Source organism: Marmota monax, unplaced genomic scaffold, assembly GCF_021218885.2.
Source record: "Marmota monax isolate L192 unplaced genomic scaffold, Marmota_monax_Labrador192_F-V1.1 WCK01_AAM20220418_F8-fsc00014, whole genome shotgun sequence".
Classification (NCBI taxonomy): Eukaryota; Metazoa; Chordata; class Mammalia; order Rodentia; family Sciuridae; genus Marmota; species Marmota monax.
Window position 1 is genome coordinate 24,202,157 of NW_026695222.1, and position 70,982 is coordinate 24,273,138.

The 70,982-nt window shown below is 46.4% G+C and overlaps 1 protein-coding gene and 1 long non-coding RNA gene across 4 annotated transcripts; one reads left to right on the forward strand and one right to left on the reverse strand.

The window, feature by feature from the left end:
- Positions 1–294: 294 nt before the first annotated feature.
- Positions 295–7,714, reverse strand: LOC124085915 (uncharacterized). Its single transcript, XR_006849631.1, has 3 exons — positions 7,278–7,714; positions 4,986–5,130; positions 295–3,754 (listed from the first exon to the last, which is right to left on the reverse strand). It is a non-coding gene; the product is annotated as an uncharacterized LOC124085915 (long non-coding RNA).
- A 67-nt stretch (positions 7,715–7,781) lies between these two features.
- LOC124085670 (adenosine deaminase) lies at positions 7,782–37,333 on the forward strand. Of its 3 annotated transcripts, none has more exons than XR_009225796.1 (13): positions 7,782–7,941; positions 17,997–18,058; positions 21,035–21,157; positions 24,694–24,837; positions 25,525–25,640; positions 26,839–26,966; positions 27,525–27,596; positions 27,683–27,784; positions 28,215–28,279; positions 29,590–29,719; positions 30,275–30,374; positions 35,113–35,308; positions 37,078–37,260. XR_009225796.1 is itself a non-coding variant. In XM_058575464.1 (13 exons), exons 1-13 carry the CDS (start codon positions 7,909–7,911, stop codon positions 37,241–37,243), a joined length of 1,308 nt encoding a protein of 435 aa, XP_058431447.1. In that variant the 5' UTR covers positions 7,782–7,908; the 3' UTR covers positions 37,244–37,333. The 3 variants fall into 3 exon arrangements, 2 of the variants coding, with proteins under 2 accessions (XP_058431447.1, XP_046289514.1); XM_058575464.1 differs by having other exon boundaries at positions 35,113–35,179; positions 37,078–37,333; XM_046433558.2 differs by lacking the exons at positions 35,113–35,308; positions 37,078–37,260 and adding an exon at positions 30,815–31,461.
- The last annotated feature ends 33,649 nt before the right edge of the window (positions 37,334–70,982 follow it).

Below are 70,982 nucleotides of genomic sequence, written 5' to 3' on the forward strand. Positions count from 1 at the left end.
TGGCTGTGAGGAGAACCACTGGGACCCAAGACAGCTTGAAGAACCTCAGAGAGGTTCAGAGGTTGGAGGGACCAGGACCTTGAGGTGCGGGCAGGACTGCAAACTGCTGGTTGGTTATCACTCCAGGAGCAATTGGGCATCTAGGTCCCCTACCCCAGTTGGCACAGACAAGATGAAACCCCTCCCCACCATGGCAGGGACTCCCTGGCTGGAGAGTCTGGAAGGGTAATCTGAGGTGATGTTCACATAGGGCTCAGGACTGGCTGGCACATTCAGCTCCTTAGCACTCAGATGGCCTTTTCTGTTTTGCTCTCTTACTCTTCTCTGGGTCACAAGGAGGCTCAAAGACTTAAGCATGAACAGGTAACATGGAGAGTAGCACCTGGTTTCCTATTAACCAGCCTTCCACTTATCCACACATCCCTCCTCACCCTCTGGGTTACTTAATGTGGCAGAAATGGCTGGTGGCCTTCCAGTATCTATCTACTATTCTCTTCTTTAGTAACAGAGCCTCCCTTTTTATCTGGGTACCTTGCTTTCCGGTCGAAAGACATTTCCCAGTCTCTTTGCAATTATTTGGGCCATGTGATTTCACAAGTAGAAGTTGTAAAGAAATCTAGGGACCTGGAGCTTTCAAAGAGGCATAGCGGCTTCTCTTCTTCTTCCACTCTGCTCTCTGAACAGCAAATGAGATGGCCACTGCTCGGGCAGCCATCTAGACAATGAGGAGAGTGGCTGCACACAGGGATGACAGCAGAGAGATGGAAGGTGCCATCTTCATGGGGTTGCCCTACCAGCCCTGTGTTGCTGTCTCTGGGCTTCTTTAATATGTCAGAGAAATACACTTCTATCTTATTTTTACTACTATCCTTTGGAGGGTTTCTCTTGTGTGCCAGTGATGCTAATCCTATCTGTTATGAGTTGAAATGTGAGTTGAAGGACAATCTCTCTGTTGTTCTCTTTTCATTGAGACATCCTATGAGAATCAGCAGGGACCTTAAGTGTATGGAGTCTACATGTCCAAGGACTATCTGGTGTACAGTTTTTTTTGTTTTGTTTTGGAATTGAACCCAGGGGCACTTAACCACTGAGCCACATCCCCTAGCACTTTTTTTTTTTTTTAATTTGGAGCTAGGGTCTTGCTAGAGAGTTTTCTATGTGTTATCTTATGAACCAGGGATGTCCACAGGTTATTCATGAATTGAGGACATCCATGGCTTACTTATCCCATGAGCTAGCATGAGTATGTGCTATCCCCACTCCCCAGATGAGTAAACCAAGATTTAGAAGGATTTGCTGAAAGCCACAGAGCTGTGAGTGGGGGAGCTGAGGTTCCCGATCATCTGCATTTCATGCCTGTCTGTCAACATTTGAGTTTGCAACCTCTGACCTCCTAACCCTGCTCAGTTTCATAGAGAAAAAACACTAGAGACAAGGAGGAGGAAATATTTACAACCATTGTCTCCTAACAGTGATCCTTTCACTTTCTGAATGTACCCCTCATTGCTCTGAGGCTTATTTTTTAAAAAAAATACTTTTTTCTCTTTTCTCCCCTCTCCCCTAACAAGATTAGGGAGACAAGGTTACCTTTTCCTCCCCTAGTTAACTGCCCTCCCACACACCCACTACAGGAAGCAGATGCCTGCTGGAGATCTGGGAAGTGACTATCTCCCAAATTCACAAATGAATCCAGGGCCAGGGATGTGGCTCAAGTGGTAGCATGCTCGCCTGGCATGCGTGTGGCCTGGGTTTGATCCTCAGCACCACATACAAAGATGTTGTGTCTGCTGAAAACTAAAATATAAATATTAAAAAAATTCTCTCTCTTTCTCACTCTCTAACAAATGAATCCTATCATGCCATTAGGGAGACCTGGGACCCCCTACCACAGCATACCTGGAATGTAACCCTTAAGGTTCCTTTAAAACTCCTCTGTCCCCCCTGATTTGGGACAGGAGTCCCTTATGTTTTTCCTTTGCTAGCAAAGCCATAAACCTTTTTTTCCTTTTTCTCAAAACTGTGTAGTCATTATTAAATCGGCATTGATTGGCATTGGGGACAGGGACAGAGCTTTCAGCTACAGTCATACTGTGTCAAATTGGGGAGCTGGTTCCCTGCTGCACCATGAGCAACTAGAGTGGGTTTCCCCTCTATTGTCAGTGTCTGGAACAGAGCCAGTCTAGGAGACTGTGAGCTGAACAAACAGGGGACCCACCCTCAGCCACATGGAGCCAGAGCAGAGCCACGATGCAAACCCAGGACTCCTGCCTGCCCACGCCTCTTCCTGCCACCAGGCTCCTGTCCAACCTAACCTGCTTTCTTCTGATGCTGACAGAAAACAAGAACACTGGCTGTGACATCTAGCACATTCACACCCAACCCCAGTTGCACTTCTCATCAGCTTTGCCCACTTTGAGCCTTGGTTTTCCCCCAGTGATGGGGCTAATCATGGTGTCCACCTCACAGGGAAGACAAGGTGAAATAATACATGTGATCCCCTCTCAGGGTGACCAGCACATAATAGGTGCTCAATAAATAAAGCTATTGTGATCTTTTGTATGGATGTGTGTGGTAGGCAGGCATGACTGCAGACACCTGGAAATCCTCACCCTTAGGCATCAAATGCCCTCCCTTAACCCAGGCATCAGGAGTCCTGCTGCCCATGAGGGCTTCTGCTGCACCCCAGGACAATGGTCTGAACTACCCACTTACATTCTGCTATTTCTCCAACACACAAATACTCTTCTCTCCACCAGGCCCCAGACTAGGGCAGCAGATCTGGAGAGAAAATTGGCATTGGGGATAGGAACAGATTAGCTATCTTGATTAGACTATCAAGATTAGCCAAGGCCACCTGACTTTTTGATGCAAGGAATGTGATGCCAAGTCTCTTGGGAAGGGAACAAGAGTCTTCCTCAGGAAAGGTGCCTCCACTCCCAGGGATTGCTGGGAGTGCTGAACTACATTTCCCAGGCTCCCTTGCAACTCTGCATGACCAGGTGCCCAAGCTGTGGTGGGCTGGAGTGAAACCTAATGCTTCCAAGTCTGGGTCTCCCCAAGCCCTCATACTCTCTCCCCCTTGACTGCATGGAATAAAGATCACAGGCAAGGTGACCTTGAGCAATAGGCTGCAGGCTCAGCCTGAGGTCCCAGAAGGTAGAGAGGACACGGCCTCCCACCCAGAATTGTTACTGGAGCAAGAACTCTATGTGCATCATGTGGGGGTTATTTGTAATATTCTCTGTGCTACAGGAGCTAGGGTTACCCTCACTAATGTATCTTCCTTGAAAGTAAAAAAAAAATATTTTCATGTAGCTTTTCCCCTTGACACCTTTAACAGTTACATTTGCTGTCTTGGTACTGTGTTACCAAAGCTATCCTTGCAACTGAGTTCTTGGTTTCTCTAGAGAGAACTCCTGACTAGTTTTCTGGTGTTCTTGTATTCTTTCACACTGGGATTCATTATTTCTGTTTTGTTTTTGTTTTGCTTTGTTTTGTTCTGTCAAAGTGAGCCAGATCTCAGACTAGATTTTTCAGGAAGGCTATGTGAGTTAGAATTCCTTCATGTATGAGAACATAGCTCTGATGCCTTCTTAGATCAACTCATGCCGTGTGCATAACATATCTGGGGAAGGTGCCTGTCTCCATCTCTCCTCCAGCTGTCTGTGGACATGTGCCCTCTGTGGGTGACGTAACTCAGTAACTCAGGGTCAGCTTGTCTCACCCAGGGTCCTGGTAGGAGCCAGGTGATGCACTACAACAGAAAAAAAAAAAAAAAAGGTCAGTGTCCTACCCAGAGGCTCTTGTGCCCTTGGCATCACTGCTACATGGCAATGGCTACTTACTGCTAATGTCTCAGCCTCAATATCTATCTATCTATCTATCTATCTATCTATCTATCTATCTATCTATCATCTATCTCTCCCCTCAGGTGTTAACCAGCTGTGGGAGTGAGCTTAGCTGGTTATGCTGATCTCACTGAAAGTGCCAGGATGTTAGTGTCCTGGAAGCAGTCCTGGAAATACAGAACAGGCCTGGGGGTGGAGCTCAAGGGTGGAGCCCTTGCCCAATATGTGGAGGTCCTGGGTTCAATCCCCAGCACTACACACAGCAAATACCAGAGTGGGTGGATAAGCCCGCAGCTTCCGGGCCCCTCAGTTGGGGTAACTCAGACACATTGTCCATCATCTCCCAGACTGACTGGGGCCTTGAGCTCCAGAGCAGAGGTAGTAACCTGCCCACACTGGCTTCCTCCACTCCCTGTCTTATTCCTGCTCTATCCCTCCTGTTTGTCCTGGGATTTCTTCCCAGGAAAACCATTTGCACTCCAAACTATTTCAGTCTCTGCTTCTGGGGAAATCCTACTCCAGAGAACTGAGTTTAGGGAAAGAACAGGTCATAGAGTAACTGGGGGCTGGTAAAGAAAGGAAGAAAGAAAGAAACAAACTTTACCCTTGGAGAAAGGACAGGAGGGGACCTGGAGAGGGAGGGGACTGTATGGAGAGGAAGGCCTGCCATCAGCCAGAGCCATGACCACCCCCATGACTGCAGGGAGGGAGAGAGAATAAACACCTGGCTTCTGCCTCCCTCTCGCCCAATCTGCCTGTGCCCATCATTGACCAAATAAAACCAGAAGCCAGAGGCAAGGGGGCCTGTGGTGTTACCCACAGTGCAAGGCTGGGGGCACAGAGCTGCGGCAAAAGGTAGAGTGCGCCTGGAGGACACCCAGGGGGACCTCAGCACACAGACTCTGCTTTCCTGGGTATCTAGTCTGCCCAGAAAGCAGAATTCCAGTAGCCTAGGATCTGGGAAAAGGGTTTTTCCAGGTTTTAGGATGAAATTGCCCCCCTCACCCCCAACATTCTAGTTCAAAAGAACAACCCTCTCACTAGCTATCACAATTGTGTAGGCCAGGAGTTGGGGCTGGGCTCGGCTGGGTACTTCTATTCTTCATGGTATTGACTAAAGTCAGGCTTCCAGCTGACCTGGAGGGTCCAGCATGGCATCAGGAACATATCCAACTTCCGGGTGGGCTTGACTTAAGGGCAGGGCTCAGCAGGTCTGTGAACTGGAGTGGCTGAATGTGGGCTCTCTAGCAAGATGACGGTCCCTTCTAGTAGCTCAGGACTCCTAGAAAGAATGTAAAATGGAATTAATAATCCCAGTGGAATTAAAGACTTCTTATGACCTAGACTCCATGTTCAGGGATATTGCTTCTGCCATGTTGTATCAGACGGTGAGTCACTCGAGCCAGCCAAGGTGCCAGAGGAAGGAAATTAGACTCAACCTCGCACTGAGGGGAACAGCAAAGAACTCCCTTTAACTAACTGCAAGTCATCCAGGTTGACCAGGGTTTTAGGAACATGCCAGGAAGCTGTGGGACTGATTTTGGAGAGATACTTGAATGTCACGACAGGATGAGGAGATGATGATTAGGTGGAGATTCTAGAGTTAAATTCAAATTCAAATCCCAGTTCTGCATTCTACTTACAATGTATGAGCTAGGCATGTTGTTCCATCTGACTCAGTGTCCTTACCTGTATAATGAAAACAGTTCCTGCTTTGAAGGGCATCTGGACAGATTAAATGGGATGGTTTGGATAAAGGACTTCCTAGGGTAGCTGGGGCCAAGGGCATTATCAGCATGGCAGCATAAATATTTATCCTGAATTATACCGAGAGATCTTCACAAAGTGACTCTGGAGCTTTGATAATATATAGAAAGGATTACTTTAGACCCTCTCTGTCATTCCCATATACAATCCAGCCCCAGGTCCAGCTAATTTTCTTTCTTCTTCTTCTTTTTTTATACAGAAGATTGAACTCAGGGGCACTGGACCACTGAGCCACACCCCCAGCCCTATTTTGTATTTTATTTAAAGGCAGGGTCTCACTGAGTTGCTTAGCACCTCACTTTTGCCGAGGCTGGCTTTGAACTCCCTATATTCCTGCCTCAGCCTCCCCAGGTGCTGAAATTATAGGCCTGCGCCACCAAGTTTGGCCCAGGCCCAGCTAATTTTGCTTGAATATATGTAGCTTGAAGTCTCCCGTCTTCCCTACTGTTACCACCATCTTCCACCCAGACCACAGCTGTTGCTCCTTTCTGGTCTTGGACTCTTAACTCCAACAATGAATTCTTCCCTTCATGTGCTGTGGACTCAGAATGCCTGGGGGACCTTGTTAAAATACACATTTTGATAGTGGCTCCATAGATTTAGAATGGGGTCTGAGAATGTCCATTTCTTTTTCTTTTTTTCCCCAGTACTGGGGATTGAACCCAGGAGCACTCTACCACTGAGTTGTATCCAACCCCTTTTTATTTGTTTATTTTGAGACAGGATCTAAGTTGCTGAAGCTGGCCTTCACCTTGCAATCCTCCTGCATCAGCCTTCCCATGCATTAACTATGCCTGACTCTGAGAGTGTCCCTATCTACCCAGCTCCCCTGGGATGGTGGTGCTGATGGTTCCCAGGCCACACTTTGAGCAGCTGGAGAATCCCCCCCCCCCCAAATAAAAGCTTGATCCTGGCTTGCAAACACTTAAAACCCTTCATGGATTCCCTAGCACTCTCGAGGGAAAGACGAAACCTCACTGTTTCCCACAGGCCCCACATGATCTATTTTGCACCTGACTCTGTAGTCCTTACCCTCCCACACTCTTTCCCCCTTATTTATGAATTCGTTAATTTATTTATCTATCATTTTGAAGCAAAACCAGCATCCCACCCCAGACTGGAACACTACCAATAACTTGAGCAGCCCTTTGTGCTCCACTCCTGAGATAGTGTTCTTCTAATATTTATCTTTCCTTTGCTTTATATTTTTCCTTACTGATGGGTGTATCTAAATATGCATATTTTGGGTTTTGCTCTTAAATTGCACCATAGTGTGTGTAGTTTTCGGGATTTTTTTTTTTTAAACTCACATTATCTATCAGTAGATGTCTGTTTTTCCTCTTGCTTTTGTTTTGTTTTTTAAACAGGGATTTGCCTAGACTAGCCTCCAACTTGCAATCCTCCTGCCTCAGACTCCAGACTCACTGGAGTCATAGGTGAGCTCAACCACACCCAGCTACCAGATGCCCCTGGTGGGGTCTGTGGCTGAAATACATTCAGTTTCACTGCTGTAAAGGAGGCCACGGTGTGGATATTTCAGTTGATTTGCTCATCCTCCTGTGAATGGGCCTTAGGGTGCCTCCATTACAGCCAGTGAGGGTGTGAACGTTTGGTACAGGTCTCTGTCTGGGCAGGTTTCTCCGGGTAATTGCTCAGACTTACTGTGTCCTGGTCCCCTGGGGTCTCCAGCCACCCTGGGTTTTCTTTCATCCCCGACGCCCTGGAGGCTTCTCCACCGTGACCCCTCCATTGGAGCTCTCTAATCACACAGTTCTGTCCAGAGATTCTGCAGCGAGCTTGGATCTAGCACGTAGACCCAAGCCTCCAAGGCTTCCGAAGCTCACCGGTCCCCTCACCCCACCGACCCCCCCAACCTGGCCGCCTCTAGCTGTGGCCTGCACACAGTAGGCGCCCAGGCAGCAGCGGAAGTGTGGATTATTGTTGGAGGCGCCGGGAAGGAGGCAGAGCCCGGCTAGGCGGCTGCCACCGAGCCCACAGGTGGCTCTGCAGGAGTTTTCGGGTCGGTGACAGCCCACCAGAACGCGGGGTCCGGAATACCAGGAAATGCGCGGGCGCGGCGGCGGTGAGGCAGGGGCTCCGGGGAGGAGCGGGGCAGGGTGGGGCGGGGCCTGGGAGCGGGCGGGGCCTGGGAGCGGGCGGGGCCTGGCCCGGTAAAGAGCAGCGTGGCGGGCAGCGGCTGTGAGGGCCACGGGGAAGGGGACCTGCCACTGAGCCAGAGGAAACCCACCGGCCTTCGGCGGAAGGAGCAGCACCGGGACTCACGCTTGGCACCATGACCCAGAGGCCCACCTTCGACAAGCCCAAAGTGAGCGCGGGCCGGGGCTCCGGGTTCGGGTCTGGCTCCCGATCTGTCCCGGGGTTTAGGGGGCCCAGCCGCAGGCGTGCTCACCCCACAAGCACCCCGGAGCTCTTGCGGGAGCTTTCTTTCCTAGGATCAAGTCTCGGCTCGCCTCCGGGTGTTCAATGGGCGGCAATGAGGCAGGGAGCGTCCAGGACCCGCGGGCGTCCCTGGCCCGCCTGCGGTTCTGCTTCTGCCCCTGACCTGTTCTCAGCCTCCCCGTCTGCCAAATGCGCGTCTCGCGTCTCAGCACTGAGCAGCAGTGTGAACGTAGGCAGGGGCTTGGCGTCTCTGAATCTCAGCGTTATCGAAGTCCTGAGGTCTATGTCTATAGGCATCTAGCTTTGAGCCAGGGCGCACTGAGGATCAAAGCAGCAGTGAACTTTATAATGGCTTTCCCCGCGCCAAGGAGCCCAGGTTTGTGGATGCCCCCCATGGGATGAACCCTGAGCCAAGCCAGGAAGGGGAGGGAAGCGATCACGGCACGCCCCTTCCTAAGCTGGGGCCAAGGGACTGAGGAACCTGGGCTTCCAGCCACAGTAGGATTCACTGGGGCCAGGACAGGGCCCCTGGCCCCAAGGGAGAGCCCCTGGTCTCTCCGCCCACCAGCTGTGGAGTCTTTGTGGAGTCTTGGGAACAGCGGGGAGTCAGGGTGGGTCCAAGTCCACTTGGCTTGCTTTGCAGCCCTACAGATTCTGTATGGGGAGGGGCGGGTCCCAGGAGTCCACCAAGTCCTGCGAATCAGCCAATAGGGTGTTGAGACTGAGAGGCCTGGGGACCTAGTCAACTGCAGCTGGTCTCAACTTATCCAAGAGAGGACAGCGGATGTCACAAAAATTTTAGTGAGAATCATGGGGGACAGGGGGAGGAGATAGGAGCAGGCAGGCCTGGACCCCATTATTGATGCCCCCACCACAGAGAAAATGCTCCACTACACCCTGTCAGAAGTAAGGAGTGTCGGGACAGCCCTACTGCCCCAACCCAGGCCTCCATAGCGTCTTTTTTAGAAGCCCCTGCCCATCATTGCTGCTCATCAGTGCATTTTGCCTTTGAAGGCATTTATTTTTAATTTTTAAAATGTTTATGCTTTAGATTCCTTCTACTCTTGGGCTGCAAACCCCCTACCCTGATGTGAATCTAAGGGAATAATGGTGAAGCACCTCCATTGGGTGTGAGGTGGAAATTATGGAGCCAATAACAAGTGACACTTCTATAGTGTTTGGTATGTGCACCAATTTTGTATCAGTCCTATAGGGAGGCCTCATACTGTGGTTCAAGTTCTGGGTCTCATCCAGTCTCCTCATCTGATTCCTACTGACAGGTCATTTCTTCCCTCTGAGCCTCAGTTTCCACATCTGGGGAATAGGGCACCATTTCCTTGCATGGGTGTCTGGATGCTTGAGAGTAAAGATGGCATGTCACCTGCCATGTTTGATATATGACAGATCTTGTGTCATTGAGCTGGCAAGAGGGCAGGGAAGGAGCTGCTGTGACTGGGCCTTCGGGTGATCAGATAATAAGTATGACCACTCGTTATCACAGGAGACACTTACCGAGGGCTGGTTTTTCTGTGCCAAGCACCAGCCTAAACACAGTAACTACAAGAATTTATTGGATACTGGCAATGACCCTGTGAAGCAGCCAGACTCATCCCCATTTAGAGATGAAGAACAGGCACAGAGAACTTAACTAGGCCCGAGTTCAAAGCAGCTGAGTTGAGATTTGAGACCAGGGAAGGTGGCTTTGAAATTCTGTGTGCCTAACCACCTCTCCTGAGCTCTGTTTGTGGGAGCCTTGGGGATGGGGATGATGGTATCTAGGTGCAGACATCTGGGAGAGGGGCATTTGCTGGGTTCTTTAGCTTCTCAAACCTGTCACTCTCTGGGGCCCAGGACCTGGCCAGCTTTAGGAGAGCAGCATGGGTGATACTTTTCAAACTTCATGTGCACCCAAATCAACTGGCTTTGAGTGTTTGCATATTTGGACTCTTGTTGGGACGTCTGCCTCTGGTCTACAGACACCTGTAAGAAGCAAGGCCCTCGGATGTGGCTATCCCATTTGATAATCATTCCAACAAATGCTTCCCAAGAACTTTCTGGGCACTGGAGAAGGAGGCGAGGGTGTAGATGTATGTCCCTTATCACTCTTTGTTCCCAGGAAGCAGGGCTAGAAAATCCTGTGGTCCTCAGGTGTTATTTGTCCTGGAGGGCAGGCCTGACCACACACCATTTCTGTAATTATAACAATGGCTGTCCTGTGAGTGGCCTTGGGTACCCTCTGGCAATTTTTCCTCAGAATTCTGGATGACCAACAAGGCAGATGTCTTCATCCCCATTTATAGATGAAGAAACTGAGACCTATAGAGGTGAGGGAACTTGCCAAGGCTACACAAAATCTGAGCACCTTGAAGCTATAGACTGGCATGAAGCGCCCAGGCTGCGGAGGGGCTATGCTATCTCTTCCCCATGCAGAGGGATTGGGACTACCTGAAGCACCAGTGTGCTTTTTCTTTCACACACTTAAGTATCTACTCAGTATCAGGCACAGTTCTAACTGCTTTGCATATGTTAACTCATTACATGCTCACATAGCCTTACATATGAGGAAACTGACTCAGAGAGGGGAGGAACTTGCCAAAGTCACACAGCCAGAAAGCAGCAAAGCTAGATTTGAACCCAGATGGACCTAAAACTCAAGTGAATGCTATTAACTGTTTTCTGTTTTGCTACATTGTCATCCCCACTTTGTAGGTGGGGGGGGAGGGGGGGTGGAAGGAGGAAGGAGGGTGTGGGCAGAGAAATTAGAACCAGGGTGGCAACTTGGCCTTGCACTTGAGATACACCAGGGTTGAATACCTGCCTCACCATTACATCCTCAGATAGGCAAGTCCTGAATCTCAGCTACTTCTTCCATAAAGTGGATTGAAAAACACCAATGTCTTTCTGGGCTTGGGAGCACATACCTGTAATCTAGGTTTAGGAGGCTGAGGCAGGAGGAACATAAGTTTGAGGCCAGCCTGGGCAAATTAGTTGATCCCCAGTACCAAAAACCAAAACCAAAACAACAACAACAACAAAAGCAAACAAACAAAAAATCCAAAACACAATGTCCTGGGGTTCTTGGGGAAAACTGACGTGCCGGTGTGTCTTCTACAGTGATTGGCAGGCCCTCGGGTGTGTGTGTCCTAGCTGTAGGGTCTTTGGAAAGCCTCCTCACCCACAGAATGGCACTCCTTTGTGTCCCTGTGACAAAGCCTCTGATTGCTCTTGTCTTGGTTCTCAGTGCCTTTCAGTAACCAGAGCCACCTGTCAGAACAAAAAGGCCACCAGGACAGCCTGCCTACTTTGGGGATGGTTGCTGGGAGGAGAATGAAGGAGACTGGGTTTCATTAAAGCCTTTTGTTTGACAGAAAAGGACAAGGACTGGAGAGGGGAATTGACCCGTGGGTACATAGGGAGACAAGGAGGCCAGCCAGCCTCATGATTCCACCTCCAACCTCAGCATGGTGTGGTGGGGGAAGCTGGGAGGACTTGTCCTCCCGCCCAGGCATTCTGAGATGATTTCTATCTTGCCCCTCTCAGGATGCTTGGGTGGGAGGACAAGTCGGGGAAGGTGACAGTATGGTCTGACCTTGGACTATAGTGGTATGGGGGAGCCTAAGGTGAAGTTTGATGGTCCTGAGAGAGGTTCTCCCTTACCCCTAAGTGCACCAAGGTCCCAGAGCAGCTGTGGGGGCAGATAGCCACTGTGGTTTTGGTGCCTATAATCTGGCTTTAGGAGCTGAGGGAGGTAGAAGAGCTGAGGATTTGATCTTGAGCCCTAGACAGGGCCTGGGTTGCCCAGGTCTGAGTCCTGATCTCCCATTTATTAGCGAGGGAATTTGAATAAGCTACTTCACCGTGCCTCCGTTTTCCCCGTAAGATGGGAATTTTACCCACATGCATCTCACAAACCTCAAGCCTGGGCTCAGCATGGACGCCAGGGCTAGCTGCTGTTGATTAGTGAGCAGCAGCAGCAGCTGCAGCCTAGTTGTGAGTCGTGCTGCTTGACTTTCCCATGGTATACCCAGCCCTGGCCTCGCAGGGTGCGGGGGGCTTGTTGCAGCAGTGAAAACTTTTGGATTTAGGTTCAAAACAATTTCTGGCCGTGGTATCCATTAGTCTCTGACACTCATCAGTCTTATGTTGATCTCTCTGAGGCTCAGTCTGGTCACCGAAAAAGTGGGAGTAACTGGGTCATTTCTAGGCTGTGGCCCCACATAGTTTCCCTTAAGCAGAAAGCACATCTTGCCATCTGGGAAACCTCTGGGGAGGCTCACGGCAGCAACAGAGAGCTCAGCCAGGCTGCAAGGGACTGCTCGGCCAGCACCTTCTACTCTGTATCTAGCAGCTGCAGAAGCCCAAAGTGGGCTGAGCATGAAGGGCTTCCTGGAGGAGGCAGGGCTGAAACTGTGTGTGGACCCAGGGCTGCTGTCTCCTGAACTGCCCTCCCCCCAAAAAAAAAAATTCAGTTGAGAGACCATGGGGGCATGAGGCACTGACCCCTGGCACCACCCAGCTTGTTGTCAAGAGCAGAGTTGGGAAGGAAGGGCTCATAGCTGGCAGTTGGCACCTGGGGCTCATCTGTGTTCTGGCTGCAGTGCTGAGGCCCCCAGGGCTGGTCAGGCCCTGACTGGATTCTTTACCAGGCCCAAGGTGGGAAGTCAGTCCCTTTCTTACAGCAGAGAGAGGACCCAGCATTGCAGACGTGGCGCAGGGGAGGAGATGGCAATCACTGGGTCATTTGAGCATGTTTTGCAGTGCCAGGTGCTATGCCAGCACTGAGGGTACAGCAAGACGACACAGACAAGGTCCCTGCCACGGAGGGGGTGGGAAGACAGATGTGTTATATATATGAGCCAAAGGTCAGCGGATGAAAACAAGACAGAGTTGTTTTGGGATGGGGGAGGGCTCAGAGCCAAGGATAAAACATCTGATTGGTTTGCAGCCCATCCTGCTGACCCTATGGTTGTCAGGAGCCTGAGTCAGACCTGGGAGTATCTGGGCAAGGGGTCCAAGACCTGGGTCCTCACTCTGGCTCTGCCATTGACAACTGGTGGCCTAGGGTGATGCAGGGTGGGAATGCTCCTCCCTGGGCCTCACCTGGCTGGCTCGCATGTCTTGAGACAGACATAGTAAGCATCTGCTGCTAACTGAGGCTGCTTCTCTCTGAGCTGAGGCTGCACCTCAGCCCAGGGAAGGTTTCCTGGGCCAGCTGTGGTGAGTGCAGAGGAAGGAGACAGATGTGTTATATAAATAAGCCAAAGGACAGCAGATGAGAACAAGAAAGGAGGGTGAGATAGCTCCCCAGAGAGGTCAGGAGGCCAGGCACAGGCTTGGCAGGAGGGCCAGGGAGGGGCTGAGGCCTGTGGGTGGGACTCCAGCTCAGAGGCAGGAGGAGTTGGGTTCCAACCTTGCTCTACCATCATCAATCAATGTGACCCTGGGAAGGCCACTGTGGTCTCCAAGCTGAGCTTGGCCATCACCACGCTGAACATTGTCAGTTGCTGTACCCGTGTGAAGAGAGCCCTGGCTCTCTCTTGCATTGACATTTAAACACTTTTCCCAGAAGTCATCTCACAGATCCTTCGTGCCACCCACAAGGGGGCAAACGGTGTCCCCTTTCCTGTTCACTGCCTGAGTTCCCTGCTCTCAGAGGCTCTGAGGAAGTAGCCCAACTCCCTGTGGTGGCAGGAGCCCCATCTGGATGGTCCTGCCTGGCAACATCCCCTGTCCCATGACCCCCTTCTCTGAAGCTGAGCTTCAGTTCCTCCACCCGCCCCATTTTCTCTTGCTGTGTGGAGTTTGCAGTGCTGTTCCCTGTGCCTGGAATGTTCTTCCTGCCCCTCCCTCTCCTGCTCTGCCTCACTGGCTCCTCTGCATCCTTCAGCATACTGCAGCTCGAGGCCTGCTTTCCTGGGAGGCCACCACTGGCCTCCAGCTGGGCTCAGTTCTTTGGCCTGTTGCTCTCCATTTAGGGCTATGTTTGTATTTCCTGAGGGCCATCTTGGTTTGACCTGTACATTTATCCATGTGACATTTGCCTGACCCCTGTCCCCTGTACTAGAAGGCATGTGCCATGGGATCCCCTCCCCCAGCCTCATTTCTCAGCAGCCTCTTACAGCTCTCATTTCTCAGCCTCCATCATCCCCACCAACGTTTAGGGCCAAGTTCAAAGAAAACAAACTTCTCTTGAACCCACATCCACCTCCTGCCCTCTCGCAGGCCATTTGTTTCCCATTCAGGGATAAAATTTATGAAATAGTCAAAAATGTCTCCATTTTCTCACTCCCCCCTCCCTGTTCAGTATGGATTTGGCCCCTGCTTAGGCCTCTCTAGGGCACTTATTCTCAACTTGACTGCATGTTCAAAAAAAAAAAAAAGGAGTAGATCTTTAAAGAAAGTAGGGCTGGGGTGTAGCTCAAAGGCTCAGCACTTAACCTAGCAGGTGGAGGAGACCTGGGTTCAGTCTGCAGCTGAGCCTTTTGTTCACTCACACAAACACACACACACACACACACACACACACACACACAAGCTAGGCCTGAGTCCACCCCTAGGATCGTGATATGAGTGATCTGGGGCCTGAGTATTTGTGAGTTTCTAAAGGTCCCCTGGTGCTCTAATGGGTTGAGAACTACTCCAGGGTCCCTAGTGCCTATATTCTTAAACCAAGGGATGTTTTTGTGCCCGCATATCCTTGACTTCTGGGAAGGCCTGGCTGTATGTGTTTCCTGTAACAAATTACCACATACCAGGAAGCCTAAAACCACAGAAATTTTTTCCCTTATAGTTCTGGAGGCCAAAAGTCCAAAATCAGGGTAGCAGCAGGACTATTCACCCTCTGAGGACTCGGGGAAGGGGTCCCATTCTGTCTTTTCCAGCCTCAGGGAGCACTGGTCTCTGGCTTGGTGATCACAGTGCTACTTCCTGTGGGGTGCATATCTCTGCCTCTGTGATAAGGACACAAGGTTGTATCAAGGCCCACCAGGTTATCCTGAGAAAGTACTTTCTCTCAAGATTTTTGATAGTCCCATATTCTGCCATATAAGGTCCTATTTTACAGGTTCTGGGGATTGGGCTATAGACAGCTTTAGGGGAGTCAGCATCGAGAGCCCACTATGCTGACCTGGTGGGGCACTGCTCCCCTTGACGTCCGATGGCCAGGCCCTGCTGCTCATCAGGCAACTCTGTCCCTCCCACTTCTGCCTCCCTGGCTCAGCCCTGGAGTGCTGGCCTGTCAAGGCCTGGGCCTAGGCCCAAGCCTCTCCTTCCTTAATGTGCTGTCTCTGACTGCAGCTGCAGGTGCCATCTCCCGCCTGGGTCTCAGAGCGCCTCCTGACCCTGGTATCACTCTGATTGTGAGACAGTTGACAGAGCAGGTGACCTCCCTTCTCTGAGCCTCTGCTTTCTCAAATGTCTCAAAGGTGACTCCAGCTGAACCAAGCCAGCCCTGCCACTCTCCCCACATCCCTGTCCCCATCCTTAGGATCTGGCTGTCTTCCAGGGCTCTCTGCCTTAGGCTGTGGGAATCACCACCCACCCAGGCCTACTCTGAAGTGTTTGTTTCCTTTGACAGCTTTCTGTCCCCATTTTTCCCTGTCTACCTTGTGACAGGGGGTACAAGCCTCTCTGTCACCCTCTCCCTCTGGCCAGCTTTGAGCCCTGCATGGCTTCTCCATGGCCTCAGGAGAAAGCCCAGCTCCCTGTGGCTGCAGAGCCTGCCTGGCTGGTCCTGCCCTGCAGTACCCCTCTCCCAGGACCTCCTTCTCTGAACCTGACCTTCAGTTCCTCCATACATCCCATTTTCTCTTGTTCTGTCTGCCCAGAATGTTCTTCCTGCCTTCCTCCCCACTCTTGCCTAGTTAGCTCCTCCGGGTGGAGCTTAGGGCCTGTTTCCCTGGGAGGCCATCACTGCTGGCCTCCAGCTGGGCTCAGTTCAGAATATGGAACTATCTTGCAGGATTTATGCTTGTGTTTCCTGAGGGGCCATCTTGGTTTGAGACTGCACATGTATCCACGTGACATTGGTTTGATATCTGTCCCTTGCTGGACCGCATGTGACACAGGAACAAGACTTCATCCCTTTTGCTTTGGTCTGCACCCCTAGCACCCAGCAATGCTACATAATTTTTATTAATTGATTGATTTTTCTGTTCTGGGGTGCTCTACAACCCAGCTGCATCCCCAGCCCTTTTTAATGTTTTTTTTTTATTTTGAGACAGGGTCTTTCTCCGTTGCCCAGGCTGGCCTGGGACTGTGATCCTCTTGCCTCAGCCTCCTGAGTTGTTGGGACTCCAGGTGTGGGCCATCTAACCTGGCACTGTTTTTTAGTGAAAGGTGGCGGTGGACTCGTGTTTACCTTTTGCTGTGTGTCGCTGTGTGTCAGGTGCTCCAGGTGCATTAATGTGGTTGACCTCATGAAGCCTTAGGAGGAAGGTATAATGTTCTTCCCATTTGAAAGATGAGGTTATGGAGATGCAGAGAGTGGTGACTTTCTTCAGTTCACACGGGAAGTGAATGGAGAAGCCAGGATGCCAGCTGTCACTGCGTGATGCTCTCAGAATAGTATAACTGCCTCTGTTATATCTTCCCCATAGCCTTACGAGGGTTAAGGATAAGAAAGTAGAGATTCAGAGAGGGGAGGATACTTGCTCTAGGTCACAGAGCTGCTTGGCAGATCTCTGGGCCACAGGGTCCTAATGCTGAGTGTGCTTTAGCCAGGGGTGGGAATTAAATTATTTGGTCAGGGACCCAACAGCTAACTTGACCCCAAGTCTGGGTGTGAGGACTGCTGTTCCTCACCAGGTGGAAGACCTCAGGAGAGATCTGAGCACGCTGAGGTCCTGCCTTAGGAGGCTTGGCATCTCTGGTCCTTGCCAGTCCTGTGGGCCCCAGCCAAGTCTCCTCTGTAAGGGCCAGCTCCCTAGTTGCTGCTCTTCCTCACCAAGGCACCTCACTTTCTTATCTGGGCCTCCAAGTTCCAGAGGTGATCCTTTTCTGGTGGAGATGTCAATGGGGATTTTTTTTTCTTCTTCTCTGGCCTGGGAAGTTTCCTCTGTGACCTGGAATATGCGAAGTCCCTTAGCCCACAGTCTCCCAGCACCTTCCATGCCTCTTACCAGCTGACAGTGAATGCCCTGGTTGAAAGGCAGGGGCTGTTCCCCTGGGGCCATACCTGAGTGCCACAATGTCGTTTATAAGTCCTTACAATTTTTCTTAGACAAGGCGGTGTCAAGTCCCATTGTTTTTGAATTGAGGAAACTGAAGCTTAGGAGATATCAAGCACCTTGTCCGAGGTCCCACAGCCAGAGATGGAGCAGCACTAGGTGTAAAGCCAGATGGGTGGTCTCCAAGCCCCTGCTGGCTTGTGTCTTGGCTTTGTGTACAAGATGTGAGATGAGACTGAGTCCATGGGGAGAGATCGCCAAGACCACCAAGTATCCAGTACCCTACCTAGAGTACTAGAAAGACCTCGTGCTGCTGAATATCAATCCCCCAACTTGGAGCCTGAACTTTTAAATGTGTTACAGGTTCTCACTGTGGTATCTGTAGTCCTTAGCCCTCTCTGCTGAACTTGGATTTGGTTTAGTGAGGTGGCTGAGAGTAGGAGCTATCTGAGAGGTGGCTGGGGCTCAAGGGTTCCCACTGGCTGGCCTTGTGGTTAAGAGCACAATCTTGGGAACTGGCTCTGCCATTGCCTGGCTGGGGTTAGGAGTAGGGCCCTGGGTCAGATGCCTGTTGACATTGCTTGCTCCATGGCCTCAGACAAGAAATTTAACCTCTCTGAACCTCAGTGTCCTCAATTGTGAAAGAGAGATAGCAACTGAGCCCACCCCATGGTGAGGGTTAATTCAAAGCATGTGGTCAGTCAGTGTCCAGGCAGTGGTGGCCAGTGGTCCTCATGGTTGATGTTAACAACCCCTGAAAGTTTCTTCAGGCACCCATGGGTGTTTCCCTCTCTCTTCCCTCTGCCCCTTGCAGGTAGAACTGCATGTCCACCTGGATGGAGCCATCAAGCCTGAAACCATCTTATACTACGGCAGGTAAGTCCATAGCCAGGAGCTGCCTCCCCAGAGGTTGAGGGAGTCCACGGCTCCTCAAAATTTCCTAGAAAAGTCCAGGGTCACTGCTTTTTATGGATCCTTGTGGTAATCAAGCCAGCCCATGGGCAGAAGAAGGTGGTCTGTGGAGACATTTTCTCTCTGTGCACTTGGCCTCTATGGGTTAAGGTCAGGTAGGGCCTCCTTCTGGAGCTGTCTGGGAGATGCCCCCATCCCGCCACTCCTCTCTGCATCCTTCACCTGTTTGCTGCCCACTCACTGTTTGGAGCTGGAAGGACTCAATTCTCCCCCATGATCTTCAAAAGTTCAGCTCTGGATCTAAACTTGCACGTTCTATCCTGTAAACTAGAATCCTCTCAGGTGTCCAGTCACCTGCCCCTCAGGAGAGAACTAGTGGCCCTTGAGAGTTTGTCCCTGACTCGGGAGCACCTCTTCCACCTCCCCAAGATTGTTCTGGTGAGCCGCTCCCTCCACCTTGGTGTTCTTCCAGTGACCCTTTGCCTGGGAGGCTGCTGGTGTGATTTCCTCAGCTGTGTAACACGGGCACACTGGCCTTGCTGGTGCTCCACCCACTCCTCAGCGCTCTGCCTCATCCTCTCGTGAGGTGGGTACTCTGGTGCCCCACTTCATAGGTGAGGACACAGAGCCATGGCAAGTGCAATAGCTTGCCTGGTAAACTCAGGGCAGAGGTTTGAGCAAGAGGTGGACCCCAATCAATGTCCCCCACCATAACACATGCAGCTGGAGGTTTTGGAGAGGTAGCACAGGAAAACCCACTTAGCTCAGGGCCTCCTGCCCATAAACAGCTCAGGACGATTGTGTTATCAATCAGCACCTCATGGCTGCAGCGAATGGAGTGAATCTTGGGCTTATTTCTGCCTGCCCTTTGCCAACTTGGTGCTGCCAACTATTGCCACAGAGCCCCAGAGGGGTCCTCGGTGAGACAATGAGGTTGAATCTAATCACCACTGCGAATGGGTCAGAGAGCGCTCATTAGCGAAAGCATGAAGGCCAGAGCGCAGGGGCAGGGTGGTGGGGAAACGGAGGGAGGAGTCAGTATGGTGGCTGGTCTGATGTCCCTTGTCTCCTGCCACCTCTGTGGACCCTGGAGAGAGGGTGAGCAGTACCAACTGGAGTTTGGCCTGGAGTCAGCAGACAGGGGCCTTGATGTGGGTGTGGAGTTGGCAGGGCTGGAAGGGGGAGCCACTGGCCTGTGGCCTGCAGATCCAACCCATGGTGTCTCCTGTCTCGGTGACTCTCTTCTCACCCTTTCTTCTTCCTTCAGCTCTGGCCTCCTTCCGTCTTCACCAGGGGCCTCTTTCACGTCTTCTCAGTCTCCTTCACGACCTGTCAGCTTTCTCCAAAGCACCACTCCGAACCTGGCCACTCTCTCTTCCTGTTGCTGTCTCTCTCTGTCTCTCTCTTGTCCCTTTTATCTTAAAAGTGGGGAAACTGAAGCTTAGGTTATTCCCTTGGCCCTGGGAATAACCTCCCAACTGTGAACAGATGCCTCCAGTGTCCACTCTGGCCTCCCCATCTCCTGGTCAAGGCCACCATCAAAGTCATTGTCTTCACACAGTCTGACGGCTTGTTCGCCCACAGGCTCTGCAGGGTCTAGTGACTGGACATGGACTTATGGAGGTGACCTTGGGGCAAGCTGGCCCGCAGTGGGAGACTGGACTCTGGGAGTTATCATAGGGTGCCAGGCATCTGTCCTCTATATACCAGGACCACACAGAGTCACCTTGTCCCCTACAGTAAACAGCCAGACGGCTGACTGGCAGGCTGGTGGGCACCCACCTGACCTGGACAGTGCCTACTGGGTCCCCATAGGGAACTAAGGCTACCAGATAGGAAGGGGCATATTCACAGGGGCTTGGAGAATAGGCAGTTGTAAGAATAGGCATCTTCAGTGCTAGTGACGCAAATGTGATAGGAAAGCACTCTACCACCGAGCCACCTCCCCAGTCCCTTGAGGTCCCTTGAAAAAAAAAAAATCTTATTTCAAGGATGCAGCATCTTCTCAACTCCCTAAGGACATTCCCTCTAGATTTTTTTTGTATGTCCTCTTCTCTGCTTTGTTCCCTGAGTGACTTTTATCTGCTCTAGTTTTCTCTCTCCTGTTGGAAGCATTTCCTTGGTTGTCACTTTTCTCTCTCTCTCTCTCTCTCCCTCTCCCCTTTTTTCTTAAAAGTGGGGAAACTGAAGCCTAGGATGAGCCCTGTGCCAGGGTCTGGGTGGGACAGGAGGAGGCAGGAGCACGTGCAGAAGGAGGTGCCCCTGAGCTGGCACCACCTTCCCATAGTCACAGGGGGGCAGGGACACCATTGGGTAAAGGGGGCTCTGAGCAACAGGGGTATTCTCAGCAGGTTGCCAAGATCCAGCCTGTGCCAGGAGCTGGGGGAAGGAGGGGACAGAGCTCTACACTGGATGGCCAGCTCATTGAGACCTTCCACCTCAGGAGCTGCCACACACCCCCTCCTAGTGTGCTAGACCAGGCAGGCCACTCTGATGTGCCATCCAGGAGGAGGGTGGAAGGGGAAGTCCTGCCCCAATTTCTGCCTCAGGCATTGTGAGGCTGCAGTTATTGCCCCTGATAACCCCTGCCTGGGCACAGGACCAGCTGGCTCTAGTCACTCCTGGGGCTTGGGAAGTCCTGGGCTGGTCCTGGCACTTGCAGATGCTGGCCCAGCAGGGACGAGGAAGGTATGTGACATGGAGACTTCAACCCCTGCTTGTCACTCTTGAGATCTGCTGACTTCCCCTGGCTTAGGGCCAGAAGCTCTGGGAAGAATTCCAGTCCTGATTCTCTAGGGGCTGGACCTCAGTTTTCCCATCTGTCTGAGGGAAGGAGTTGGATGGAGAGTCCCTGGGTTTCCTGCTAGGCTCCGAGTGGAGTCTTCCATCCCACCCCGTCAGGCCTGGCTGGATCCTCCACCCTCACTGTCTTCTTCTCAGGAAGCGAGGGATCGCCCTCCCAGCTAACACGGCAGAGGAGCTGCAGAACATCATTGGCATGGACAAGCCCCTGTCTCTGCCAGAGTTCTTGAGCAAGTTTGACTACTACATGCCTGCTATCGCGTGAGTCAGCCCAACCCACGGGACCCAGGGCAGTGTGCATCTCTGTGCCTAGCACCAGGTCTAGCCCTCAGCCTCTGGGAACCACAGAGGGGCCTTTTGGACACATCTCTCCAATGTCTTTGGGCCTTGGTTGTCCCTTCTGAAAAGTGGATGTGATGAATGGAAATGCCTGCAATGTCTACAAAAAAGTGGCAGAATATGGGAGTTAAGAACGCTGATACTAATCTCAGACTCTGGGGTGGAGTAACAGCAATATTGGGCAGTTACCTTCTTTGGGCCTCAGTTTTCCCATGTGTATAATAGGGCTGGCATTTGGAAGGGACCCAGCACTGTCCTCAGCAAATCCTTCTCACTTGGAAGACTGGAAGATAATTACTCCCTCTGTAGACACCAGGCACTGGGGCCTGTGTAGTGTAGCTCTCATTGCTTCCTTTTTTTCTTTTTTTTTTTGCAGAACTAGTGGTAGAATCCAGAGGCACTCTATCACTCAGCTACATTCCCAACCTTTTTTAAATTTTGAGTCAGGATGTCACTGAATTGCCCAGGCTGATCTTGAACTTGTGATTTTCCTGCCTCAGTCTCCTGCGTAGCTGGGACCACAGGCGTGTGCCACTGTGCCTGACTTGCTTCCATTCTTAACAGCAGAAATGTCTTAGGCAAAGAAGAGTATAATACATGTACAGCTTACAGAATTGGGTTTCACTTTGTAAGTTGTCAGTAGTCCTGCAAGGTAAACATGGCCCTCATTTGCAGAGGCTCTGGGTGGTGAAAGAGCTTGTCAGGACCACAGAACTGGCCAGGGAGAAGCTCCAATTCTCACCCTGGTCATGCCTCAATCCTCATTCTGGTCATGCCTCAGACCTCCTGGCCCAAGGAGAGGGCCCCACAGCAGGCAAGGATCTGCCTTAGCACTCAGTCCTGTAGACTCAGGAGACAAGAGACAGGGTGGGGTGGTCTGGGGAAGCTTCCTAAAGGTGGAAGGGTGGCCATCTGTGAGGGACACAGGTGTGGGACATCATGCTAGATTTGAGGAAAGTATTGCAAGATGGGCCAGAGGGGAAGGTTGTGAGGTGGCCCAGACGGGCTGCTGAGAGACAAGACGGAGCGCAGAATCCAGGGAAGGCCGAGGTGGGCCCAGGCTGCTGACTCCTTGCTGGAAGCCTCTGGGCTCAGTGTTGAAGGTACCTCTGCCCTCGCCCATGGCCTGGTGAGCAGACATGCAGGGACATGTGTCTCTTCTCCCCACAATACCCCTATGCCGACCACACAGGTGCACAAGCAGAGCTCCGGCCCACACTGTGGTGCCTCATGAGGCCACCATCTCCCATGCCACTGGGCAGCTCCCATCTCACTAGACAGAAGAGGCCCAAGTACCTGGAGGCCTGAGTTGGGCAGACCGTTAGATACCATCTGTCCAGAGCTGCATGGTCCCTGAAAGTCTGTCCTCCCTGACCCCATGCCACCACCACAGATGACAGACAGAGAGCCCCATCTGGACCCTATCTAGACCCAGGGAAACAGGTCCAGAGAAGACATGGGGTCAAAGGCCAGCATGCCATGAATCCAGGGCTTCTCTCCTCAGTTCATGGCCTTGTGTTGTGAGGCGGAGGCTGGCTTCCGGGGCCTGGGTTCAGGGAGGGGTTTGAGGCTCCTTTTTGCCTGTCTTGAATCAATGAGTCTGTGGGGACATTATTAAGCCATGAAAAGGGTCCAGAGGTGGGCATGGGACAGTGCCAGAGAAGTCTCATTGACCCTTTCACATCTAAGCCCCTTCCCTGCCCCAGTTCCCTGTCTTCTGTGTCCTTTGGAGTAAAAGCCAAGGGCCCCCTGTCAAGGGCACAGCCTGTGTGCTCTGGGTCCTTACCTCCTGACCCTCACCCCACCACGTCCCCTGCTTAGTCCTCCCCTGTCCTTGGACACCAGGCACACTGTGACCTGGGACTTCTGCCCTTGCTGATCCCTCTGCCTAGAACTCAACCTTCTTCACATCTCAGCTCTGATGTCCCTTTCTCAGTGAGGCCTTCCCTGACTACAGTCTTGAGAGTCACAGTGGCCTTTTCTGCTTTCTTGGTGTCTGTAGAACTGGCAGCCGTGGGGCCTACTGTGCATCACACACTCGCTGGCCGGCCTCTTGCTGGATAGCAGCCTCTACGGGACAGGGACCTCCCCTCCTGCCCACAGCACACCCAGTGCCTAGGACCATGTGGCCACAGTGCTGGGACTCAACACCCTCTTGGGGAACGAATGAGTGACAGCTGTGGGGAGGGGCAGTGGCCAGGTGTGTGGGGGCGAGTGAGCAGCCTCCTCCCTAGGGCAGGTCTGAGGCCCAGGGCCCTGGCCTGTCCCCGGAGGAGCCAGCTTCCTGCCTCCTCTGCCTTCAGGACCCCTCCTCCCAGGCAGGGCACACCTTCCCATCTGGGCTCTCAGGCCCTGACCTTCCCTTAGTAACCCTTATGTTCCACTCTTCTTGGTGAAAACTTCCAGGTAGGCACAGTTCTCTGGCGTTTGGTCAATGCTCACGAAGGCCCTTGCAGGTGGGTTTATGCCTCACTTCTGGAGCCAATACTCGGCAGCAGCCACCAAAATACTTTTAGCACTTGTGGGCTCTGCTCCAAGCACTGGCCTAGGTGAGGTTTATGATATTGAGCTCATCTGTCTTCATGATAACTTTTGATGTGTCAGAGAGGGTGACTAACCCAGAGTCACACAGCAGATAAGCCCATGACCGATTCTCAGGCTCCTGTAGCTTATGGAGACTAGATTCTAGTAGGGGAGACAGGAGTGGCTTCTAAAAGCCGTGAGATAAATAATCTCAAGTGTTATAAGGCCTGTGGAGGAAAATGAAGGCCAGGGGAGGGGTGAAGATTGACAGAGGACCCTCCTATAAGCAGGTGGTCAAGGAAGGCCACTGAGGCCAGGAGGCTATAAAAGGAGGGAAGAATTACAGGATGGGCCAGGGCAGGGGATTTGCCCTCTGGTGGAGGGGGCTGCTACCCAAAGGCCTGAAGTGGAAATGACCAAGTTTGACTGACCTTGGCCAGAAAGAAGATCTGGTGGCCTCAGAGAGTGGGTGAGAAGCAATGCGCTGTGAAGCCTGGCGAGAGCCAATCATGCCTGTGGGCTGGGCGTGAATTTGGAGTTCACTCCTCCCGGCTGGAGGAGAGGAGCAATATGCTTTGGTTCCCTTTTTGTCTTTGTGGTGCTGGGAATGGACCTAGGGCCTGGGGGAAGGTAGGCAGGTGTTCCACCCCTGAGCTGCACCCAAGCCCCGGCTCCATTTTCAAAAGCTTGCTCCAGAGGCTGTGTGGAGAGTGGGGTGCAGGGTAAGCATGGAGACAGGCCAGCCAGCAGCCACGGGTGAAACCAGGGTAGGCGTGGCTTGGAAGTAGAGCTGCAGGTCTGGGATCCTACCCAGCAGACGCCCAGAGCTTGGGGCTGGGGAATGAAGGATTGGGGGCCAGAAAAGGTTGGGGTCAGCCTCATTTGTTCCTGGAGCTCCCAAGGGGCTGGTCCCAACCCTGTTCTTCCCTTCCCAGAGGCTCCAGAGAAGCCATCAAAAGAATTGCCTATGAGTTTGTGGAGATGAAGGCCAAAGAGGGCGTGGTGTATGTGGAGGTGCGCTACAGCCCACACCTGCTGGCCAACTCCAAAGTGGAACCAATTCCCTGGAACCAGGCTGAGTGAGTGACAGCCTGGAGAGGAGCTGGGCTGAGGGGGTCTGTGTTCCACTCTTCTTGGTGAAAACTTCCAGGTTTTTCAGAGGGCAGGACCACTGGGAGCTCCTAACCTTGATCTTGGTCTTGATCCATGGCCTCATGAAGATGGGCTTAACGTGGCCATAGAGATATGGTCCCCCTCCCTCACCTGGAGGTTCATGATTTACTCTGGACAAAAGTGTTGGCTGTGTCTCACGCCCATGGCTCTGGATGCAGGCCTGCTGTCAGGGCAGGCTAACCCACTTAGCCAGCAGCTCTAAGGGTCCTGCTCAATCCCCTAGTAGGAATGAGTCTGGCCTGTTCTTCCCCCACACTGGGCCCCCGGGGATTTAGAGTGACATCATGAAGCCCGCTTGCCCCACCTTCAGAGCCTCGATTCTGATCCCTGTGGAAGGCAGTAATCCCCAGGCTGAGCTTCGTCATGCTCTATTTCCATCCAGAGGTGGAGAGGGGTGGCCCGCACCCCCACACCGGGATCTAGAAGTGCCCAGACTGCTCTAAGAAAGCTGGCAGGGGGTGCTGGGGCTCAGGGTCGTCTCTGTGAGTCTTTCCTCAGAGGAAGTGGGCAGTGGGGGAGACTCCCCACCCCTCGGTAGGGACTATCCCAGGCCTTCCCTCTGCCTCAGGCTATCACTACTCCTTTCCACACAGAGGGGACCTCACCCCAGATGAAGTGGTGGACATAGTGGGCCAGGGCCTGAAGGAGGGGGAGCAAGACTTTGGGGTCAAGGTGCGATCCATCCTGTGCTGCATGCGCCACCAGCCCAGTGAGTACCATCAGTGCCTGCCCAGCTGCCCACCTGACCCTGGCCCCAACCTTCTGCTTGGCCATGGGGCCGTACATGGCCTCCTCTGTGCCCCTACCCCATGGTATCCCATGAGCACATCAGCAGGGTCCTGGAGCTCCCAAAGGCACCAGAGGCCTCCTAGGCTGGCTACGAACTTCCTGGTGATACCATCCTCCCTGGGAAAACCAGGCCTTGACAACTAACTACATGACCTGCAGAAAGCTCAAAACCAGAGGAGCCTGAACAATTGTTCTCCCATGAGACCCTGTGGGCCCAGCCTCATCCTGTCCAGGCCACAGAACCCTTGCATGGGCCTGATTTCTGGGATTGCTGAGAGGACACCCTTGTCCCTGAACCTGATCAAATCTTTAGGGCTTTAGCTTCTTGGAGCAGAGCCCCATCATGTGCCCTTAGGCAGGCAGGTCACGTCACCTCCCTGGGCCTCAGTGACATGTTATCACAAGAGGATCATGCTCGTCTCATCCCTCCACCCTTAGAATCTGTGGGAACAAAGCCAAGGGTCAGTGCCAACCTGCGGGCCCACCCTGGGCAGCGATTCACATGCCTTGTCTCTAGCCCTTGCAGCAGCTCTGTAGTGGGACTACCGTGATTTATTCCCATCTGACAGATGGGAAACCGAGGCAGAGAAAGGCAAAGCCTCTTGGCCCCTCAGGAAGGCACAAAGCCCCGAGTTAAATCCAGAACTGTGTGGTTCTGAAGCTTGTGTTCATTTATTCTTTGTCAACATAACAAAATGACGACAGGCTGAGGGTAACTCATGCATTCGTGGTATGGCTGGCAATACCAGTGTGAGTTGCATTGGAGATACAATGTTAAGCTCTGTGTCATCCCCTTTAATTGGGGGGACTGATTGGCATTGAGTGGGGGAACAGCTCAGACTCTGTCCTTGGTACTTTATACATGGCCTTGGCAAAGCCTCAGCAGGTCCCTGTGTAGAGGTGGTGGGTTCTCTCTGGGAAGAGAGGATTCCGAGGCGCGGAGCAGTGCAATTTGACAAAGGCCATGTGGTTGACTCAGCAGCCAGGATTTGAGACAAGACACTGGGATCTTTGTCCTGTGCTAGCCTCTGATGGGTGCATAGGACAGCAGGTAGGAGGGCTGAGGGATCCCGCTCCACCATGCTGCTGATGGAGCCCTGGTGGGCGTCTCGCCACAGACTGGTCCCTGGAAGTGGTGGAGCTGTGTAAGAAGTACCAGCATCATACTGTGGTGGCCATCGACCTGGCTGGTGATGAGACCATCAAAGGAAGCAGCTACTTCCCGGGGCATGTGGAGGCCTACGAGGTGGGCCCGTGGAAGGGGAGGCTGGCCCTGGGTGAGCTTGTAGGAAGAACTCACACGGATGGGGAGTGTGGGGCCTGCTGCATCCCTAAATGTGTCTTGGCTGGGCTGGGGGCTTGGGATTGGGTATAAAGCAAAGTCCTATGTAGCACTGAAATCTTGTGTTTAAACCTGCATCTGCCTATGATTTGCTGTGTGACTTTGGGGCAAGACTGTCTCTTCTCTGAGTCACTGTTTCCTTGGTTCACACTTGCTGGTTGGCCTTTGTCCTGCTACTTAGCTCTTCTGAGCTTGTTTCCCCTTGGTAAGTTGGGTGTTATAATACTATGACTCTCAGATGGTTTATACAAACCATTTCAAACAGTTCCCGACACATGGTAACTGTGGAAGAACTGAGAGCCACAAGCACTTAGATGGTGATTGGGGGAATCAAGACCAGGCTGCCCAGTGCTGTAGAAGCAGCTCAGCCTGGTGGTGGGGACAGTTCAACCTGCCCATACTCAAACCCAAAGTGCAGGAAAGGCTGGGCCTGTGGGTCCTGACTGGCTCTTCCCCTTCCAGGAGGCGGTAAGGAGCGGCATCCACCGCACCGTCCATGCCGGAGAGGTGGGCTCTGCAGAGGTGGTCCGAGAGGTGAGAGCCACTGGCCCTGGAGTGGCCCTTGTTCCCTGCCTCCCTCCACCCTCTCTCCCTACTCAGCTCCATCTGCTGCTCCACAGGCTGTGGACACACTCAAAACAGAGAGGGTGGGACATGGCTACCACACCCTGGATGACCAGGCCCTCTACAACAGGCTGCGGCAGGAAAACATGCACTTTGAGGTGAGGGGGCCATCAGGTAGGGGGAGCCGGTCTTGGCTGTCCCACCCCCTCCTGGACAGAGCAATAGAAAGCCAGGAGAGTGGGTCTGGGGTTGTGGCTCAGTGGTGGAATGCTTGCCTAGCATGTGTGGGGCACTGGGTTTGATCCTCAGCACCATATTAAAAAATTTTTAAATAAAGTTCTTAAAAAAAATGCAAAACAGTGGTTTAAAAAGAAAGAAAGAAAGAAAGAAAGCCAGGAGGGTCTCAAGAGCTGAGGAGCAGACTAGCCGGCAGGAGCGGCCAGTGGGTGTTCCAGTGCTAGGCATGGAGGGTTTATAGGGCTCAGCCACACGGAGGCCAGCAAGAATGGTGACCCTGGCCACCCCAGGATGCAGGAACAGGGTGGTGCAGCCTGGAGCTGCCTGCCAGCCACGTATCTGCTCTTGCAGGTCTGCCCCTGGTCTAGCTACATCACAGGCGCCTGGAAGCCAGACACGGAGCACGCAGTCATTCGGTGAGGTCTAGTCCTGGGATCCATTTGATTTTGTTCCTGGGAAGCCAAGGATGGGAAGGCAGTGCAGGGCTGGGGACCGGCCCACGCTGTGGGATTCCTTTAGGAAGCAGCTTAGCTGTCCTTACCTTCCACACGGGGAACCTGGAACTCAGATGTGCTAGAACTTGGCTGAGGTCACCCACCTACCCTCTGGCAGAGCTCTTCTTCTTGGGCCTCCAAGGTCAGTCTTGCCTGTGTACGCTGCTCCTGGGGCCTCGGGGTGCTCTTGGTTCCACTTTCCCGGCTCTCAGGCCAAAGCCCTTCTGTCCTGTGACTGAGTGCTGGCAAGTGGTGTCAGAGAGCCAAGCTGCCTTCCCCTGAGGAGGATGAGGACAGCCATAACTCAGAGTGACTATGGCGGCCAGTGCTGGCCTGCCTGCCACGCTTAGTGAAGGGAAGGAGTGTGTGATGGCGAGGGTCCCCAGCAGGCCTTGGGAATCTGGAGTCGAGGTGCCCCAGTGGGGGCTTTCCAGTGCATGTGGGCAGATAGCCTGCGGGCTATGAAGGCTCAGGAGCCATCTGCACAGTCATGGTGCCTAAAGGGGAAGCAAAGACACCAGGAGATGGTGGAGCCAGAGGCTAGGAGAGAACCCAGGAGGATTCAAGGGGCAGGAAGAAGACACAGGTAGATGGAAAACCAAAAGTGTCAATAAAAATCTAGGGAAAGCACTTTAAGTAGTGTCAAATTCTGCTACAAAAGTCAAAGTAAAGGGGTCTGGGTTGTGGCTCAGTGGTATGGCACTCGCCTGGCACGTCGAGGCCCTGGTTCGATCCTCAGCACCACATAAAAAAATAAATAAAATAAAGGTATTAAAAAACTAATAATTAAAAAAGAAGTCAAATAAGGGAACAGCTAGGAAAACTCCATTACATTTAATAAGACAGGGGTCAGGTCAGGGATGCTGCCAACAGGGGAGTGGAGGGAGGGGACTGAGGACTGGTTGGGGAAGGGTGTGGAGCACCGTCCCTGAGCATGGGCAGGAGGATGGTGGCTGGAGGGCCACTGCTTTCTCAGCGCCCCAGCCCCCACTCTCCCTGCTCTCCCATCAGGCCCTTCCTCTGCCTGGCTGGACTGATGGGATACATTAGGGTCTTAAGTTGCTAGTTAGGTGGCTTTGGACAAAGTCCCCTGAGCTCTGTGATGTGTTTCCTACTCTACCAGAATATGCTCCTTCAGGTCTAAGGCTGTGATGATCAGTGGGGGCTGGGAACCAATATGCAGGGACCATTCACAGGAGAGTGAGGAGGCTCTTCTCCCTCCCTCACCCCAGGTTCAAGAACGACCAGGCCAACTACTCACTCAACTCAGATGACCCGCTCATCTTCAAGTCCACCCTGGACACTGACTACCACATGACCAAACAGGACATGGGCTTCACCGAGGAGGATTTTAAGCGACTGGTGAGTGGTTGTGAGCTGTCACTCTTGCCCTGGGCCTCAGGGCTTTGTAAGGCCTGCAGGTCATGTCCAGGGCTTGGGACCCCCCAGGGGGTGGGAGTGGGTTTGTTGATGGGAGTCCACCATAAGCCAAGCCTACTGCCAGCTGCCTTCTGCAGAGGGACACCTTGGTGGTGGAGTCTTGGGTTTAGCCTCTGCTTGGGCCGAGCATCTTCAAAGACTCCCTTCCCCAGAATGGTGTGCCTAGCTGTAGAAATGTGTTCTTAGATCCCAGGCTGAGCCCGGGATCTGGGGACACGATGCCATTACTCCCTGCAAGGGTCTCTGGCCCCACACTTCCAAGGATCTCCCAGTCTCCAACCTTCTCCTCACATCCTGTATCATGTAGTGCCACTTTAAGAACACTCTGCTCTGCCACTTGCTGCCATGTGACCGGGACAAGTCCTTCCCTTGAGCTTCCCTGCCCATGCTCTAAGGAGGATGGATTACCAGTAGGTTGCCAAGGGCTCTCTTCCTTGCTGTCTGGTTCTATATGGTCTGTCACCCTGGCCCTTCTAGAACATCAATGCAGCGAAGTCCAGTTTCCTCCCAGAGGATGAGAAGAAGGAGCTCCTTGACCAGCTCTACAGAGCCTACAAGATGCTGCCAGCTGCCTCTGGTATGCTCCTATCTGGGCAACTGCCTTACCCTGGCTCTACAACTTTCTGTGACTTCTACTAAGAACCCTTCTTCTCTCAGGCAATACCAAGAATGGACAATGAGTGCCTGGCTCCTGGGTCAGGGTTGGTGACAGCTTCAACCGATGGGTTTATTTCTGTAGAGCTGCTGTCTGTAGAGCCAGCCCAAGGGCAGACTTGTGAAGGCCAGTCCCAAACTCCAGGCATCTCTAAGGCTGTCTAAAGCCAAAGCCCAGGAGTTGGACCAGATCCTGGCTCATTCTGCTCCCTCCTTCCTGTGGCCTTGGAAAGGCATCTACTTATTCTCCTTGCCATCTAAAGAAGTGAGCTCCTTCCTGGTTTTGGAGTTCTCTGAGTTTTACAGTATCCAGGGACTGTGAGTGTTGGCCTGATCTTTCTGCTTCTCTGACCTGACCCGCAGGGCAGAACCCCTGAAGACAGCATGGCCCCCCTCTCCAAGCCCTCACCCTGTGGATGGAATCTTCACAACTCTGGGATCAAGCAACATTCTTACCTGTATTCCTTCTAGGAAGACTGATTTTAAGAGCTACTGATGCTCTCAAGCCTGTATAAACACAGAACTCGGCATGGCTGCATCTCTCCTCTGATTATGTGCCTTGGCCAGGGACCAGGGCCCTTGCCAATGGCATGGATGATTCTGAAACCCTCCCCCTAAGGCAATACTTGCTGAAAATCTTGTGGGAGACCAACCTTATACGTGACTGGGTTACACTCCTCAGCTGGTGCTGAGGCGCTCAGTCGCAGAGCTTTCCCCACCCTTCTTGGGTGCGAGGGTCACTGTCTCCTGCATGGGTGTGTCTTGCTACATCCCCATGTGTGAAGCTACGCTCACCTGTTCCTTTGTAATATAACCTCTTGCCCTGTTTAGGATAGAATCTTCCATGGAAGTGCCTTGTGTTGTCCCCTTTTCTTACTGTGCCCTTGGGTATGGCCTACCCAGGTGTCAGTCAACCTGCTGACAGTGGACATCATGAAGATACTAAGTCCCCCAAAACCTGACCCCTTGCCTCATTTGAATAGCTTCCCTCAATAAAAGGGGTCATCACATGCTCTCGGCTCTCTCTTTCTTCCTGCAGACCCTTAAGGTCAGAGGAGCCGTCACAGCAACCCCAAAGAAAAAAGTATTTGTGTCTCTTGTGTGGTTATTTCATGTAGCCCAGTTAACCCAGTTTAACTGGAGTGACCCCTGAGCCTTTTAGTCGTGAGAACAGAAACCTGGCAATTGGCATCCAATGTGGGCCGAAAGGTCAGTGTCTTTAAGCTGCAGGGACAAAAGCGACAAATGCTTGCTCTTAAGGGGACTCCAATTTAAATATTAAAAGTTTAGTGAAGTTGAAAGTTCTCTCCAAAAGTTAAGCATGCTTAGGATTGTAGAGTATTGTGGGCTGAATTGTAGAAAGTAAGTGAATTAGACAAAAGGAAAATCTGTGACGTTAAAATTTTTAATGTCGGGGTATAATTGTAGAGATTCTAAATAAATATAGTTATTAAAAAGGGAGAGAAAATGTTGTGATGTTTACCTGGAGAGAAATAAGTTTCAATTTTCCATTGTTTTCATCAATACTCAAAAAGGATGTACTGACCTTTTTGCTACATGATTGTCCTATGAATCAGAATGGCTATAATTCAGCTGCTGGGGACAAGAGACTTTAGCTGCTGTGGACAAGAGACTTTAGCTGCTGCAGCTTGCTGCTCACTATGGGGTCCTAGCCCCAGGGGCCAGCAGTGCTTTTAACCCTTAAATTACTTGACCTAAATGATGAACACAGACTGATCTGATGGTAATGCTGGTGTCTGTCGCTAAAAAACTTTTGGAGCACCCACATGCCACAGAAAAAAGTGCAGGATGCAGGAGTACACAGGTTGCAACCGCAGGTGGCAGAGACAAAGCAAGCTGCTACCACAGTAGGATCTTGGCCAGGCGGGGGAAAATGCAGACAAAATCAAACAAAATGCAATCGGCTAGGAAAACTTGGGGAACTTTTGCCCTGACTATGGGCAGCAGACTCCATATTGTTTGCGTCACCCTGGTAACAATGAGGTGCCTGGCAGGAAGAGCAGGCTTCCTGTTCCCACCTCCCACACTTTCGTGGGCTTCCGATTGGTTCTTCCACAGTCCCTCCCTCCTTCCAGCCACTAACCTGTACTTCCTCTTTCAGATTGCTACCAGAGCTACTCAGAGCCTATATTTTTAAGAATGCCTATCTGTAAATGTTAAAGAAAGATATCTTTTTCAGTCAAAATTTAATTCCACAGATTTCTGTGTTGCAGCCCTAAATTTAAGTTAGTTCTGAGTTAAATAACCTGACTTTTCTCTATAGTTGTGTTACTAAATAATGTTCTATTAATAAGAGATATCAAACATGCTTGTTTGTATTTAACTTTAATTTTGGAGGTTATGGGGATGCATTTGCTCGCCACAGGAACAAAAGCCGGCATTGTTCCTGTGATGACCAAAAAATCCTTATTCTCATTCCTAACTATAAAAAATAAATATGTATACGCAAGGATCTTATTTCAGTTACATAAAGTGACGTCACATAAAAGAGTGCACTCCTAAGTAAAAATAAATTGAAATGGATCCAAGTATTTTAAAAACCACATGGTTGCATAAAGTTAATACAATTATAAGTTATGTCCTTATTCTTAATACATATTTTTCTAGATATTCAGATAACCTATATTTGTTAATCTATAAAATAATTAGCACATGTCTAATTGTTTAGTTAATATATATTTGCCTAATTGTTTTTCTTCACAGAAAACCCATAATTTATATGTTTTATACGTACATTTATCAGATACTTTGTCTTTTCAGTTACAGATATTTGAGATAAATGTATTTACTATAAATTTGCTTTTAAGTAAAAATTTAATCTTCAAGTAGTTTCTAATTCTCAAAGTTATAGTTCAAACTCATAAGATGATAAACAAATATAATTCTGTCTACAAAATATCTAAAAAATTTAGCTATATTTTCATTGATGTTTCTTATCAAAGTACAATAATTTGTTTATAGATTCTAAGGTTTTCAGAAATTGTTCCAAAGTATAACCAGAAAAAAATTCTAAAAGAAAAAGATGCTTCAACAAAGAGAAAGCATACATTGGATCCTAAAAAGAAGAAAGAAATCATTTTTGGGTAAAACAAGTTCTTTATAATCATATTTCAATGATAAAAGTATTTTCCTAAATAAAAAGATTTTTATATTATTATCTAAACAATGATGTAAAAAGTTAGAACAATTAAAAAAAGATTTATATATACTGGACTGACTATAAAAATTTTAACTTATTAATTCAAGGATATTTCAGACTATTTTCCTAGTTTGACTATACTGATGTGAGCTAAGATTTTGTCCATATTTTAACATGATAAGCATCTATTAAAATGTAAGTTTATTTCCTTAAAGATCCTTATTGCCTAATAATTCTTACTGTTTAAGACAAAGATTAATTTTGGTAAATAAATTCACATCGTTCATTAAACACTAAATATATTGAACTACTAACTTGGATCCCAATTTTGACAATTGTCCTTTGAGATTAAATTTGATTGATTGTAAGACACTGAGACACTATTGATTCTTACATTTTTGTTAGATAATTATGTGATTTAAAAAACATTTTGTTAGGACTGAAGTTCTCCAAATTAAAGCTATATGTTACTTTTGAGCAATAAAGTTTATAAACTTAAAAAATTCATTGATATTATATATAAAGTTCTCTGGCTTGACCTATTATCTATAAAAAATACAGTAAGATTTATATAGTGCTCCCTACACTGGGAAATAACCTTAATCATATTTTTTAAAGACAATTAAGAGATACCTATTTAAGAGATAATATTGTAAAATATATAGATATTTTGAAACCTTCTCTCAAAAAGAGATTGAGGGTTCTTTCTAAATAGGATGGATCGACTAGTCTATATTGGAAAATTATAATAATCAATATAAAGTAAATCTATTCTTAATCATTTAAATATTTGTACTATTATCTATAACTTAAACTAATGAAACTATGACTTATGCCAAGCCTTTACTCAATTTTATTAAATTAAAAAAAAAAGGGGGGGAATACAGGACTCCAGAGAGACACACACTGGATTTTACAAATATTTCAAGTTTTTTCTTAAATTGTAATATTGAGAGTCTTAATGTTACTGAGCATGATTCATAAATTAAATCAGACATCAAAGGAGAATTTTAACTAGTCATCATGATAATGACTGAGAAACCTGGCCCAGGAAGGTCAATTTCCAGCTACAGAGTTTACAACCATGCAGCTTCATGAGCTTGTCAGGTAAGTAAAAATTATGAAAAGGCTTGTATGGACCCATTTCCCAGGTCCATCTTTAATGTGTCTTGCAGTGTGGACTGGAAAGTCCACCCATGAAACTAGATTAATTGTCCTGACTGTAATGGTCAGTTATACCTATATATTGATTCTGTGGTAAACAGACTGTCTGGAAGTATCTTTTGAGAAAAAGATAGTGTTGAAATAACAGATTGTTCCACATCCTTATGGATGGCGGCTATGGACCAGATGTGAGTAACACCAACTAAGGGCCAGTTATCTATGAGGGATCATGCCCTGAGTCTTAGTACTACTCTCTTCATCTATCTGTGTCTCTTGGCTTTGTCACAGTATTACTGTTTGTCTGTTGATGACCTTTCTCCTTCCTTCCTGAACGCAGCCTCACCAGCCCAGTGCTGTGAGCTGGGTCCTCCATGGAGAAGAAACCTGAGTTTGCTGATCCTAAGGTAAATGCTGGCGTGGAGGCCATGGGGGCATTATCTATCAAGAAGACAGAGAGCCCTCTCGGGACAATGCCTTGCACACTCCACATCACCCTGTTTGGCCCTGGAGGATGGCTGGTTAGTCAATGACGGGTAAGATTCCTCAAGGGAGGGACAACCTAAGACAGGCACAGTCGCAGAGGGGCCATCAGGAGAAAATTTGGGGGCCAACAGAAGTGAGGCACAGAATCTTACCCCCCCATACTGGTACAAAGGCCTAATTCTTTACCCCTTCTGAGAAAGGTCTCCTGCCCCATGGCTGCTTTACTTCCCACATCCAGCTCAGATCAGAACCCAAGTGACAGACAGAGACGTAGTCAATAGTGACTGCCTGCTCACACAGCAGGAGACAACTGCAGCTACAGGAATGGGCCATGTCTGGATGCTTTTCTCTTTCTTGGTTCCCATTTTTTTTTCTATGCTTTTTCCCTTTTCCTTTCTTCTCTCATCAGGGTTCTCCTTTAGCAATAAATTTAATAAACAGGAGGAAATGATAGAATAGCCTTCAGTTGCAACTTAACAGCTATGAGCATTTAGAGTTTCCTCACAGTATGGTTACATTAGGCAAAAGATGATTGGCTTATGGATATTATCTTGCTTATATATGACTGACGGGCATGCCCCACTCAAACCCTATAATAGTTGTGTGCATTCCAAAAAGAAACTGAGCTACTAGATGTCAATTTGAGGTTTGTCTCCAGCCAGTTATCACCAGCTCCCGTGACTTAGGTAGCCAAAGTAGCTGAGCAACAAATTGACCACATCAGTGACAGGAATGTATGCGAGACAGCAGATGAGAAACCCAAGCCAGCTAATTATGCTGGACTTTAGTGACTAAGACTAGATTTACCCATATGGACAATTGTTGGAAAGATTATTAAAATAGATTTTTCCAAGAGTATTTATATTACTGACAGACCTAATTAACTCTTAAATGTCAGAGTTAAGAGTAAAAATGATAAATACCCTGTAGCCTGTAAAAATATGACTTATTGCACCATTAGTTATTGCCAGCTAATATTACAGAGCTATATAATATGATGAAGTTAATATTCAGGTTTTAAAACAGGCATATGTCAATTGACCAGACCTAGGCAAACTGCTGGTCTCATAAAATCGCTGAAGTGACTACTTTAAATATTATTCCTTACTTATTCAATTGCAGCCTTTGTGGCTATGTCTTAAAACTTACAATGGATGGATTTTCTTAATGTTTGACTTAAATTACTTCCAAAGTCCTTCATGGTCAGATAAGTGCTGATGGAAGGATGAGAACTAAGTAATGATGTTCTAGAAGACAATGTAATGAATAATGTGAGTGAGGCCTTTGCTCTGTGGTTTATGGAGAGGCCTAAATGCCATGGCAATGAAAATGTCTGTTACTATGGCCAAACACAATGCATACCAATAAAATTGGAAAAAGATTAAAAATCTTCTGATGAGTGTTTGGCGAAGTAATAATAATCTGGATTATTGTGTTGATTGTGTTATGAAGATGATATGTTTTCTACTAATTGTGTTGTGAAGATGATATGTTTTCTACTAATTCTTTTTGTGTCTCAATAGCAGTTCATGATGACCTTGAACCAAGAGTCAAGTGACTGAAAGAAAATTTCCCAGTTACATATTTTTTTTTTTATATTAAGAAAGGGGGAATATGTGGGAGACCAACCTTACACGTGACTGGGTTACACTCCCCTGCTGGGTGCTGAGGCGCTCAGTTGCAGAAATGTGGCTGAGCTTTCCCCACCCTTCTTGGGTGCGAGGGTCTCTGTCTTGTGCATGGGTGTGTCTTGCTACAGCCCCAAGGGTGAAGCTACGCTCACATGTTCCTTTGTAATATAACCCCTTGCTCTGTTTAGGATAGAATCTTCCATGGAAGTGCCTTGTGTGTGTCCCCTTCTCTTACTGTGCCCTTGGGTGTGGCCTACCCAGGTGTCAGTCAACCTGCTGACAGTGGACATCATGAAGATACTCAGCCCCCTGAAACCTGACCCCTTGCCTCATTTGAATAGCTTCCCTCAATAAAAGGGGTCAGCATGTGCTCTCGCTCTCTCTCTCTTCCTTCAGACCCTTAAGATCAGAGGAGCCATCACAGCGACCCTAAAGAAAAAGGCATTTGTGTCTCTTGTGTGGTTATTTCATGCAGCCGAGTTAGCCCAGTTTAACTGGAGTGACCCCTGAGCCTTTTAGTCGCGAGAACAGAAACCAGGCAAAATCTGGTGCTCAATAAAGCAGCTGGTGTCTGATACCACGCAGCCTGTGGTGTGTGCTGCTGTGGTCTCTGGCCGGTGACCTGATGGTAGGAATGAAAGGAATCCCTGGGACAAGCAGCAGGGTCCAATGGCCTCATGGAGGCTTCAAATGGGAAGCTGGGGCATCCAGTGCAGGAGCCCAGGTTCTTCCCCCAGAATACACAAGGCTCCCACACTCCCACTCTACTCTAGGATTCAAGGGGAACCATGCTTTCTTGAAGCTGTCAATGGGGTGAAAGAGGGTGAGGCAGAGGAGGACTCATCAGAGGTCACCACCTAGGAGTGTGCTGGCAGCCACATCTTCTCAGTAGCTCACTGGGAACCTGGGTGGCAAGGGAGCCCAGCTGACTGCAAACCCTGGAAAACAAAGCTTGCTCCTGCTTTGCTGTTTAAAAAAGAGAGTACCTGAAACAAGTCACACAAATCATTATTTATTTCCTGGGACCTAAGTGTCACTTATCTTGGTAAAAAGGGCACAGAATTGCTCATTTAGTTTTGAGCCCAAATTTCTCTAAAACCTGATCTGTGAGTGCCCCCACCCTGTATGTGGTGATGTGGGGCGCTTCCCCTGCCTCCCCTGGTTGAGAGGGGTCTCGTCCCTGGAGATGGGAGTCCCCTCCATTCTAGGTGCAGTGCAGTGGGAAACTCCCTCTGATGCCCAGGGTTTAGAGGCCTCCCCTCTGGGGGGCGGAGTCCCCTGTACAGTGGGTGTGGTGGTGTCTGGAGCCCCCATGGTATCTGGGGACTTCCCATGGACATTCCTCTGGTTGACCACCCAGGCACAGTGTGAGCCCTCTTCAGCTCTGCCAAATGTCCCACACAGCACCAGAGATGGGGTGACCTGCTGAAGCTGCAGAGCTTCTCTGGGATAGGTGTGACCCACCAAGATGCTGATCAACATGCTGACTGGAAGACATCATGAAACAAGACTCCAGCCCTGAAGCCTTATCCCTACCTTGCTGTGCCCCCTTAAATAAACCATGGGAGTGATTTTCTAATTGTTGATGAACACAGTATATATATATATATATATTTTAATGTGGTGCTGAGTATTGAACCCAGTGCTTCATGTGTGTTAGGCAAGCACTGTACCATGTGCCACAACCCCAGCCTTGATTTTCTAATTGTCTAGCTTCAACACCTCTGTGGACTGAACTTATCAGGGCTCCATCCCTTTAAAACTAATTCTGGTTTTGTCTTTTGTCCTTCACTAACTATTCTTGACTGATTTCATAGGTAGCTTATACCCTCCCAAAACAGGAAAAAGAAACCCCCAATGAGGTGCTGGTGGCCTCCTCAGATGTCTATCTATCTATCAGTCCATCAGTTTATCCATTCATCTGTATGGCCTATATAAACCAAAGATTCTTTGAACATCAGTGTTTTTTAGAGCTATAAAGATCTCAAGACCAAAAACTGTGAGGATTGCTGTTTTGGAAGATTTTGGAGTGGAAGGTGTCTGTTTTCTAGCAGCCAAAAGGGTTCTACTTGCTTCTCTATTTACCTTAAGCTAAGGTCATTCTACAGGACACAAATTCACAGAGACCCAAGACCCAGGACACTAGGTCAAAATAGCTGTTGGAGATTCTGAACTTCTGGACCATGGACCTTTGCACAGGGCATTAGCTCAGATGCAGCAGGAATGTACTCATCAGCTAGTAACTGTTTGTGGGGTTATTTTTGTTATTTTACATTTTTCATCCACAAACCTTAAGTGCCCATGCCCTTCCATTCCAAAATATAATGCTGGGTCACCCTATTAGATCTGCAAATGCAAAGTTGGGATGTCCTGAATCACACAATTCTGTATTGATGAGGTAAAAGCAAACTAATTGCTCTATAGAAATATAAATCAATCACACTGAAGCAGATACCCACCTCAACTTGGGGCACTGCCAGGATTGGGGCCAGGAGGGGTTGGCACCTCCACAGCACAGTGTCTTCTCTGCAAAGCTCCCCCTGACAGGCTGCATCTGATGGGTGCTTCTGGGACGCCCATAGCCCTGGCACCTCCCTGCTCTTCTGAGTGCTCTGCATGTGGACAAAGAGGGCCCCCTTCAGTATTGGCTACCATTAAATGGGGCAGTATGTGAAGCAGAGAGTCCTTGGCACAGGCCAGAATAGGTCAATTCCTCATCACAGGCAGCACTCTGAGGGGCCTGATGCTCCTGCTTTCTCTCACAGAGAGGCATAGGGCTCAGAGCCATGTTAGCAGGTCAGTTCTTCAGAGAACTCTGGGAGGAAAGTGGATAAAGATCAAGGTCTGAGCATGAACAGACCCAGGAGAGGCAAAAGCATGAAAACCCCCCAGGTCCTGCAATGGCCTCTGCGTGAACAAACATACACAGGCTCCCAGCTTCTAGGTCAATTCTAGGGTCACTCACCAAACACGAGGGACTTTGATGCACCTGAGGGTTAAATGAAGGTGGAGTGAAAACCTGGACCTTTGTTCACCTAGACCATGGACTTGCGTTTTTATTTTGACACAAGCACCCCTATGCAAGCAATTAACGTGCTATCAATAAGAAAGAAATAAGTTGTAAATTTCCAGGATTTTGAAAGCTAAAGCCAGCTTCAACAGGAAAGCCAACCACTTGCGCACTCTGCTGGGTGCCAGGAGCATTTTTTCTACCAGGTCTGCCCAACTCGGTGGCAGTCCCTCCAGCCGCCACCAGAGGGAACCCTGATCGCCTCCAAGACTCAGGCTCTGCAAAAGGAGCTCACAGGTAGAGATACACACCTGCTTTCTAGGGAAGATCCACAGTCTCCCAAAAGTGAAGACTGGAAAAGAAACAGTGTGCCCTCCCTGAGATCCACCATCCAAGTGCTCAACATTTACCCAATCTTGTTAGATCCATCCCACCCATTGTCCCCTTATAGTTAAAGCAAATCTGAGGGGCTGGGGATGTGGCTCAAGCGGTAGCGCGCTCGCCTGGCATACGTGCGGCCCGGGTTCGATCCTCAGCACCACGTACAACAAAGATGTTGTGTCCGCCGAGAACTAAAAAAAAAAATAAATATTAAAAAAAAAAAAAAATTCTTTCTAAAAAAAAAAAAAAAAAAAAAAAATAAAGCAAATCTGAGACCTGGTATGCAACATCCTATGAAGTATTCAGTGTTTCCTTCCTCCAGAAAGTATTTTCCCAAATACTTTCCAGAAATATTTTCCCAAAACCACACCCAAAACATCACATCTAATAACATGACCACAAACCCTTAATGTCACTTAATAGCCAGGTGATTTAATGGCTTCCAGGTGATCTTACAAAAGCTTCCTGGCTATGGGTCTGTTGAAACCCACAGGCATGCCTGATGCGGTCTGTCTCCACAGGTCTTCTGAATTCATAGCATCCTCCTGTGCTTGAGGTTTGTTTGCTTCCTTGTTAGGTTTTCTCTTTGTTTAACTTTGTCAAAACATTTTGTTGAAGAAGTTAGATGCCTGCCATGTTACAGAGACCCAAGGTGTAGTTCAATGGCTCTGGCACCCTGTGCTCCTGGAACCAGCTGTGGGTTCCTGTTGTCTGGCACACAGAGGAATGGAACACAGGACATATGACCCTCTGGCCTCTGTCATCTTGATCATGAAATTTACTGTCCACTTTGACCTAATGGTGTGAGCAGCCACTCAGGAGTGAGAGTGAAATCCCCTTTCACTAGGAACTGCCGAAGGGCACTGTTCCCATTTTATCTTTCCTTGGGAATATATGAGCTGAGATTTGCCTATTGGTCAGAACAGTAAGACCAACAGCATTCTGACCTGGAAGGCAGGTTGCATAGGAAAGTCAGGATCGGTGCTTTACTTTATCCACATCACTTTCCTTAACGAGGTGTTGGCCTCTCAGCACCTTAGGTTTTGTTTGGTGGTGTTGCTGTGCTGAGGACTGAGCCAAGCACCCTGCACAAATTAAGCTGGCTCTCTAATCCTGAGCTCTGCACAGACTCAGTATCTGAGTCATTTCAATCCTTTCTTTTTTCTCTAATGCAAACTGAAGTACTCTTAAAGCTCCCTGTGCATCAGTTAAGCCCGACCATTATTCTTGAGAGTGGGCCCTGGCTGCCCCAGGCAGTGGGAAACTTCTCTCCATGCCTCCTGCACCCCTGAGCATTCACCAGGGGTCAGGGAGCACCTCACCTCGTGGTGAGGAGAGGAGGTCCAGCTCAACTCTGCATTTCCTGCCAGAAGTGGCAGCAGCCCTTTGTCCCAGGAGCTCAGGTCCTGAGCATGATGAGCTGAGGAGGGACAGTGTGAGGCCCCTGGTGCAGGACAGACCTCCCCATGGTCCCTGAGTTCCAGCAGCAGCATTGAGATTTGCAGTGCATGAGAAAGAGGAGGCACAGGGTGTGAGGGGTATCAGGACAGGGAGGCACTCCTGGGGTGCCTGGCACCTACAAACACCTCCACCCTGGCCCTGGTCCCTCTGCCTCATCGCCTTCCATGAAGTTTTTTCAGGGACACTGTTGGCTCAGGTCCAGGAGTGCCATGTCTGTTAGTCCAGCCTGCCTAGGCTGTGTCCCCACCAGTGCTCAGTAACCCATGACATGGTGAATGCCAGGCCCAGGCTGCTGGTAAATCCATCCCACCCATTGTCCCCCTATAGTGAATAGATCTTAAAGCAAATCTCAGACCTGGTATGCAACATTGTATGAATTATTCTGTGTCTTTTTTCCAGAAAGGATTTTGTAAATATTTTCCCCAAACCACAATCAAAGCATCACACCTAATAACATTTCCAAAAACCCTTAATGTCACTTAATACCCAGGTGATCTTACAAAAGCCCTGTGCCCTGCTCACACTCCCCAGAAGGACATCACGTGTCCACCTCAGGCCCCTTTCCCCTGAGCTCTCAGTGCCCCAGGGTCCTCACTGTCAAACTGCCATCCATTACAGTGGGCTTCAAAATGTGGTGTCTGCTCCATTCCCAGCATGTCACAGCCTCATCGCTACATCTTTCCACTCTTGCTTGGTCACCCAGGAAAGCCCCATGTGGAGGAGGAGGGTCCTGTCTGGAGCAGGCTGCTCCAGAGCAGTCACTAGCATTCAGAGCTCAGCTAAGAGGCAGGTATGGTGGCCTCCTCCTCTGGTGTGTGTCCCTCTGGTGGCAACCTGAAGAATTGCATGGGGACTTTCACTTCTGGGCTCACATAGGGAGAGTCCCTAGAGGTCCCCAGGACTGAGGCCTGGAGGGAGGGTCTCCTAGTCAGGACCACAGCCATGTCCCTGATAGGGCCCCATATAAATGCTTGTAAGTCACAAGGCATTCAGATCTTGCCATAGCTCAGGTCTCAGTTGGCTGGAATACCAAAGTAGGGAATTGAGCCCTAACAAATGTGAGTAAGTGGAAATCCTGAGGAAATGCCTGATATTTAAAGACAAAAGCCTTCACTAACACCCATGACCCCACTCAGCACTCTTGGTAGCCAACAAGGTCTCCTTGGGAAAGATGAGGTGAGCCAGGAGCAGGAGTGGTGAACATCAAGGGCAGGTTCACCTGCCCTAACTACAGGGCAGGAATTGACCATGGAGCAAGGAGGTCAATGCCCTGTGTTGAACCCCACCTCAGGGCAGGACTCCTATAATGTCCTCAGGTGTCACCTGGAAACCTCTGTGTGGCCAAAACTCTGTCCTCAGTCTGTCCACTCCTGGGTGCTCCTGCTGCCCTCTGGCCTCTCTGATGCCATGACTGTCAGTCTGCCACCAGGGCCCCCCTCTGGTCAGGCAGCCTGAGCCAATTCTTTTCTGGTCAGAGCCCCCAGGCAAGGTCCTTCCCAGCAGAGACAAATGCCCAAAGGCAGCTTCAGACCCAAATTGGCCTTTGCCAGCTTGGGGTCCAGTCTCTGAAGACAGGGCTCTGCAGCCTCCAACTCCACCCAGCAGAAGCCCTCTCCAGGGTCATGTTCTCCAGGACATCATCTGCGTTTCCTAGGGAAAATCACACCTTTATGGATCTTAGAGATATGGTTTAATACTTTTGCTAAAACAAGATAGAGAGCTTGAGAAGGTGCAGGAGAAGATGGACAGTGGAAGAGAGAGATGCGAATCCTCAGCGTGAGCCAAGGCAAGACCTAGAGGGGAGAATACTCAGCAGACGTGAGGACAGCCTTGATGTGCTGTCAGTGGACTGGACACAGCTGAGGAAAGAAGCTCTGAGCTTGTGAGTCTCAATAGAAACGAGAGAGAGAGAGAGAGAGAGAGAGAGAGAGAGAGAGAGAGAGAGAGAACGCACAAAGGGAACCAGTGCTTCAAATACATCAGAACAGAACCTTCAATAACTCTGGACTCCTGGCCCCAGTGTGACGTGCACAGGCTGGGACACTCAAAGGGAAGAAATTCCTGAAATAACGAGAAGTGAAGATTTCTCTGGAATTTACATTGAGGCACTAACTCACAGGAAACTCAGAGGACAACAGACCCAGTGCAGGTACAGACAGGTCACCCATCTCTTACAAACCACAATAATTGAGGTTTGTAAAGGAGCCACAGGAAATATCCCTGTCAGGTTGGTGGCAATGACTTAGGACAAAGCAGCCCACATGGGAAAGAAACATCAATCAGGCACAGACTGAAACACCTGTCAATCAGCAGGGTCTTCTGGCAATCCTGGAGTTCAGCCAGCTCCCCTGACCAACTGCAGGGGGACAAGGGACTCTAAAAACTCCTTTTCCTGTCCCAAGCCCTTCCCTTCCTGCCATAAGCCCCATAAAATTCCAGTCCAGTCGAGGTCCCATGCGGTTTCTCCTCAGACTCTTCTACTGTCCACTCTGTGGGTCTAATCGAGTTCCACCCAGGGGGTGAGTCTCAAATAAAGCCTGTTCAGTGGCCTTTTAAAGTCTCCCTCCTTTGGTAACCACCTGCCTTGCCTGATCTCACAATTCCCTCCCCTAGACAGGATCAGAGGTTGGAATTCCATCTGACATCGACCTTGCTTCAGACCCTGTATTAGGGTTTGGAGATGAGGGTGCCCCAGACTTCCTGTGCTAATGAAGGAATGTTCAGAGGTGAAATGAATGGATCATGAAATCTGGAGCCTCATCAGTCCTTTCTTGTTTGAGTGGACAGTCTAGGTATTACCTCTGGGTATGTGGAGTGTGGCTGGGGCAGGTGGTCCCTGTGCCCAGGCCCTGGAATGCACATCTTCCTTGCAGTCTCTTCCCCTCTCTGCTTCTTTACCCTGCCATGAGTTGAGCAGCTTTCCCCACCAGGCCCTCCAGCCACTGTGTTCTGTCTCACTTTGAGCACAAGCAATGGAACCAGCCAAGCATGGACTGAACCTCAAAACCATGAGCCAAAGTAAACTTTTCATCCTCTGAATTGTTCTTGTCAGCTATTTTTGGCCACAGGGGTGCAAAAGCTGACTAACACAGAAATTGGCACTAAGCGTGGGGTCCTTGCAATAACACTACCTGACCATGTGGTTCAGAAGCATTTGGATCTAGTTGCTGAGAGAAGTTTGGAAAAGGTTGGGGTTGCAGGACAGAGAAGCCTTACAATGTGGTAAGCAGAGCTTAATGGGTGATTCTCACTTCTGATTCTCTGAAGACCAGAACACTGACAGAAATATGGCCAGTGCTTAGGCAGTTTCAGAGGGGAGTGGGGACTCTATTGGCAATTCAGATGCATGTCATTTGTGTTATATTCTGGCAAAAAACTTGCCTCCATTTACCCCACATCCTGAGACTTTGTGTGAGGCCAAATTAAAAGGTGATGGACTAAGTAATCTGGTAGAGGAAATTTCAAGGCAGCTCAGCATTTAGTCAGAGGCTTGGACTTTGCTGACAGATTTTAGTCAGGTTTACTGTGCAAATCAGGACCAGAAAGTAGGGATGAAGGTTTTGAAAAACTTGCGTTTTGCCCACAAATATGCATGTATAACTAAGGCCAAGAAAGTCTTGTTTTTTTGTTTTGTTTTGTTTTGTTGTTGTTGTTGTTGCTTTTTTTGAGATTATAGAATGTTGGAGGCTGCGATCAAGTGAAGACGGCACCTGGCAGTTTGCCAGGAGGAGTGGTTTGTGAGGCAACGCCACCAAGCCATCAAGATGGTGGAGACTCCTTATTGGCTGATTGCTGTATCTGTAGGGGAGCAATGCTATGATTGGATGATGCTGATTGATTCAAGCTGAGTGTAATCAGTTAGATATATATACCTCTGCTGTTCTGCAATAAAGCAGTTCCCGCTTCAACCTTCACAGTTGCTTGTCACCTCTCGGTTATTTTGCCCAGCTGGACTGTGGCAAGTGGTGGCCCATATGGGGAACTCCGGGACACTTGGGGGCAAGTGACAAGGTAAGCTGCCTGTCCCTAGAAATAGACAGGAAGGGAGGAAAGCTGCTCGCCCCTGAGGAGCAGATAGGACGAGAGGACTGATGGCCATTTCAAGAAAATAGAAAAATTGATACAATGTGTTTTTGTTTCATTTTTGTTTTGTTTTATCTTAATGTGTTGTGTTTTCTTTGTTACAGAAATATGGGATCAGAAGTTAGTAAAAATCAAACCAAAAGGGTGTTAAGTAAATTGCTAAAGGAAGGAGGCACCCCAGTAGACAGTCGGGATGGGGAATGGCCTCCGCCATATTGTCATCCCTCCCCCTGTGGAAATTCTCCTCCCTCTTACAAAAAAAAAAAAAAAAAAAAAAAAAAAAAAAGGCCATCTCTGAGGATGGGCCTAATTCGCCCTGGGCTGAAACCTTCCTCCAGGGTTTGGAAAAGTCAAACTCCGCCCAAGACGCCCTGCCCGCAGTGTAAAAAGGGATTTCATTTGGCAAAAGGATTATAAGTCCAAATTTGATATTGAGGGGAAACAACAGGGTGGGGGTGGGGTGGGGGGGGTGGGGAACAACCTGCCATTCTCAAGCCTTCTGAGCTTTATAAATGCAGGTTTAGCAATATCTCAAATCCATAACAGCTAATATCCAGAACTCCAGTTTAGCTATCCTTACATATGTAACAATGGTTCTCCCACACCTGGAGGCTACTGAATAATGAGCACCATTGAGGCCTATTTCAAATGTAAAAAACCTTGAGGCTTACTTGTGGGAATACCTTCAAACCCATATGCAAGTTACAGGAAGAAGTATGGGATATCAAAAGAAGAGTCAAACCCAGGTGGTAGCCAGGATGCTTTTTTCAATATCTATTTTAAGTAGATTTTGCTGAAGGGTGAAGGGCAGAATGGAGTAGACAAGGACACATTAACAACCTTATAGCTCCCTGTAGGGAGGGGAAATTCCTGGGACAGGTTACCTTGGCAACATTTGGAGCAGGGGCAGGTTCTTGATAAGATCCCTCATGGGGCAGTCTCCAACTTCTCAGACTCACTCAAAATTGGCCTCCTAGATCCGACCTGACTCAATTTACCTATCTACACTGACTACCTGTCTTATTCTGGCTTTATTCTCTCCCTCTAATTTTAGGAACTCCTTACTGCTGTAAGGAGAATGGGTGATGATCTTTCTGGCTGCTTCAAAGCTGAGAGGGGGTGACATGAGGGGGCAAGCAGCTTTGGAGTTCCACTTTAGAAGTCAGGTTGGTTTGAAGTCTGGTTGGGGAAGAATAGGTTGTAAAGTCATCTGTGTATGTGTGCTTCTATGAGAGAGAAACAAAAAACATGAGTATTTAATAAATGTTGCAGCAGCTGGAACATGTCAATGTATAATAGAAATTTTCTTACCAGGAGGTGTGAGGGCTGAGAAGTTGTCCCCATAAGAAAGTTGGAGAGGACAAGGCCTTTCTTTGGGAAAACAAGGTTGCAGAAGACAAGGCCTTTAGCTGGGAATGTAGATCTTTAAAATCCCCAGTTATCAGGAATGTAAACATAACATTTAATTTTTAATGTTACAGATGTCCATCCCCATAAGATCATCATAAAATGTAGTTAAATAATTCAATGTTATCTGACCTTGGAAAATCCCTCTAGTGGTATGACTTCTGTGTCTAATAGAGAACCTGTTGGGTGTGTGGGAGACTCTCTGCTTAAATTAAGTTTTCCTCTCACAAGAACATCAGGGAATCCCTTACCCCTCCCCCTCCTCTTCAAAGGGTGCCAAGCTGAAGAGCGCCAAATTCAAAAGTTTCTCAACCAATCTCCACGGGACACAGTGTCCGGTCACATTTCAGAAGTCACCCTGCCAATCAGCAACTGCCATGTCGCCTATGCAAGCCTTCTTAAGCCCAAGCTTGCAAGCTCACACTCTCTGCCCTCTTCCTCTCTGCTCTCTGCCCTCTCACTCTTCTTTCTCTCCACTTTTTCTCTTTCTCTCTGCTCTCTTCCTCTCCCTATCTGCCCTCGCCCTCTCCTCTCTCTGCTCCCTGCCTGTCCTGTTTTTCTCCTTTGGGCAGCCCCCCAACTCATGGTTGAATCTCCATCTCAGGTGTGTCAATCACCTTTCAGAACCCTTTAATTCTGTTACTTAGGGCTGGATAATCATTCAAGTGAACATAAATCCTATCTGTGTAGGTTAGGAATAACTTTAGGCTTTAAAATAAAACTACTGTGGCAGTTCCTATTGACACTTAGATTCTTTTGATACTTATTCTTTTTTATATATTTATTTTTTAGTTATAGTTGAACACAATATATTTTATTTATTTATTTTATGTGGTGCTGAGAGTTAAACCCAGGACCTTGCACATGCTAGGCAAATGCTCTACCACTGAACCACAACCCAGCCCCAGTCTTACTTATTCTTGGGGGATAACACAATTTGTCTACTTAAGTTATATTATTATTATTATTATTTAAAATGCCCAGAAATAGCTGGATTTTGGTTTTAGCTAGGTGTTAAGATGAAGCAGTCAAACTGACTTTTGTTTCTATGTATTGTTAACAGTCAGCTGAGTTTCCATGGGTGTCACTCGTAGGGGAACTTGAGAGCAGCTTCTTAGTTCTGTTAGTGCCATTTGTGGTTAAGATGGGTCCAGGTCTTGCTTGACCATGTGACTTCCTTTGGAAGCATTGGAATGTTCCCTTCTCCATTGACCCTCCTCTTCATAGTAAATGCACTGATTGGCTTTCTGTTTTCCGGGGGTCTCATTAATCTCCCTGATCAGGAGGTTATGTGGCCTAGAGTTGCAAACTCTTTAGAGAAGTCTCCTGTTCCCTGGATTCAGACTGACTCAGAGGGCAAGAGCCAAATATTGTTTTTTGTTTGTTTGTTTTGGCCCTTTTAATTTAACTTTAATTTTTAAATCTTGATCTTAAACATCTATCAAATCAGTCTTACCAGTCTTAAATTAAAAGTACTGGGCTTCAAAGTCTACCTCTCTATTCTGTAGGTGATGGCTTATTATCTTAAATTAACCCAGGATGTGTGTTCTTAAAGCAATACCTCTGCAAAATGTCAATATGCAAACTTTAGACCATTTATAAGGAAACTACAAAATAAAATTAACCAGAGTAATGACATATTTAGTTTGTATAATAGCTACCTTGAATTTTGGCTGAGTTATCATTATATCCCCTGTTTGATATCCTAGTAATCTTGACAAAAACCAACTTTTGAACACAACTTTAAATGAATAAAATATGGCCTACTGTGGAGTCATTCTGACATGTAGTAAGATGGGACACAGAACCTTATCTCAGGTAAGGTGGGGTTCTTCATAAACCTTAAGTGTTCTAGTTTTGAACCTGATCTTTGCTTCCTAAATATCATTTCATAAAGTTTACATAAATTGTTGTTTGAAGTCACATGAATATTAGCTAACACAATATGATATCACATTTAAAACATGAATTAAAGAAAGGCTGAAAGCTTTTAACCTTTTGTGGAAAAGTGGCAAAATACTTTTGTGTTTTACAGTATTAACCTTTACATAGATTAGGCTCTCATTAATTTAAAAATACATTTAGCGCCGGCGGCTAGGCTGGGGCCGTGGCGGCTCGTGCGGGGTGATGCTAGGCGGCTCCCTGGGCTCCAGGCTGTTGCGGGGTGTGGGTGGGAGTCGCCGGCAGTTCGGGTCGCGAGGTGTCTGCGAAGGTGGCGCAGCCATGGCGGCAGGGGAGAGCATGGCACAGCGAATGGTCTGGGTGGACCTGGAGATGACAGGATTGGACATTGAAAAGGACCAGATTATTGAGATGGCCTGTCTGATAACAGACTCTGATCTTAACATTTTGGCTGAAGGTCCTAACCTGATTATAAAACAGCCAGATGAGTTGCTGGACAGCATGTCAGATTGGTGTAAGGAGCACCATCGGAAGTCTGTCTCGAACGCATTGTGGATTGTCAAGTATTACTCAAGTCAGTCTTTTGGATGAGGTTAGACATCAACTCTCAGAGAAGGGGGAATGCTGCTGTCCTCTTAATAGTTATTTCTTCCCAGAGGTTATATCCTTGGACTTTGAGCACCATCTTTTTTGACTGTGTGGAAATGCTATTAACAATCAGGAACATAACTTATTGGCTTGGATTAAGAAAAATTTGGTGAAAAGATGGCAGTTTCAGTTTGAACTTGAGCTCTAAAAATGGTCCATCTGTAGTGATACTTGCCTATTTTAGAAGTAAAATTTCATTTCTGGATACCTTTGAAAACTGACTTCATGTGTTTCTGCTGGGGGCTGGGGATTCTCTCTTGCAGTCTGGTCTTACCAAGGCAGTGAAGGAGAGTACAATTACATTGCAGCAGGCAGAGTATGAATTTCTGTCCTTTGTACGACAGCAGACTCCTCCAGGGCTCTGTCCACTTGCAGGTAAAATCCAATCCTATGTATATCTTCTAGATAGTCTTCCATTGTAGTGGTTCAAGAGACTGCAATTCCAGAAATACCAGCCAAGCCTATCTATATCTTCCATTTACCCTGATTTGGATTATTTATCTTTTGTGTTCAAGTTTCCTTGTATAGTTCACAACATGAATATTAGGAAAATGCACTGAAATAAGACATGAGAAGTTAGAAACAAACTCAGTAAAAATTTTTCCATATTTTTATGATGAAAGAATTTTTGACACAGAAAAGTTGGACTGAGTAATTGTTAAACGTGTGCCTGTTGGTTGTACCTATTTTTTTTTTTTTATATTTGAAAATAAAGTGTAGGTTTTATGACACTTAATTTCTAAAAACTTCATGGAGCATCTCCTAAGAATAAGGATATTTTGTTATGTAACACAGTATCATTATTGCATTGAAAAGAATTAAAGTCATTTAATAGTATCACATGATGTCTAGTCTACATTCAGAGTTCCCTAAAATGTCTAATTGTTTTTGAACCAGGATTCAGTCAAGGCTCATGCGTTTCATTTTGGTTATTATGTATCTTTAGTCTGTTAACCCAGAACTGTCCACCTATCTCTATTTTTTTCCCTTGTGACATTGATTTAAAAGAGACCAGGTCAGTTCTATCAGGATTTTTAAAGCAGTAACTTTGTAAGAGGGGTGGTAATGTTCTGTGGAGGTGTATTTGCATTTGTATATGTCCATTGATGTAGTAACTGACACTTTTCTCAAACATTCACAGGGAAAGTTTTGGCATTAAGTCTTAGAATTACATTGTGTAAAAGTTCTTCAGCCAATGTAGTTGATACGTATTTTAAAATTCTTATTTAAAATTTAGTGTTTTAAATATAAATTACTGTGTGGAAACATGAATGTGGATGTGATTTGTTATAAAAATTGGAATGTAAATAAAGGCTTATTTACTTACATGATTCAGTTAAAAAATAAAAATAAAAAAAAAATAAATAAAAATACATTTAAATTGTACCCCAGTATAAAAAAGTAACATAAAACTTTATATGTCTTATTGATAACAGGTCCAGTTATAGAACATTAAATGATATAAATAAATCGCCAATGTTATTTTTTTTTATGCCTAAAATTCCCATACAACTTTAGTTTGGAGAACATCAGCTTGATATAATGCTCTTTTAAAGCTTCTACCTTAAAAACTTGAATATCTGGAAGATATGAATGCATTTAATATGCAAGGAAGAGTAATAGCACCACAATTATATTGATGTTTTTATATTAACCAAGTTTAGCTTTTAAAGAAATGACAGCAAAATGTACTAAAATAATAGTTATTTTTTAGTGAGTTGTTTAATTTCCTTTAAGGTTACTTGCTCTAGAAAAAAGAAACAAAACTTAATAAACACAATGCTATGGGTAAACTAATGTTTTAAGAAATCTTTATCCTTTTAACACATGACTGATTATAAAAACAAACTTACACAGACCTTCTTTATCACTTCCTTAAACCCTCTTATTTACTTCATCACATAAAGACTTTTTAGAAACACTTATTGCCCTTCTATTAAATATGGTTTCCATACCTAGAATGTTCTGATTTCTCCTTCTCATGTGTTAACCTCCTTTTCTATTCACATTTTAAAGCATTCCTTGAAAATTTTGAATTTAGGCAAATTATTTCATTTTAATAAAAAAATACTTCATTTGACTTACAGTACTCTTAATCGGAACAGTTGAAACTTTTGGGCCTTTGTATATAGAAATCTTCTATAAATCTTTGTATATAGAATCATATCTGTTTACCATTTGATGAAAACACATTGTTTAAGTATATAGAACGTGTAACATTTTTTTTTAGTGATGATAAGGCAACTTTTTTAAATTTTATTTTATTTTTTTTAATTTTTTTTTTTTTTTTTAGTTTTCGGCGGACACAACATCTTTGGTTGTATGTGGTGCTGAGGATCGAACCCGGGATGCACGCATGCCAGGAGAGCGCGCTACCGCTTGAGCCACATCCCCAGCCCATGATAAGGCAACTTTAAATTCTTTTTTCTTCATTTACCAATTTATGAAAACATCAATACTTGATAGTATATTTAACATTTAGCATTTTAATCTTGTAAATTAATAACATGTCTAACAAAATTAGTCATACATATGAGTAATCCCAAGTCAAATTTATTTTACCAAAATATCAGACAAGTGTATTTAACAGTATTAGCCATTTCTTCCTTGTTGAAGAAAAGTCCTAGAACCAAGGGATATTAGACATTTTATAGACATCAACATTTTATTAGTTCTTTGACCACCTAGAAAAACTTGTAAGTTTAATTTTAAAGACATCTTTATTTTTATCTATTTTTTTAAAGAGAGAGAGAGAGAGAGAGAGAGAGAGAGAGAGAGAGAGAGAGAGAGAGAATTTTAATATTTATTTTTTAGTTTTTGGCAGACACAACATCTTTGTTAGTATGTGGTGCTGAAGATCGAACCTGGGCTGCATGCATGCCAGGCGAGCACGCTATCGCTTAGCCACATCCTCAACCCATATTTTTATCTATTTACCCAATTTAAATTGAACTGTAAGGGTCCCGTGAAATGTCGGAGAAAGAGACCACCAAGTGACCACTCATGCAATTGGCAGAAGGGGGATTTATTGAACCAGCATGCTGGGGCTCCGTGCCCACTCAAGAAGGGAACGCAGCCCAGAGCCCTGAGCAGGGGCTGAACACTGCTTAAGTACACTTTTTGGGGAGGGTGGAGGGCTTTGTATACATCAGAACAAATCATCATGAGGCACGGGAAAATTGAACAACAACTCCTAAACATGATTAGTTCATTCATTGGCGGGAACAGGTCAGGCGGGAGTGATAGATAGGTCATTCCTAAGGAGGGGGTTACATTTAAACTGATTGGTCCAGGCCCTGCAATGCCTACGTGCGACCACACAGAGCCTTTATTAAACAACCAAATAGTCAGGGGAAATATTTACTGGGCAGTTCCAAGCATTGTCTTAACAGCTACAGAAATTTCAGGTTTTGCAGGTAGCATAGGAACCTAACAATACCTAATCCTTTACATTTTAACTCAGACCTTGCAGCTTAGAAACTTTACAACACCCGGTCTTTTACCCTTTAACTTTTACGCTTTAACTTCAATTTCTTTTACCCTTACAGAACCATTTTTAAAGCACATGAATTAAAGATATTTGGATCTATTTTTTTTCAATTTTATGAGTGCTCCTTATATCTGCCAATTTTTATATCACGTACTTGATATATGGACCTATGCACATTGACATACAACACATAACACGTGTGCGCACATAGAACACAATACTAAAGGCCTTGTAGCTTTTTACAGGTAAAATTTCCATTGCAATGTTTAAAGACTCCATAGTTGAGTAAAAATAGAACTGATCAGAAAAATATTAACCTAGGTCTGTAGGATCAAAATCATAAGCTAAAAAAAATACAGAATCAAAGAAAAAAGCAAGAGTCCTAGAAAAAATAACTGGTTGGTAATTAGTAAAGTACCATACAATTTACTTTTTGGTTTAGTCTAGTTTGAGTTCAGGTAAAAGACACTTTTACTTTTTTTTCCTTGGGGCTAAGATCAGTCTGAGCTTGCAGGCTTCTTCTATTTGCATTTCAATGTAAGTCCTGGCTGAGGTCTGGAAGGAACTGGGAGAACAGCTATTCTGAGCAGAAACTTCCTGCCTAAGGCATTTTAACCATTTTTTTTTCTTGTTGGAAATTGGACAGGTTTGGATGTTGAAAATTATGATACCTTATTTTCTATTAACATTGAGAACAAAGTGATGATATTAAGCCCTTACTGAGCAGGTCCATTATTTTCTGTGACCATTCCTAGGACTGCAGTGACAAATTGCTAAAATTTTGCTCCATAGATAAGTTGAGAACAGGGGCTCAAATGAAGGCCCCGTTTAATGTCTTAAAGGCTTCAAAAACCTGTTTATAACTCAGAGGGGGAGTAAACTTTTTGGTAAATTTATCCTTTAAAAGTAGGTGGCCCTTTATGAATTTAGGACTTAGGGTGGTGTTTTTATTGTCTCCCTGAGTTTCTCATGAAAATAGCAGGGTTTTCCTGGGATCCCTGAGTAATTTCAGAGATCTTGGAATAGTTAATGGGCTTTTGCTTGATCTTTCTGAGGGCTTTAAGAACCAACATTTGGAAATGTGTAATCTTCTACGCATCCTGTTCATTATTTGGGTCCCAGTCAGGATGTTTCTGGAAATTGCCTGTGTTCTAGATAAATAATTAGGTCTGTTGGTAGTTTGTGAAGCTGGGGCATACCCAAGATGTAGGTCCATCCCCAAATTTTTTAGCCTCTTGCTTTAGGGTGGCTTCTTCTTACTGAGGGCTAAAGTTTGGCTAAGTTATAATATAATATCTTTCCAGGTGAGGTCAAGCACCTGGCATAAGTTTTGAAACATCCCAATATATTTATTTAGATCCTCCAAAAATTTCCCTGAATTTGTTCTTATTTGAGTTGGGGGGGGTCCCCTTGATTTCTTTTCCTCAGTAGGTGATTCCTTAAGGCTTCTCTCTTGGTAGACATTGAGGACAACACATGAAAATGAGGCACTTTCCTGATCATTTTTAATTTCTCAGTATGTAGACTAATGGTCAATCTGCAAACCTACTTGAGATAGAAGCTCCCACCTGAGTGATGGAAATTTTAAGTTTTTTCTACTGCATCAGAGAAAACTCTTTATCTGTTATATTAGGGACATGTCCCTAAACTTGAGCTTCATTATGGTCCAGAAAACCTGTCTCTCATCACCTGGCTTTGCCAAAGTTATTTCTGGCTTTTTTTGACAAAGTGCTAGGGTCCCAGTTTGCCCTATGCCAGAGACCCTGGGAGGATTCAGACTTAAGGGCATTACTGCTTTCCTCCCTGCCACTTTAACTCCTGATTATGAAAAAAGAGAAAAATTGTGCCTAATTGCTGTCCTGTAGACTGAAGGAATCTCCTAGGGGTAAGGGGAACATCTATTGGTTGTTAAGCACATAAGAAACACCATTTTCCAGAGGAATTTATGGGAGGAGTTGGTTAAAATAGAGTGCCTCCCTCTTGCAGCATTTTTATTTTTTAAATACACTAAGTACATCTGAGCATAGGAGGAGTAATGGGAGAGTATAAATTGACTTTTGAAGACTAACTATGTGAACAAAGGAAACCTGATGTTTTCTTACTAATCATCCCTTGTCTTTCTCTCAGTCCTACAATCTTTTTTTTTATTATTAGTTGTTCAAAACATTACAAAGCTCTTGACATATCATATTTCATACATTTGATTCAAGTGGGTTATGAACTCCCATTTTTACCCCGTATACAGATTGCAGAATCACCTCGGTTACACATCCACGTCAGTCCTATAATCTTAATTGCTACTGTTTCTAATTGGCAAAGGAAGGGAGCATCCAGGAGGGAATGAATGCGGGGTTGGGAGTGTTGCATGGCTTGAATGTAGGCAAATGTCATTGGGGCTTTCCCTCAGTGCCACTCATCTACCATCATCTTAGATACCCCTTAGGGCAATCGGGAGGAGTTTTCAGAGAACGAACTTTAGGATTTTTTGCCAGAGTGTAGTCCAGGCCAGAAATTCCACAGTTGTTCTATACTCCTTAATTCACCTCCACACATCCAAGGCAGATTGGGACTAGGGACACTGTGTACTCACACCAATTGCTCTCCAGGCCAGGACAGAAGAGTAGGAAGTGGCTTCAGCAGAACCCAAACTGACTGCTCTATATTGAAAAGGTTATTGAAAGCTGCCTAGGCCATGCTTGAATTCAGGATCCCCAAAAGACCACCAGAGACCAAGATTGATGTAAGCAGCAAAGAGATGTTTATTGTGAGCTCGCTCAGTCCTTCGTGCACACACACAACAACTGGTGATGCTGAGATGCCCCGAGCCCAGGGTTTGCAGCAGTTTTAGACACTCTTTGGGGAAGGCAGGGACTCCACATACATCATAGCATCTCTTAGCAAATCATCACACACCGCGGGAAAATCATAAAACAACTCCAAAACATGATTAGCACATTCACTGGTGGGAACAATTTCGGTAAGGGTGATTGGTTAGTACAAGAGGGGGATTCATTTGAACTTATTGGTTTAACCACGAGGGGAGTACGTGCTGAATTACATGGTTTCCCAACCTGTTATCAACCACCATAAAGTACTGAGAGGGTCATCTGACATCCCAGGTATTTTCCCTGTCTCATACTGATTGGTGCTAGCTAGGGGGTTGCTATGTGTCCTCACCTAGCCTGACTGAGTCAGGGACACCTGGCTCCACATATCTCTCCTCTGTTATTTGTAGATAAACAACTCAGCAGGGTGGGTATGTGCCTAGGAGTGCTCTTGGGTCTTTCCATGGACAAGGGTCATGCCCCCTTCCTTGGACAAGCTTTGCTCTGAGGTAGATGCTGGTTTCTCACTCCAGGCCTGGACAGAAGAGTAGGAAGTGCCTTTCCTAGAATGCAACCTGACTATTCTGTATTGAAATGGTGATTGAGAGCTACCTAGGCCAGGAAACCTTTCACCTGAGTCTTGAGGAGTGGCAGCATTTAAATAGCCAATGGGTGCCCATCATCTTCCAAAATGAAAGAGAAATAAACATACACCTCAAATAGATGTGGGGCATTTGGAGAGGAGCTTACCTTGGTGTAGGCCTCGGTGGAACCTCCAAATATCATACCGCCAGAACTGGTGATGAGTACTGCTTCCCCGCATGTTGAAGTTTGAACATTAGAGAAGCATGCTTAGGCAAGCATATGAGGCAGGGTTTATTTAAAAAGGGGTAACATAGACTTCTCCCATGAGGGAGAAGGGGGTTATAGCTGGTATCTGGTAACCTGGTATCCAAAGAAGTGAGGTGTTCTGCCTTTTTATGTGTCCTAGGATTCCTGCTTTTCCCTCTTATCTTTCTCCTTCCTGTGTATGTGACTAGGCACAAAAATGTTCCCTGGACTGACCAAAAGGTGGGAAATAGGTGGGCTGAAGGGGGAAGGGTAGGGTGGAGTAGACAAGGACACTGTAGGGAGTGGAAAATCCTGGGAGGGTTACCTTGGCTACAGGGTGGAGCTGGGGCAGGTTCTTGATAAGATCCCTCAAGGGACAGTCTCTAACTTCCCAGACTCATTCAAAATTGACTCAATTTACCTATCTACACTGACTACCTGTCTAATCCTGGCTTCAATATTCCTAGAGATATATGGCTTTTAAAAATTGTGTTTCTAATAATGCTGCACTTTACTGAATCTTGAACAAATTTTAAATTGTTCTAGAAATGCCAGATGACTTTAGAGAATGAGAAAACAGCGTGTGTGGGGAGTGCAATATCTCAAATCAAGAACAGTAACAAGTTGATCTGAATGGTTGGAGCTTGTGCTCTGGAGTGGGAGTGCCCACTGCCCCACTCCAGAGTGACAAGCCACTGTCCTTCAGATAACTTGTTTGTGAACAGGGGAAGTACCTGATGCGGGGTTTCTGCAGATGGCCACCTATGTATTTCATTTTGGGGTGCTAATATAAGTGTCCTTTTGGTTTTAATCTCAGACTCTTCCTGTGTGATGCTGGTGTGCAGGAAAGTGACTGACATTGGACGTCTGTCTGTACACCTTGTCCCAGCAGCATTGGTACTATCACTTCAGAGCATACCATGTTTTTATTGATTCTTTGGGATTCCCTACACAGACAGTTGGATCAGTAGAGATTTTCTTTCCTGGTGGTATTGACTTATCTATGATGAACAGCATGTGGATAAGAATGAGGACAGGGGACACCCTCACCTTGTTCCTGATCCTAGTAGGAAAGTTTTTAAATTTCTCTCTGTTCAGTAGAGTGTTAGTTTTCTTGTAGATGTCATTTATCTAGTTGATGTAGTTACCCTCTATCCCTGGTTTACTGAGTTTTTGTTGTTCTTGTTGTTGTTGTTTTGTTTTGTTTTTATCATTATGGGCATTGAATTTTGTCCCTGGCTTTTCCACATCTGCTGACATGATTGTTTGGTTTTCCCCTTTTGGCCTGTGGATGTAATGATTATGTTAATTGATTTTCTGATGTCTTGCCAGTTGTGCATTCCTGGGTCCTTCCCTTGGTCCTGCCATATACTCTTTTATATGCATTGTCAGATTCAAGTTGCTGATATTTTACTGTAGATTTTTGCAGCTATGTCCCTGAGACATAGTGGTCTGTAGTTTTCTTGCAATGTCCTTGTTTGGTTTTGTTGAACATCTTATTGAATGGGTTAGGAGGGATTACCTCTGCTTCTATCTTCTGAAAGCGGCCACAGAGAATTGGTGAAATTTCATCCTTAAATGTTTGATAGAATTCACCTGTGATCCCACCTGGGCCTGGGCTTTCTGTTTGGGAAGGTTATTAGTTACTGGGTCAATCCCCCTTGAAGATATAAGCCAGTTCCAACTATTTCTTCTGGTTTGATGCTTGGTAGGTGGTGTCTGTCAGGAATTGTCCATTTCATCCAGGTCATCCAGTTTGTGTGGATGGAGGTGTTCAAAGCATGTCCATCATAGCCCCTCTTACATTCCTGATATCCCACAGATTTTACAAATTGTGTTATTGTTTTCATTTGGTTTATCTTGAGATTTATTAATTTCTCTTGAGATTTAACTTTTGTCTCATGTGTAATGTAGAAGTGTTATTTAGTCTGCAAATATTTTGTATATTCCAAATATCTTTCTCCTCTCAAAGTCTGGTGTAATTTTATGAGGCCTGATAGCAGATGCTGTATGATTTCTAATTCTGTTTAATTTTAATGTGTACATTTTTTTTTCTTTTTTATTGGCATATTATAATTATTCATAACAGTAGGTTTTTGTTATAAAATATTCATTTATAAAATATTCATTTACACAGTATGATTAGATCAATTTTATTCTCCAGCACTGCCCTTCCCTCCTCCCTCCCCCTGATCTTCTTTCTCCATTCTATTGGTATCCTTAGTATATTTTTTAAAATTTGTGCTAATTAGCTAGCCATGACAGTGGAATGCATGTTTACATATTATACATAAATGGAGCACAACTTCTCATTGTTCTTGCTGTGCATGGTGCAGAGTCACACAGTAGTGTAATCATGTACATACATAGGGTAATAATGACTGTCTCATTCTATTGTCCTTCCTATCCTCATGCCCCACCCCTTCCCTCACTCCCCTCAGTGCAATTCAAGGTTTCTTCACTTTTCCCTACGAACCCCACTATGGATCAGAATCTGCTTATCAGAGAAGATGTTTAGCCTTTGAATTTTGGAGATTGTCTTATTTCACTTAGCATGATATTTTGTATATCCATCCATTTCCCTGCAAATGCCATAATTTCATTTTTCTGTAAAGCTGAGTATTATCCCATTGTGTATATGTACCACATTTTCATTATACATTCATCTGTTGAAGGGCATCTATGTTGGTTCCACAGAATTGAGCTGCTATGAACATCCATGGGGCTGTGTCACTGTACTATACTGATTTTAAGTGTGTTGGGTATAAACCAAGGAGTAGGATAGCTGTGTGAAATGGTGGTTCCATTCCAAGTTTTCCAAGGAATCTCCATACTGCTTTCCCGAGTGGTTGTACCAATTTGCAGTCCCACCCACAATGTATGAGTGTGCCTCTTTCCCCACATGCTTACCAACATTTATTGTTGTTTGTATTCTTAATAGCTGCTATTTTGACTGGAGTGAGATAAAATCTTAGAGTAGTTTTGATTTGCATTTCTCTAATTGATAGAGATGTTGAATTTTTTTTCATATATTTGTTGATTGATTATATATTATCTTCTGAGAAGTGTCTGTTCAGTTCCCTGGCCTATTTATTGGTTGGGTTATTTGTTTTTTGTTTTTTTGTGTGTGTTACTATTTTTGTGTTCTTTATATGTCCTAGAGATTGGTGCTCTATCTCATGTGAGTGTGGTAAAGATTTACTCCCCAAATGTAGGCTCTCTATTCACCTCACTGTTTGTTTCTTTTGTTAAGAAGATTTTAGTTTGAATTCATCCCATTTATTGATTTTTGATTTTATTTCTTGTGCTATAGGAATCTTATTAAGGATGTCAGAGCCTAATCCAACATGATGAAGATTTGGGTCTACTTTGTCTTCTATTAGTTGCAGGATGTCTGGTTTAATTTCTATGTCCTTGATCTTGTGTTAAGTTTTGTTAAGGGTGAGAGATGTGGATTTAATTTCATTTTGCTCATATTAATTTCCAGTTTCCCCAGCACCATTTGTTGAAGAGGCTGTCTTTTCTCCAATGTATGTTTTTGGCACCTTTGTCTAATATAAGATAATTGTAATTATGTGGGTTAGTCTCTGTGTCTTCTATTCTGTACCATTGGTCTATAAGTCTATTTTGGTGCCAATACCATGCTGTTTTTGTTACTATTGCTCTGTAGTATAGTTTAAGGTCTGCTATAGTGATGCCACCTGTTTCACTCTTCTTGCTGAGGATTGCTTTAGCTATTCTGGGTCTCTTATTTTTCCAGATAAATTTCATTACTACTTTTTCTATTATTATGAGGAATGCTATTGGGATTTTGATTAGAATTTCATCAAATCTGTATAGTGCTTTTGGTAGTATGGTCATTTTGACAATATTAATTCTCCCTATCCAAGAACGAGGGAGATCTTTCCATATTCCAAGTTCCTTTTTAATTTCTTTCTTTAGTGTTCTGTAATTTTCATTGTAGAAGACTTTCACTTCTTTCATTAAGTTGATTTTTTTAGGTTATTTTAAATGGGGTAGCTTTTCTAGTTTCTGTTTCAGAGGATTTGTCACTGATATACAGAAATGCCCTTGATTTGTGGGTGTTGATTTATATACTGCTACTTTGCTGGATTCATTTATTTGTTCTAGAAGGTTTTTTTTTTGTGTGTGTGTGGATTTCTTTTTAAGATTTTCTATGTATAGAATCATGTATTCCTCAAGTAGTGCTAAATTCAGTTCTTCTTTTCCTATCTGTATCTCTTTAATTTCTTATATCTGTCTAATTGTTCTGGCTAGTGTTTCAAGAACTATGTTAAACAGGATTGGTGAAAGAGGGTGTCTCTGTCTTGCTCCTATTTTTAGAGGGAATTCTTTCAGTTTTTCTCCATTTAGAATGATGTTGTCCTGGGATTGGCATAAATAGGTTTTACAAAGTAGAGATATGTTTCTGTTATCCCTTGTTTTTCTGGTATATTGAACATAAGGGGTGATCTATTTTTGTCAAATGCTTTTTCTGCATCTATTGAGATAATCATAGGATTCTTATCTTTAAGTCTATTGATGTGATAAATCACATTTTTTGATTTTCATATGTTGAACCAACCTTGCATCCCTGGGATGAACCCCACTTGATCATGGTGCATTATCTTTTTGATATGTTTTTGTGCCTGATTTGCCAGAATTTTATTGGGAACTTCTGCATCTATGTTCATTAGAGATATTGGTCTGAAGTTTTCTTTCTTTAATGTGACTTTGCCTTGTTTGGGATTCACAGTGATATCAGCCTCATAGAATGAATTTGGAAGTGTTCACTCTTTTTCTATTTCCCAAAATAATTTGAGGAGTATTGGTATTAGTTTTGCTTTGAAAATCTTGTAGAACTCAACTGTGTATCCACCTAGTCCTGAGCCTTCGTTGGTGGGTAGGTTTTTGATGGCATCTTCTATTTCATTGCTTGAAATTGTTCTGTTTAAATTGTGTATATCATCCTGATTTAATTTGGGCAAATCATATGACTCTAGAAGTTTTTTAATGCTCTAGAATTTTTTTTTAATTTTAACATTTTCTATTTGTTTTGGAGTACATATTTTCAAAATAATTTCTAATTATTTTCTGTATTTCTGTAGTGCCATCATCTTATTTCCTTTTCTATCATGGTCATTAGTAATTTGAATTTTCTGTCTCCTTCTCTCTGCTAGCATGACTGAGGGTTTATCAAGTCTATTTATTTTTCAAAGCACCCATTTTTTGTTTTGTCATTTTTTCAATTATTTCTTTTGTTTCAATTTCATTATTTCTTTTGTTTCAATTTCATTGATTTTAATTATTTCCTGTCTTGTACTGCTTTTGATGTTGATTTGTTCTTCTTTTTCTGGGGCTTTGAGATGTAATGTTAGGTCATTTATTTGTCGACTTTTTCTTCTTTTAAGGAATAAACTCCATCAATGAACTTTCCTCTTAGAACTGCTTTCATAGTGTTCCATAGATTTCTATTTGTTCTATTAGTGTTCTCATTTACATCTAAGAATTTTTAAATCTCCCCTTTGATGTCTTTTGCAACCCATTGTTCATTCAAGAGCATATTATTTAGTCTTCTGGTGTTGAGTATCTCCTATTTTTTATTTTATCATTGATTTCTAGTTTCATTCCATTATGATCTGATAAAATGAAATCTCTACTTTTTTGTATTTGCTAAGAGTTGCTTTGTGGCATAATACATGGTCTGTTTTAGGAAAGGATCCATGTACTGCTGAGAAGAAAGTGTATTCACTCATTGATGGATAAAATATTCTATATATGTCAGTTAAGGCTAAGTAATTGATTGTTTTATTGAGTTCTATAGTGTCTTTCTTCAGCTTTTTCTTGGACCATTATCTAGTAGTGAAAGAGGTGTGTTAAAGTCACCCAGAGTTGTTGTGTTATGGTCTGTTTGATTCTTGAACTTGATTTGTTTGATGAATGTAGATGTTGCATTGTTTGGAGTGTATATATTTATAATTATTATGTCTTGTCAGTGTACGGTTCCATTAAGCAGTATGAAATGTCCTTTATCCCCTTTGATTAACTTTGGCTTCAAGTCTACTTTGTCTAACATGAGAATAGAAGCCCCTGTTTGTTTCCACAGTCCAGTATGTTTTTTCCCAACTTTTCACTGTCACTCTGTGGATGTATTTTCCTATGAAATGACTCTCTTGAAGGCAGCATATTTTGGGGTCTTTTTTTTTTAAATCCAATCTGCCAGTTTATGTCTTTTTAAATTAATTTTTACTTGTTTTAATTAGTTATACATGACAGTACAATGACTTTGATCTCTCATACATTTGAATCAGATGGGATATAATTTCTCATTTTTCTGAGTGTACAGGTTGCAGAATCATATGGGTCATGCAGTCACATATATACACACAGTAATAATAATGTCTGTTTCATTCTACTATCTTTCCTATCCCCACATCCCTTTCCCTCCCCTCCCATCACTTCTCTCTACCTAATCTAAGATAATGCTATTTTTTTTTCTCCCCACATCTTCATACATTTATTTTGTATAATGATGAGGGTCTCCTTCCACCATCCATGCAATTACCCTTCCCCCTCCCTTTCCCACCCTCCTCTCTTCCCTATGTAGAGGTAAACTTCTTTCCATGCTCTTCCTCCCCCACCCCCCAATTTTGAGTCATTCCCCCCCCCCCCTTATATCAGAGAAGACATTCAGCATTTGTTTTTAGGAATTGGCTAACTTCACTTAGCATAATCTGCTCTAATGCCATCCATTTCCCTGAAAATGCCATGATCTTATTTTTAGTGCCGAAGTAATATTCCAATGTGTATAAATGCCACATTTTTTTATCCATTCATCCATTGAAGGACATCTAGGTTGGTCCCACAGTCTAGCTATTGTGAATTGTGCTGCTATAAACATTGATGTGGCTGTGTCCCTGTAGTATGCTGTTTTTAGGTACTTTGGGTATAGTGCGAGAAGAGGAATAGCTGGGTCAAGTGGTGGTTCCATTCCCAGCTTTCCAAGGAATCACCATACTGCTTTCCAAATTGGCTGCACCAATTTGCAGTCCCACCAGCAGTGTATGAGTGTACCTTTTTCCAAGCATCCTCGCCAGCACTTGTTGTTTGTCTTCATAATGGCTGCCATTCTTACTGGAGTGAGATGGTATCTTAGTGTAGTTTTAATTTGTATTTCTCTGATTGCTAGAGATGTTGAGCATTTTTTCGTATATTTCTTGATTGATTGTACATCCATTCTGAGTAGTGTCTGATCAGGTCCTTGGCCCATTTGTTGTTTGGATTATTAGTGTTTTTGGTGTTTGTGAACAGAGCTCTCTGGCCCCCCAGGTTAGAGGGTTCTCCAACCCTGGAGGTGAGAATCCCTTCTACCCTGGGTGTGATGGTATACAGAGTTCCCCCCACCACCCAGGTTAGATGGTTTTCCAATGTTGGGGGGGTGATTCCCCCCTACCCTGGATGTGATGGTGTACAGAGCTCCTCCGCCACCCAGGTTAGAGGGTTCTCCAACCCTTGAGGGGGGGAGTCCTCTGTACCCTGAGTGCTATGGTGTACAGATCTCTTCTTACCACCCAGATTAGAGGGTTCTTGAATCCTGGAGGGGGAGTCCCCTCTCCCCTGGGTGCCAAGGTGTACAGAGCTCTCCCTGCCACCCAAGTTTGAGGGTTGTCCCACCCTGTATGGGGAGTTCCTCTACCCTGGGAGCGATGGTGTTCAGAGCTACCCCCACCACCCAGGGTAGAGGGTTCTCCAACCCTGGAGTGGGAGTCCCCTCTACCCTGGGTGTGATGGTGTACAGAGCTCCCTCCACCACCCAGGTTAGAGGGTTCTCCCCCTGGGAAGAGGAGTCAACTCTACCTTGGGTGCGATGTTGTACAGAGCTCCCCCCACCACCCAGGTTAGAGGGTTATCCCCCATGGAGTGGCAAGTCCCATGCACCCTGAGTGCAGTGTTAGAGGGTGTTTCCCCTACCATCTGGGTGAGAGGGGTCTGTCCCCTGGAGGGAGGAGTCCCCTCCACCCTGGCTGCAGTGGTGTGGGGACTCCCCCACCAGCCAGGTGAGAGGCGTCTCGCCTCTAGAGTGGGGAGTCCCCTCCACCCTGGGTTCGGTGCATTGGGGAGCTCCCCCGCCACCCAGGAGAGAGGGGTCTCGCCCCTGGAAGCGGGAGTCCCCTCCACCCTGGGTGCAGTGTGGTGTGGAGCTCCCCCTGATATCCAGGGTTTAGGGGCCTCCCCTCTGGAGGGTGGAGTCCCCTCTAGGGTGGGGTGTTGGACAGATCTCCCGCTGTCGCCCAAGGTAGAGTGGTCTCCACCCTGGAGGGCAGAGTTTCCTCTATTGTGGGTTCAGTGGTGTATAGAGTTCCCCCCGCCACCCAGCATATAGGGGTCTCCCCTCTGAAGGGCGGGTCCTCTTTGGTGGGTGCCATAGTGTATAGAGCTTCCCCTGGTTTCAGGGGTCTTCCAGTGGACGTTCCTCTGGTTGACTACCCAGGGACAGTGTGAGCCCTCTTCAGCTCTGCCAAATGTCCCACACAGCACCAGAGATGGGGTTGACCTGCTGAAGCTGCAGAGCTTCACTGGGATAGGTGTGACCTGCCAAGGTGCTGATCAACATGCTGACTGGAAGACATCATGAAACAAGACTCCAGCCCTGAAGCCTTATCCCTACCTTGCTGTGTCCCCTTAAATAAACCATGGGAGTGATTTTCTAATTGTTGATGAACACACTATCTTTTTTTTTTTTTTTAATGTGGTGCTGATTATTGAACCCAGTGCCTCATGTGTGCTAGGCAAGCACTCTACCAGTGTGCCACAACCCAGCCTTGATTTTCTAATTGTCTAGCTCCAGCTCCTGTGTGGACTGAACCTATCAGGGCTCCATCCCTTTAAAACTAATTCTGACTTTTTCTTTTGTCCTTCACTAACTATTCTTGACTTTGATTTCATAGGTAGCTTACACCCTCCCAAAACAGGAAAAAGAAAACCCCAATGAGGTGCTGGTGGCCTCCTCCGATGTATATTGATCTATCAATCCATCAGTTTATCCATTCATCTATATGGCCTATATAAACCAAAGATTCTTTGAATGTCAGTGTTTTTTAGAGCTATAAAGATCTCAAGACCAAAAACTGTGAGGATTGCTGTTTTGGAAGATTTTGGAGTGGAAGGTGTCTGTCTTCTAGCAGCCACAAGCGATCTACTTGCTTCTCTATTTAACTTAAGCTAAAGTCATTCTGCAGGACACAAATACTCAGAGACCCAAGACCCAGGACACTAGGTCAAAATAGCTATTGGAGATTATGAACTTCTGGACCATGGACCTTTGCACAGGGCATTAGCACAGATGGAGCAGGAATGTACTCATCAGCTAGTAACTGTTTGCGAGATTATTTTTGCTATTTTACATTTTTCATCCACAAACCTTAAGTGCCCATGCTCTTCCATTCGAAAATATAATGCTGATCACCCTATTAGATCTGCAAATGCAAAGTTGGGATGTCCTGAATCACACAATTCTATATTGATGAGGTAAAAGTAAACTAATTGCTCTATAGAAATATAAATCAATCACACTGAAGCAGGTACCCACCTCAACTTGGGGCACTGCCCACAGCTCAGCCCAGGATTGGGGCCAGGAGGGGTTGGCACCTCCACAGCATAGTGTCTCCCTGCAAAGCTCCACCGTGACAGGCTGCACTTGATGGGTGCTGATGGGATGCTCATAGCCCTGGCACCTCCTTACTCTCCCGAGTGCTCTGCATGTGGACACATAGTGCCCCCTTCAGCATTGACTACCATCAAATGGGGCAGTATGTTAAGCAGAGAGTCCTTGGCACAGGCCAGAATAGATCAATCCTCATCACAGGCAGCACTCTGAGGGGCCTGATGCTCCTGCTTTCTCTCACAGAGAGGTATAGGGCTCAGGAGCCATGTTAGCATGTCAGTGCTTCAGAGAACTCTGGGAGGAAAGTGGATAAAGACCAAGGTCTGAGCATGAACAGATCCAGGAGAGGCAAAAGCATGAAAAACCCACCGGGTACTGCAATGGCCTTTGTGTGAACAAACATACACAGGCTCCCAGCTTCTAGGTTAATTCTAGGGTCACTCACCAAACACCAGGGCCTTTTATGCACCTGAGGGTTAAATGAAGGTGGAGTGAAAACCTGGACCTTTGTTCACCTAGACCATGGACTTGCATTTTTATTTTGACACAAGCACCCCTATGCAAGCAATTAATGTAGTAACCCTAAGAAACAAATAAGCTGTAAACTTTCCAGGATTTTGAAAGATAAAGCCAGCTTCAATAGGAAAGACACCCTCCGCTGCCCTCTGCTGGGTGCCAGGAACATTTTTTCTACTAGGTCTGCCCAACTCGGTTGCAGTCCCTCCAGCTGCCACCAGAGGGAACCCTGATTGCCTCCAAGACTGAGGCTCTGCAAAAGGAGCTCACAGGTAGAGATAGACACCTGCTTTCTAGGGAAGAGCCACAGTCTCCCCAAAGTAAAGACTGGAAAAGAAACAGTGTGCCCTCCCTGAGGTCCACCATTCAGGTGCTCAACATTTGCCCAATCTTGTTAAATCCATCCCACCCATTGTCCCCTTCTACTTAAGGAATCATAAAGCAAATCTGAGATCTGGTATGCAACATCCTATGAAGTATTCAGTATTTCCTTCCTCCAGAAAGTATTTTACCAAATATGTTCCAGAAATATTTTCCCAAAACCACACCCAAAACATCACATATAATAACATGACCACAAACCCTTAATGTTGCTTAATAGCCAGGTGATCTAATGGCTTCCAGGTGATCTTACAAAAGTTCCTGGTTGTGGGATCTTACAAAACCCATTTGCACACAGGCACACCTGATGCTATCTGTCTGCACAGGTCTTCTGATTTCAGAGTATCCCCCTGTGCTTGAGGTTTTTTTGCTTCCTTGTTATGTTTTCTCTTTGTTTAACTTTGGCAAAATATTTTGTTGAAGAAGTTGGAAGCCTGCCATGTTACAGAGACCCCAGGTGTGGTTCAATGGCTCTGGCCCCCTGTGCTCCTGGAGCCAGCTGTGGATTCCTGTTATCTCCCACCCAGAGGAATGGAGCACAGGACATGTCACCCTCTGGCCTCTGTCATCTTGTTGGTGGAAAAGGTTCGTTGATCATGAATTCACTCTCCCCTTTGATCTAATGGTGTGAGCAGCCACTCAGGGTGAGAGTGACATCCCCTTTCACTAGGAACTGCTAAAGGACAGTGTTCCCATCGTATGTTTCCTTGGGAACATATGAGCTCGGATTTACTTTTGGTGAGAACTGTAAGACAAACAGCATGTTGACCTGAAAGGCAGGTTGCATAGGAAAGTCAGGATCGGTGCTTTACTTTATCCACATCACTTTCCCTATCAAAGTGTTGGCCTCTCATCACCTTAGGTTTTGTTTGGTGGTGTGGCTGAGCTGAGGACTGAGCACAGCACCCTGCACATACTATGCTGGCACTCTAATCCTGATCTCTGGACAGACCCAGTATCTGAGTCATTTCAATCCTTTCTTTTTTCTCTAATGCAAACTCAAGTACTCTTAGAGATTTCTGTGCATCTGTGAAGACTGACCATAATTCTTGAGAGTGGGCCCTGGCTGCCCCAGGCAGTGGGAAACATCCCTCCATGCCTCCTATACCCCTGAGCATTCACCAGGGTCCAGGGAGCACCTCATCTCCTGGTGAGGAGAGGAGGTCCAGCTCAGCTCTGCATTTCCTGCCAGAAGTGGCATCAGCCTTTTGTCCCAGGAGCCCTGGTCTTTTTTAAGATCATGATCCTGAGCATGGTGAGCTTAGGAGGGACAGTGTGAGGCCCGTGGTGTGAGGTCTGTCCTCAGACCTCCCCAAGGTCCCTGAGTTCCAGCAGCAGCACTTAGATTTCCAGTGCATGAGAAAGAGGAGGTATGGGGCATGTGGAGGAGGACAGGGAGGCACTCCTGGGGTTCCTGGCACCTATAGACACCTCTGTCCTGGCTCTGCTCTCTCTGCCCCATCACCCACCATGCAGAGTCCTCTCAGGGACACTGCTGACCCAGGTCCAGTAGCGCCATCTCTGTAATTCTTTTTTTGTGTTGTAATTATAGGATGGTGAGTCTTCAGAGTGAGTGTGCAGAGACTTGAGAGAGTAAATCATTGCCTGCTTTTTAAAGGAAAAAAGGGGGAGCATGTGGGAGGCCATCCTCACATGTCATTTGAGTTACCTCCCTGGCTGGATGAGAGGTGTTTAGACACAGCTGTATTAGAGCCTTCCCCACACTTTTCCAAGTCCGAGGGCTTGTTCGTTCAGAGGCGTGCCTTGTCACTGCCCTGAAGACCCAATTGTTGCCCCTGACCTTGGAATCTGCCCCCGTTAACCTTCATTGGATGGGATTTTCCCTTGAATTTTTTGTTCCACAATAAAAACTCACTCCCTGGCATATTCTCTCTCTCTCTTGCTAGTCTCTTCTGTAAATCTTGCCACCACATTAGGTGGCTGGAGGTGGGAGCTAGGAGAAGCCATTATTAAAGGTAATGAGTCTTGTCTCTGTAATTTAAAACTCCCTAGCATTTACTTATGAATCAAACCTTCTTTCATGAAGCCGGTGCTGGTCACATGGCAGAAGTGGTGCCCAGGAGTGAGGCATAAGTAAATTGACTAGGTTGAGTTAGGGAGCACGCTATAGTTATACAGAATTTGTGACATTTTAAGTGTCATGGAAGTATCAGGCAGTTTTTGGAGCGAAGGGACATTGAAAATTTTATTAATGGGGAATTCAACTACTACTGATACAGACATGTATTTGACTATTTTAGAGATAATAATTAATCAGAAGGGAAAGCAAGTTAAAAAGACTCAGTTGCTATAATTCTTAAAGGTAGCAGGTGAATTTTTCCCTTGGCCTTGTGACCAAGATTCACCAAATTTACATACTTGGGACAAATTAGGAAGGAAATTACATAAAATTTGCCTTTCTAATGAATTACCTGGAAACTTTGAAAATATACAAAAGGTTTGGACTGCATTAGATGTCTGTCTTTTTGATTACATGGGCCATAGTCTATGGCCCCCTGAAGATCTATTGAAAGGTATTCAGAGAGCCATTAAGTCTATTCAAATGGAAAAATTGCCTGAGGCTAAGGAAATCTCCTTTCCTCTAAGCCAGCTAAAAACTAAGACAGATTATATTCAAACAAAAAACCTTGGGGCAAAACCAAAAGTAAAAAACTTAGCCTTGCCTGAGCCAAATCAGAGTAGTCTGTAGGAAGAGCATAGAGATGGAGATCATAGAGAGGAAGCCTCCAGGGGGATAGAAGTTCCTTCTCTCACAGAGGAAAATGCTGAAGGGATTCATAGAGAAATAGAAAGTCCTTCTCTTCCAGGAGGCTTACAATCTCAAATTCAAGATGGTGGCGGGGGAGAATCTATGGAGGAATCACAGTCTGAGGGAGAGGAATCAGACAATGAAATCTAGGATTTACCAGGGAATTTCAACAGGCTGTGCTTAACAGAACCTGCCCCAGCCATTCGAATTTGGCCATTATATGTTAAAAGGACAAATTTTAACAGACACTCTGAGCTGGCAATGACTTTTCTTACTCCATTCCAGCGGTGAATTAGGAAGGTGCAGGAAGCTTGGGAAGATACTAGAGAATTTCAGGTCTTCCCAGTTTTTGAGCAGGTTAATGACCAAGATGAGCGAGTTTGCGTCCACACGGTAATTCCTTTTAAAACTATTAAAGAGTTAAAAAATGCCTGCATGTTCTATGGTCCAAATTCACCATTTGTGCAGAGCTTGCTTGAGGCTATATGCACTCAACCTCTCGCGGAGTGACTGGATTTCCATCGCCAGGGCTTGCTTGAGTGAGGGGGATTTTCTATTTTGGAGATTATACTGGATAGATTTTTGTTCTGAGCAAGCAGAAAGAAATCGGGGCAAGATCTCCAAACACCCATGGAGATGTTTTTAGGAACGGGTGAATTTATTGATTTGGAAAGGCAGCTAAATTATGAATTTGCGGTGTATGATCAGATTACAGCCTGTGCAA

What these genes read in the sequence shown, in the direction of transcription:
- LOC124085670 (XM_058575464.1), top strand. Translation starts at nt 7,909, where the DNA reads ATGACCCAGAGGCCCACCTTCGACAAGCCCAAA. An exon ending in CCACCTTCGACAAGCCCAAA is followed by an intron (nt 7,942 to 17,996) that starts GTGAGCGCGGGC and finishes TGCCCCTTGCAG; the next exon opens with GTAGAACTGCATGTCCACCT. An exon ending in CTGAGTTTGCTGATCCTAAG is followed by an intron (nt 35,180 to 37,077) that starts GTAAATGCTGGC and finishes TGCTCTGTTTAG; the next exon opens with GATAGAATCTTCCATGGAAG.